Here is a 72,089-nt window from a genome sequence, read left to right as displayed (position 1 = left end):
TCGTTGTGAAACCCCTTCCTCGAAACGTCCATCCCCAATATCACATCCCTCGCCGCGTAGCTCGCGCTAATGCCCTCCATAAGTACTATGGGCAAGTCCACGATGCCGTTTGGGCAGATGCCGCATGTACAGCGCATGAAGCGGTAGCAGAAGCCCACAATCCAACCCTACCTCACCCCCTAACTCACCGTCTTCCCTCGGGCTCTACGCCCGAGGAGGCAGAGGAGACCGCCATCGCCCTAGCCCTTGCACATTTGGACGTGCAATACATCTTCAGCGACTCCAATACGGCTCTGTCCAACTTTGCCAGGGGCAGGATTCACGCCCCTGCCTGGCAATTGTTGAACATCCCTACCCAAAATTTACCGCGCAGGGTAGAGCTTCAGTGGGTGCCGGCTCACTCTGGGAACCCTGGAAACGAGGCTGCCGATAAATTGGCCCGAGGTCTGATTTGCTGGGCCCAGGACAGTCTCGATCCAGCATTCTCGAGGGAGCGGGCGCACACCTTTGCGGAGCTCACGCAAATACCCCGTTTGGACCGTCGGACTTACCCTCCTCCCCACCCCTCTCTTACGCACTCCCAACAGATGCTCTTCAGACGCCTCCAGACCCGCTCTCTGTCATCCCCTCAGCTTTTATCCCACTATTGCGGCACATCCCCTGCATGCTCCCTATGTGGTGACCCCCACGCCACACTCTCTCATATCCTTTTCGGCTGCCCTGCTGACCCTCCCCCGCGGGGACAGCACTCCATCTCGAGCTGGGAGGACTGGGAGGTCCTGCTTATGTCTGCAGACCCGACATCGCAGCTTGCTGCGGTGACTCGGGCTGCCGACGTCATGTCCTGGCATGACCTACTTGATGAAGTGCGGGACCGCGCAGTGGCCCAGGGACCCAGCTGGGTCTAAAACTCACTTGCTGAATAAAGTTTTTCTGTCTGTCTGTCTGTCGGCTACGCTGTGTCGTTTATTCTGAACATGCATATATGTTAGCCCAGTTGAAATTTATCGGCTGAATGAGAATACTGACTAGGTGAGCACCATTGAGGTTATGCTGCAGAATAACTGTATGACAGAGCTAGGTTTGGTCCGACAGTGTAGCTGTGGGGTTAACAATTAATAACCCCATGCGACTGAAGCCGAGTTGCATGCGCGCGTATTATACAGGGCTCGTGTGGTCTCGCGCTCATGGCAGCGGCGCATTCAGAGAGGTTTTTCACTTAATCTATATATACATAGTGTCGCAGTGCTAAACGCGCACTGTGCGAATACTACTTGGGGGGGGGGGGGGGGGGGGGGGGCACCTGCGCTCCGGACGACACGGATTTATAAGCTTGGTATTGACTGTCGTATACCATCTCCGAGTGAAATTCCAGCGAGAATAAGCGAGCGTAACAGAGACAAGCATTTTACTGTGAGCGTTTAGCGTTGCAGCAGTCGGTACAGCGCAATTAGTATTTACACCAAAGCGCAAGGCGATCCATTTCAGACACAGATGATCGTGCGAATGCAATGGGATCAAGTGCAGAGCGCTGAGCCGTTGCGGGCTGCAGTGGCCGGACGACCGTTGTTTTAAGGGCTTCGAGAAATAAGGTGCCTCAAAAGCGCGCAGCCCGCCGCAGTCGTTTCCCTCGCACGGGCGTAGAGCCGCCGGCAGCCCTTCCGACGCCGAGGAATACGATCGCAAAAGCGTGCTTTTGACACACAGCAAGGCAACGTGGAAAACGCTGAAAGCCTCTGCACGTCTGCATAGTTCGAAAGGATGCAGTAGGCTGCTGAAGAAAGCAACGGCTCGGTGCCGCACAGCCCAATCGCTCCGCATCACCGCACTAACTTTGACGAGAAAAATTGCCGCTAAACGGCGATTCGACACATCCAGAAGTAATCCTCAATGAGTGCGTACCGCTGCGAGGCGAGACGACTTTCAGGCGCAAGGCAAAGCCGAGCACATCACCTCGAAAGCTCACTCGCCGCCACCGAGAAAAAAACTCGGGCTACTCGCACCCACCGCTCCCAGGCCCTTTGCAATAATGACGCAGTACGCTGTTGTTAGTGGCCCAATTTTTCATAGCAAAAACGACAACTTTGCTAATGGCCCGAATTTCTAAGCCTAAATTTTGGCATTACTTCCACCACACATTTAACACTGCAGTGCCTGGTGACACGCTGACACGGGAGTGTCACCAGGCTCTGTCTTTAACTGTCGTAAGTGGTTCTGGTTGTTGGCGAAAAATTTGTGTGCAGGGCGTGCAACTGTTTCTTCGAGAACACCTTCGCTGCACTGCACAGGGTAGGGGGAGGGGAGTTAAAGAGATAGAATAGAGGACGGATCAGGAGGCGGAAAGGGCGGCAAGTGCACGGTAGAATGCGGCACGAAAAGCGCGATACACAGGCACGAGAAACAGTGGGCGGGCACACATTGCGAAGCGCGCACTGGTGTGAGTCAGAAGACGCCGATGCACTCATTGATCACAGTATGTTTCTAAATGCAGGACGAGGGGAAGTGGAGACGCCAAAGAGTCTCTTGAATGGGGTTTGCTGGCACACACAATGTAGCGCGCGATGGTGAAAATTCAGCACACTGGAGCACAATGCACAGGTTTGTGTTCACAGCATGCAGCACCAAGAACTAGGGTGACACTAGATGCGCCTGCGAAGGCATGCCTCATCGACGAAGGAGACGAGAGCGGACAGGGCAGCTTTCCTTTTGTGTGGCGATGCCTCAGGGAAGACTAGGTCGCCGGCAGTGGCAGACGGCAGGCCGAGCTTGCTGTATTCGGCGCGCATTATGGAGCGCACGTTAGCATGAGCGGGGCATTCACAGAGCAGGTGCTCGACTGTTTCTGTCTCTGCGCAGTCAATACAGTTTGTGTCGGCCTCTCCCATGAGGCGGTGGCGTCGGTCTGCCGTGAAGACACAACCAATCCTGATGCGCAGGAGTAAAGAGTATGCCGCGCGTCCGAAGGCAAGGTATGGGACAGGCCTTGGGAGCTTGCCGGATGCGACGCGGGGGTCTGGGTGGCAAAGTGCAACCTTGTGGCGCAGTATGTGACGCGCTGCGTCAAAGGCCGAGATAGCCTCACAAACTGGAGCTGCTGGGTTGGAGTGGGCTGCCTTGGCGAGTCGGTCAGCAGCTTCGTTTCCTGGCACTCCCACATGGGATGGCACCAACTGCAACAAAATATGACAGCCGCGCGCACTGAGCGTACACAGTTTGTGGTGTCGCTGCTTAAAAAAGATTACGCGTTATAAATATTACGTAACAGCACACGGTGAAGGCCGAGAGCACAGTGTAAGGATAGGTGTACCAACGGCGCCGCTTGCCTTGTGCTCCGGACGTTGCGCGAGGAGTCTCGCGGTTTTGCTGCCCGCTGATAGATGGCGGAACACGACAACAAGCCTCAAACCAGCGCCGGGTGGATACAACTTAAGAGACTCCGCCATTTTGAATCCCAATTGGCCTCTCCCATGTACCGCAAAATGCTCGACTGGTAGCCCAGTGTAGTTCTCGTTGCAAAAGGCCGTTCAAGTTAAAGCACTTTGAAGCGCAAGCATTATTTACTTTGGCGCATTTGATCTAACGAAAACTTACCTTTGCAACTTTGAACAGAGGGCGCTTCGAAAGCAACAACTTCTTGCAATTTGCTAAGTTGTGTTTGTTTTTCCATTGGTATATAAAGTTGAATGCAAGAGAGATGAAATGTTTATTTGTCTGAAGCAACCTTGCTAGCAGCAGAAGTACGAACGTCCCACGTATCTATCTGCTTAAATTCTATTTTTATTTCCAGAAGAAAAACAAACTAATACCAACACAAAAACAGACAATATTTTCGGCAATACGTACCTTTGCAACTTTTATCAGAGGCCACAAGCAGGACTACAACTTCGTACGAAGGGTTATTTTAGTTTTGTTTCTCCATATGTTATACAAATTTTTCTTCAAGAGAGATAGCAAGCCAAATTGCCTGAAGCAATCTACCTCCGAAAGGCACGATTTATTTGCAGTAATAAAAAAAAGATTAATAGCAAACTAAACGCAAACATTATTTGCGTTGGCGGATTTGATATAAAAAATACTTACCTTTGCAACTTTCAAAAGAGGGCACTTGCAAAGCAACAACTTCTTGCTATGTGCTATGTCATGTTTGTCTCTCCATATATTTTACAAAGTAATATACAAGATTGATGACAACTTCAATTGTCTGAAGCAGCCGTACTTACAGCAGTAGTCCAAGCTTCCCTCGTATTCTGCCTACCTAAATTCCAATTTATTTGGAGTAAATTAAACTAATAGCAAAATAAAAAACAAACATTAGTTAGTTTGGCACATTTTATTAAAAAGAAAATTCGTACCTATGCAACGTTTAACAGGGGGCACTTGCAACGGTACAACTTCTTGCTAACGTGTATTTTAGGTTTGTTTCTCCACCTGTTATACAAGCTTTTATGCAAGAGAGATGACATGCTAAATTCCCTGAAGCAACGTGCTCGCAAAAATTGCATTTTAATTTGCATTATAAAAAAAAAAACTAATCGCAAAATTAAACGCAACCATTACTCATGTTGGCGCAATTGATTGTCTTGAATAAACAGCGCGAACAAAGACGTCGTCTTTGTTCGCGCTGTTTATTCAAGATGCTTAACCAACTAGCCCGCCAAAACGCGTTAACGCAATTGATTGAAAAAAGTACTTCAATCTGTATTCCGGGTCTTTCGGTTATGTGCGCTTGTAATTACGGCGCTGTCAAGCTGTTTCAATTCCCGCTAATGAATTTTCACGGCCAAACCTCAAGAAAACTTTCTCTGTCCTGTGTTCGTCCCTTTATTTAATATGCCTCTCTATTGTAAGGGACCCTGCACAGCAATTATTAATTGACACATTGGAGAAAATTCACAACAGGGCAGCAAGATTCGTCTCGGGCAGGTACGGGCGCAGGGATAGTGAATAATGTCTTGACGTGGGAAAGTCTTGCCGCTTCTAAACGACATGACCATTCTTGTAAAATTCGCGAGTACCGTCACGAACTTGTTCGCGAATTCATTTTTGGTTGAAACTTTGCAACAGTGGAATCGACTTTCGGAGGTCCTAGTGTGCGCTGTAAACGAAGACGTGTTTTCTGCCAAACCGTGAATCCGAGACCATGCTATACTGCTATAACACCTTCGGGCAATGCGGGATAATTCTTGAATAAAAATTCAAGTGCGAACTTTTCGGCGTGCGTCGTCTGTTCGCGCTTAAGTTTGGGCAGTGGTTTAGGACGCTTCATTCACTCGCTGCAAGTTGGCCTGTTACATATTGTCGCAGCGCGAGTTGCTACAGCGCGGAGCTGAATATTTGATGTACCAGCACCGGCTGCCCAACATTACGAGCGACCGCATTTTGTAAATGGCTGCGAAGAGAGCTTATATCATGCAAATCCTTGGAGGAATATCGGTACTTTTTCAACACCTGTTGCGCCGGATCAGTGGTACTTAAGAGCGCTCGAGGCGACCGAGCCGACGACTCGGGTTCAATAACGCGGCCGCGCGTTTCGATGAAGGCTAAATTTAAGACAGGAGTGTGCTGTGAAATATCAGACTCTCAGGTGGTCGAAATTAATCCAGAGCCCTTCACTACGGCGTCCCTCTCCGACAACGTGCCCCACAATTTACAATTTTTTGCACATTTTCTAGACATCGCAGAGCTTTCATGTACACCGCATCGGAGCTGCAAGGGTTTCTTGCTGCGCGGTATCACGTGAGCTGCCTTTGGCTGCAAGCAAGGTACACCGCATTTTAGTTTCTGTGCTAAAATTGGTACATGCGGCACGTTGAGTTCTTCCTCTAGAAAGTTTTGTGTACTTACCAGCTTCACAACCTTTCCTAGTCACACAGTCTGCTTTCCTGTCGGTACATGCCCCTGTCAGAATTAACTGCTTTTGTTCAATATTTGCTATGGCTTAGGGCATATAATTTATTCCAGAAACTTCCATGCTAAACAACTGTCTCAAGCTACTAAATTTCAATGCGGCTGTAATACAAAAATGCAATAGCATGACAAATGTCTTGCATTTTCAGTGCTACTGTTTTCTTTTTGACGCACATATTATGCCTTGGCAAGCATGAACCGAGACTATGTGGCTGAAAACCTCTACTAATGTGCGTTCAGGGCCTTATGGGCAAGTGACACAGCAACTATGCCAAAGTCAACTTACTGAAGCTTTGGTGCATGTATGAGAACCTTGCTCACACACACGCAGAATTAACCAAACATAAATATGCACTGCAATGCATTTCAGAGACTGCATGGTGGTGCGGGACATTGCATGCCATATGTATATCCGTTGCAGCTCCGAATGTTACGAATTCCTGTTTTTGATTTCCCAATGCTGGTTGCTACATTTCGTAGATAAAAAAGAAAGTACTAAAATAAATGCTTTGTTTTATAGGGTCCTTAGAAATATTCAGTAGATTCAGAATGTAATATCAATGTTGCTTCCCATCAAGGCAGAGGGCCCTTGCAGAGGTAATAGAATATCGTTTTGTGAGTTGCACAGTGAATTATACATTCTTCTTTTTTCCACGGTATTAATTTGTTTGAAAATGTTTGAGATGTTGTTAAAGTAAAAAAACCTTTTCACATGGGTAATTGCTGTTTGTACCCCAACAGAATTATCTTTTTTTTGGTTTCCATGTGCTGTCTGGGGAAGCTAACTGCCATTCTTTAAATTATATGCGTGCTGATTATGGCTGATATACTGTGACATTTCTTTTCTGTTAGGTAAGCTTCAATAGGAAAATTAATCTTCAGACAATGGACACGATGTGAGCAAAATTACAAGCTGTCACTACAAAATGATCTTCTGTATACCGTATACGTCTCTTAATCTGGCAAAGGATATCTTTGCAATTAAATAATGCCCTTTTAACATCAATTTGTGCAGGGAATGTTGCCTCCACAAACTTCGAGTTCTGTTCAAACACCAGAAAAGAGAAAACAAGCGGTGGTAAGTAAGGCAGGCAGGCAAGGTTAACCTGAAAACAACATACAACACCAGAGCTTTCACATGTGTGTGTGTGAATGGCTTATTTCTGGCATGTTTTTATTACTGCAACCCATTTACAGCGCATAGGTAAGGGGTCTTGAGTGACTGGATCAGCTTGATTTTACACCCATGACTCTTGCTAACACATTTAAAACATTTGTATGCCTTTTTTTTTTTTATCAATAAACCAATCAATTTTTTAGTGTGTGTGTCCTCCACATCAAGCTGAGGGGGAGGCCCTGCCAGATCTCTCGGCTTGGAAATGGGTGTCCAGCAACACAAGCAATGGCGAGTGCAATGGAAATTTTTGTTCCTACACCTCAGTGCGAACCTCCTGCATGTTTGTTCCCTCTGAAGAAAGTACATGTGGCTGGAACCGGGCAGCTTGTGATTGTAGGTGACTAAATTTTGATTCTGCTTTATAGGTTGACACTCCGGAGAAAGCTTTCTTGAGAGCACGTGCAGCAAAGTTTGCCTCGGAGCGCATAAAGACTTGAAAGCAGATCAAGCAGCTGCAGCAGTCTAGGAGAAGACCGCAGAAAAAAAAAAAAAAACGCTTGAATTGAAGGCTGTGCTTCACATGATACATAGGCAAAACATCGTGCTGAAGGATCAGGTGGCCATGCTTGACACCCTTGGAATAGCCAATCAACTCCTCCCTAAAAGACAGATATCCAAGCGCTCTGGCCGGGACGTGCCGAGGCAATTTTCACCTGAGCTCAGGGCCTTTGCGCTGGCACTCAATTTCTACTCGCCACGAGCATACAATTACGCGAGACAGGTCTTCGACACCTGCTTGCCCCACCAAAGAACACTGCAAGAGTGGTAAATGCTGGCTTTTTAACTGAGGCATTCAATGCTGTAAAAATGAAATGCACCGAGATGAGCAGCCGAGGCCACCAAACTGCATGCAGTCTGATCACTGATGAAATGTCAATCAGGCAGCAGGTTCAGTGGAAAAAGGGCAGAGGAGTTGATGGTGACTGCCTGCCACAGGCAAAAGCTGCTTTTTGTTGCAATGGCAATAGCCATTAACGGACGGTGGAAGCTGCCGCCAGGATACTTTTTTGTAGATGGTCTTGTCGGCGAGCAGTGAGCTAATTTAGTGATATACACAAAGCCTGCTTCTTGCCCACGATGCTGGGGCAATAGTTGTAGCTCTAACATGCGCTGGAGCTCCAGCAAATACAGCCATGTCACAGGAGCTGGGCTGCCGCTTCAAAAATGTAGACCAACTGAAGACGACAATCTCTCATCCTGCCACCCAAAAACCAGCGGTATGTTAAAACTTGTCACAAATGCTCTATCGCACAAAAAATCAACAAGGGAAACACGGTGGCATGGCAGCATATTGAGCGGCTACATAGTTTGCAACAAAAAGAAGGGCTTCACTTGGCCAACAAGCTGCACAGAGCGCATATTGAATGGCAGGGGCAGCCGAGGAAGGTCAGGCGTGCGACCCAAGCTACGAGCACTTCTGCAGCCACAACACATGCTGAATGTTGAGTGCTCAAAGTAGAAGGTTTTGCCGACTCACAGCCAAGTGAAGAATTTTTGAGGTGCATTAACAATACCTTTGATGCGTAAAATTGAAGGAGCATACAGCAAAAGGGTTTCAAGAAAGTTTTAAATGAGTGAAATTTCAATGATGAAGCCATGTTTAGAGCCTCCATCAATTACCTGTCATCACTGAGGAAGTCTACCAGTGGCCACAGCATGATTGAGACGGCACAAAAAACGGGATTTTTAGATTTCATCAGATGTATGAAAAGCTTACTTGCACTCTACAATATCACTGTCATGGAAAAGAAAGTCCTCAAATATACATCGGAACACAAAATTTGTCAAGACCTCTTGAAATTTTTTTTCAGACTTGTCAGGTCCCACGGAGGCCACAACGACCACCCAACTACTGTACAGTTTCGTGCTGCTTTCAGAAAAGTAGTAGTTCACAATGAGCTCGCTGATGTAGCAACAGGAAACTGCTTACCTTTAGAAACTGCAGCAATCTTGTCCTGCGGTAGTGCTATTATTGCTTCAGCAACTGAGACACTAAACGCGTCAAAAGACAGGAGGCGCATCTTGGATGCGGACACTGCTGCGCAGCACCAATTAGCCAGAGATCACGACTATATCTCACATCCAGAGCATAATACTGAATGGGGATACAGAGTAGTGACGTACCTGGCTGGTTACGTTTCACACAAGTTGCATACTAAGCCGATGTGTGAACAGTGCGCGGCAGCGTTGTTTGCATCTCGGCCACAGGGTAACACATACTCTTTCATTCAGAGAAAAAGTAGCGGATGGCTGAGCTGCCCATCAGAGAGAGAGAGAGTGTAATTAAAATCTGTCGTAATTCTGATTCTCTTGTTCGATTGCCATCGCACAGTAAAAACCTGTCATCAAATACTTTGTTAACTAACCCTGTGCATGAAGTTTCGGTTTCATTCCAGCAAAGAGATCTGTTTCTGGAGCTTCATGACCACATGTTTCCACTTGAGGATCATTATGTCCTTCTAGTGCAGAGCGTTGCAGGGTGCTTTTTAAACATAGGCTCTATCACGTAGGCAAGAAGGTCACAGAAAGCTTCCAGGATAGCAATGTGCGACAAATTTTTAGGAAGCTTACCCAGTTTAAGGGCCAGTAGCGGGCATATAGCTACAAGTTTCTTTCCGAAACTGTGAGGCAAAGGAATGCATGTCCAGTGGAGCATCATGTGGGAGAGAGGGGGAAGGGGTTATCATCATATCAGGAGGGTTCTGGCTATGTACTGTGGCCAGTAGTTTAATCTTGCAATAGTCATAACTCGTCAGTCTGAATCCTCTGCTAGTTTTTGCGGATAAATTTGTTGTTCAGCTCACACTCGTCAATGACTGGTTAGTAAACCCTGAACCCCCTTTATTTTTGTGCATAGCATTTACCATGTATATTTAACTATTGTTTTATTGCATGCTGATAATGTAAATAATGCCTCCTATATTTGCTTACTGGCCGTATTGGTTGGTCAAGAGCCCAAATAAATGTTTCTGACTATGCAACATGGTGTCACTGCTTTACTTTCACTATTATACATTTGGTCATGCACTAAACTTTGTGTAAACAGGCCCTGCAGGCCAGCACGAAGTGATGAAATCCTTTCAACAAGAGGTGGAGATTAAGGTAAGTCAACGGGGCCTCTTGCTGGTATGACCAAAAAGAACCATTTCTACATTAGTTCCTGCAGCAATATCTTGGGGATTTGTAAACAAGGTTGAGAAAGGTGGTGCAAGTTGCACAGCTAGGTCGTACCTACAATTACGATCGCGCGTTTCTCTCGGGCCGCACTGCCTCCCTGCACATAGATCAGATTACCACATCCTCTTATACACTCGGAGAGCTCGGAACACCTCAAGGGGCGGTCCTTTCTCCCCTTTTCTTTAACGTTGCTCTCATCCCCCTAGCTCACAAACTGGCTCTAATCCCACACCTAAAGCATACCCTGTACGCTGATGATATTACCACATGGGCCACTCATGGCTCTGACGGGGAAATTGAGGAAGCTCTTCAGTTAGCAGCAGACACCATCTCCTCTCACGCGTCATCCATCGGGCTCGAATGTTCCCCATCCAAGTCCGCGCTCTTCCTATTTAGGCAAAATCTAGCGCTAACTCGCCCATCCAAATCAATTTAAAAGGATCCCCTATCCCCATCACACCCACCCTCCGCATCCTTGGCCTCCACTTGCAGGATTCTGGACGAAATGAACATACCCTTAAAAGGCTCAAGGCCTCCACGCAATCCGTGTTGCACCTTCTACGCCGAGTGTCCTCCCTTAAAAAGGGTTTAGACGAAGCGGACAACATGAAAGTAGTGCACGCATTTACGCTTAGCCGCATTCTGTACGCAACTCCATATCTCAAATTGAACCGAACGCGTGAACACAATGATCCGCCTTGCGACTAAGGCAGCCCTAAACCTACCTCGTAGCACTAGCACAGCCAAACTTCTTGCACTAGGCATGCATAGCACCATTCAGGAACTAGTTGACGCGCACCTTCAGACACAGTACCTTAGACTTGCCACAAGCGCCACTGGCTGCCATATACTCTCCTCCCTTCGCATCAACATACCCGCTAACCAGTCAACCCTTATACCCATCCCTCGACACATCCATACACCTCTCGTGAAACCCCTTCCTCGAAACGTCCATCCCCAATATCACATCCCTCGCCGCGTAGCTCGCGCTAATGCCCTCCATAAGTACTATGGGCAAGTCCACGATGCCGTTTGGGCAGATGCCGCATGTACAGCGCATGAAGCGGTAGCAGATGCCCACAATCCAACCCTACCTCACCCCCTAACTCACCGTCTTCCCTCGGGCTCTACGCCCGAGGAGGCAGAGGAGACCGCCATCGCCCTAGCCCTTGCACATTTGGACGCCCAATACATCTTCAGCGACTCCAAAACGGCTCTGTCCAACTTTGCCAGGGGCAGGATTCACGCCCCTGCCTGGCAATTGTTGAACATCCCTACCCAAAATTTACCGCGCAGGGTAGAGCTTCAGTGGGTGCCGGCTCACTCTGGGAACCCTGGAAACGAGGCTGCTGATAAATTGGCCCGAGGTCTGATTTGCCAGGCCCAGGACAGTCTCGATCCAGGATTCTCGAGGGAGCGGGCGCACACCTTTGCGGAGCTCATGCAAATACCCCGTTTGGACCGTCGGACTTACCCTCCTCCCCACCCCTCTCTTACGCACTTCCAACAGATCCTCTTCAGACGCCTCCAGACCCGCTCTCTGTCATCCCCTCAGCTTTTATCCCACTATTGCGGCACATCCCCTGCATGCTCCCTATGTGGTGACCCCCACGCCACACTCTCTCATATCCTTTTCGGCTGCCCTGCTGACCCTCCCCCGCGGGTACAGCACGCCATCTCGAGCTGGGAGGACTGGGAGGTCCTGCTTATGTCTGCAGACCCGACATCGCAGCTTGCTGCGGTGACTCGGGCTCCCGACGTCATGTCCCGGCATGACCTACCTGATGCAGTGCGGGACCGCGCAGTGGCCCAGGGACCCAGCTGGGTCTAAAACTCACTTGCTGAATACAGTTTTTCTGTCTGTCTGTCTCTCGGCTACGCTGTGTCGTTTATTCTGAACATGCATATATGTTAGCCCAGTTGAAATTTATCGGCTGAATGAGAATACTGACTAGGTGAGCACCATTGAGGTTATGCTGCAGAATAACTGCATGACAGAGCTGGGTTTGGTCCGACAGTGTAGCTGTGGGGTTAACAATTAATAACCCCATGCGACTGAAGCCGAGTTGCATGCGCGCATATTATACAGGGCTCGTGTGGTCTCGCGCTCATGGCAGCGGCGCATTCAGAGAGGTTTTTCACTTAATCTATATATACATAGTGTCGCAGTGCTAAACGCGCACTGTGCGAATACTACTTGGGGGGGGGGGCGCCTGCGCTCCGGACGACACGGATTTATAAGCTTGGTATTGACTGTCGTATACCATCTCCGAGTGAAATTCCAGCGAGAATAAGCGAGCGTAACAGAGACAAGCATTTTACTGTGAGCGTTTAGCGTTGCAGCAGTCGGTACAGCGCAATTAGTATTTACACCAAAGCGCAAGGCGATCCATTTCAGACACAGATGATCGTGCGAATGCAATGGGATCAAGTGCAGAGCGCTGAGCCGTTGCGGGCTGCAGTGGCCGGACGACCGTTGTTTTAAGGGCTTCGAGAAATAAGGTGCCTCGAAAGCGCGCAGCCCGCCGCAGTCGTTTCCCTCGCACGGGCGTAGAGCCGCCGGCAGCCCTTCCGACGCCGAGGAATACGACCGCAAAAGCGTGCTTTTGACACACAGCAAGGCAACGTGGAAAACGCTGAAAGCCTCTGCACGTCTGCATAGTTCGAAAGGATGCAGTAGGCTGCTGAAGAAAGCAACGGCTCGGTGCTGTACAGCCCAATCGCTCCGCATCACCGCACTAGCTTTGACGAGAAAAATTGCCGCTAAACGGCGATTCGACACATCCAGAAGTAATCCTCAATGAGTGCGTACCGCTGCGAGGCGAGACGACTTTCAGGCGCAAGGCAAAGCCGAGCACATCACCTCGAAAGCCCACTCGCCGCCACCGAGAAAAAAACTCGGGCTACTCGCTCCCACCGCTCCCGGGCCCTTTGCAATAATGACGCAGTACGCTGTTGTTAGTGGCCCAATTTTTCATAGCAAAAACGACAACTTTGCTAATGGCCCGACTTTCTAAGCCTAAATTTTGGCATTACTTCCACCACATTTTTAACACTGCAGTGCCTGGTGACATGCTGACACGGGAGTGTCACCAGGCTCTGCCTTTAACTGTCGTAAGTGGCTCTGGTTGTTGGCGAAAAATTTGTGTGCAGGGCGTGCAACTGTTTCTTCGAGAACACCTTCGCTGCACTGCACAGGGTACGGGGAGGGGAGTTAAAGAGATAGAATAGAGGACGGATCAGGAGGAGGAAAGGGCGGCAAGTGCACGGTAGAATGCGGCACGAAAAGCGCGATACACAGGCACGAGAAACAGTGGGCGGGCACACATTGCGAAGCGCGCACTGGTGTGAGTCAGAAGACGCCCATGCACTCATTGATCACAGTATGTTTCTAAATGCAGGACGAGGGGAAGTGGAGACGCCAAAGAGTCTCTGGAAAGGGGTTTGCTGGCACACACAATGTAGCGCGCGATGGTGAAAATTCAGCACACTTGAGCACAATGCACAGGTTTGTGTTCACAGCATGCAGCACCAAGAACTAGGGTGACACTAGATGCGCCTGCGAAGGCATGCCTCATCGACGAAGGAGACGAGAGCGGACAGGGCAGCTTTCCTTTTGTGTGGCGATGCCTCAGGGAAGACTAGGTCGCCGGCAGTGGCAGACGGCAGGCCGAGCTTGCTGTATTCGGCGCGCATTATGGAGCGCACGTTAGCATGAGCGGGGCATTCACATAGCAGGTGCTCAACTGTTTCTGTCTCTGCGCAGTCAATACAGTTTGTGTCGGCCTCTCCCATGAGGCGGTGGCGTCGGTCTGCCGTGAAGACACAACCAATCCTGATGCGCAGGAGTAAAGAGTATGCCGCGCGTCCGAAGGCAAGGTATGGGACACGCCTTGGGAGCTTGCCGGATGCGACGCGGGGGTCTGGGTGGCAAAGTGCAACCTTGTGGCGCAGTATGTGACGCGCTGCGTCAAAGGCCGAGATAGCCTCACAAACTGGAGCTGCTGGGTTGGAGTGGGCTGCCTTGGCGAGTCGGTCAGCAGCTTCGTTTCCTGGCACTCCCACATGGGATGGCACCAATTGCAACAAAATATCACAGCCGCGCGCACTGAGCGTACACAGTTTGTGGTGTCGCTGCTTAAAGATTACGCGTTATAAATATTACGTAACCGCACACGGTGACGGCCGAGAGCACGGTGTAAGGATAGGTGTACCAACGGCGCCGCTTGCCTTGTGCTCCGGACGTTGCGCGAGGAGTCTCGCGGTTTTGCTGCCCGCTGATATATGGCGGAACACGACAAACATGAAATGCAATCACTGGTGCAGGCAAAGTTGGCTCAAGCAAATGCAAACCCTGCGGGCAGAGGGCAAGTCGGCGGCTCAGAAATTCTGGCGGTATGTCAGCTCCCTGGACAGGGAAAGGGTGGGGCCAACAGAAATGGTCGATAGTGCCACGGGACAGCCCATCACCGACCTGCAACAACACGTCACGGACTACTTGTCAGGCCTCTATGGGCCACCAGCCTGCATGCCTGAGGACAAGCTTGAAGGGTCATCGCCCTCAGCTCCATCCCAGGACCAACCAGATATCGCATGGGAGGTCACACTGCCAGGCATGAACCGGGCACTGGGCCGCATCAGCGCTTGCACAGCCACGGGACCCGATGGAATACCAGCTCGCCTACTAAAACTACTCGGTCCAAACTCGAGAGAACAGCTGGCCGAGTTGTTTACCACCATTATTAACGGCGGAGACATACCCGAGGACTGGCGCAATGGCAGGGTGGTGCTCCTGCTGAAGCCCGGCGGTAATGCGGCCCACATCGGCGACTACCGGGCACTCACGGTCACTAGCGTGGTGTACCGAGTTTTCATGCAAGTCTTGAAAGCGTGGATCAGCGGATGGGCAGAATCAGCGCACGTCCTAACGGAGCTGCAGAATGGGTTTCGTCCGGGCAGACGGCTAGAAGACAACCTCTTCGTACTCACCAGCTGTACAGAAATTGCCAGGAAGGAAGGCAGGAGACTCATCTGCTGCTTTCTGGACGTCGAAAAGGCCTATGATAACGTCACGCACGAAACTCTCTTCCATCGCCTTGGTACTCTGGGAATGGCACCACCACTTCTCGAGACGATAAAGAGGTTGTACAGGGAAAACGTAGTCACAGCCGTTTTTGGCAATGTGCATTCGGAACGGGTCTACGTACACAGGGGGCTTCGGCAGGGATGTCCATTGTCTCCCCTCCTCTACCTCCTGTATGTGGCCGGACTGGAAAAGGCACTCCTGCAGGCAAACCTGGGATTCGGCCTTAAGTACAGCACCACAGGAATTGACAACTCCAGCCGACTGCCGGGTCTTGCCTTTGCTGATGATTTGGTAATCATGGAAGAAAACACAGAGGATGTGCAAAAAATGCTAGACATTTGTGCCGCGGAGCTGCGAAGCCTTGGCCTCAAGTTTAACCAGCGAAAATGCAGGGTTGTTCAGCTGGCAGGCGAGGCGAATGATCAGCTATCGCTGACGTTGAATGAAGAGACCCTGACAGTCGACAGATCGTATAAATACCTGGGCATAAATTTGTGTGCTGAGACTGACATGTTCAGACTGCACGAGGCTAAGGTCGGTCAATCTGCACTTCGAGCGCAATGCATCCTCCGACGTCGGTGCCTGTGGGGGTGCCACCAGTACACCATGGTCCGCGACCTCTGGAAGCTCGCGCACGTGCCAGGACTCACATTCGCCAACGCGGTGGTCTGCCTCCCATCAGCCACCAGAAATTGGTTAGAGCGCAGACAAACAGAGGTCGGCCGCACTGCAGTCGGATGTCATGGACGGGTGGCCAATGCAGCCATTCAAGGCGACCTGGGATGGTCTAGTTTTGAGGCAAGGGAGGCATGCAGCAAGCTGGAGTACCGCGGTCGACTGCAGTTCATGAGCCACAACCGATGGGCAAGGCGGGTCTTTGAATACCTCGCTGCGACATGCCTACGCACTACATGGGTGAAGCGCCTCCACAAGATAGAAGGCAAGTATGGACTTTTCCAGACACCCATAAGTGCCGAATCGGCAACGGCATGGAAACAGGAGGCAAGGAGACGGGTCCAGGAAAAAGAGAATCGCCAATGGCTGCAGGCGCTCGCGGAAAAACCGACACTGGCAGTGTACCGCGAGTGCAAAAACAGCATCGGACCTGAAAAGATTTTTGACAACGGCCTGGGTAGCGCATTGCTGTTTGAGGCCCGTGCCGGAGCGCTGCGAACACTGGTGTACCGCCGTCACTTCGACGCAACACCAGAAGCACAGGCAGCAATATGCCGAGCGTGTGGCGACGCGGAGGAAACCATCGAGCACCTGGTGATGTCGTGCCAGAGACTCCATCCAATGCCGACAGAGGGCACCACATTCCCACAGGCGCTCGGGTTTCACGGTCCTGCAGTGGACGAAGAAGGAGACAGCTCCAAGGTCAAGAGCGAGGGGGTGCTGCGAACCAAGCGTCGACTAATGGTGTCTTCGACTGGTCGCTTTAGATCGCTCTAGAGCGCTCTGAGAGGCGGCCGCACATTCGGCTGGTCGAAACCGGGCGCTCTGACTACATTCGGCTGGTTGTTTCTGAGCGCTCGCCTCCAGCTCAGAGCGCTCTGACGCGCTCCGAGAAAAAAGTCGGAGCGGCTCCGAGATGTGTTCACGTGACAGAGCCACTTCCGCTACGTCGCGGAAGCGGTGCGAGTTAACCGCGGCATTCCCTACTCGTAGGCAGAAGCAAGTGTCGGCTTTTGGTGTAGTCACGCATTTGTAGCGTCCTTGCTGAGTTGTGTTTTGAGTGGGCCGCGCTGTGTGAAACAAAAAAAATGTTCAAGAGGCGCCGGTTAACTACGCTTGGAATGCCGTCTGTGTTGCTGTCACATCTAGCACATGACAACAGCGGTGCCGCGGCGGGGTTCCGGAAGTGACGGCCCCCTTCTGCCTCCTGCGCTTCCGCTCTAAGAATTCGCAGACCATTCGGCTTGACCAGTCTCGCTATGCGCTCGGAGCGAGAGCGGCTCCCACTCTGCCAGATCCAAACCGGATCGCGGGAGCGACCAGTCGAAGACACCATAACTCTTTGGTGGAGCACTGTGTTTAAAAGCGCGAAGCCGCAGAGGCGGAAGTGAACGAGGTCGACGAGCGAACCCCCCCCCCCCCCCATCCACCTCCTGACTTTAGCCTTTGCGTGTTTTTTTTCTTCTTTTTTTTTCTTCCTTTTCTATTTTTTATGCGTTTTATCTTTATTTCTCTCCTGGTGTGCTTCCATCTTCTTGTTTTTTTGTTTTTTTTGGCCGGGTGCCCAACCTAGTGGTGCCCACCCGTTACAAAGGGCAAGGCCTCAGGTATCTATCTATCTATCTATCCTCAAACCAGCGCCGGGTGGATACAACTTAAGAGACTCCGCCATTTTGAATCCCAACTGGCCTCTCCCATGTACCGCAAAATGTTCGACTGGTAGCCCAGTGTAGCTCTCGTTGCAAAAGGCCGTTCAAGTTAAAGCACTTTGAAGCGCAAGCATTATTTACTTTGCGCATTTGATCTAAAGAAAACTTACCTTTGCAACTTTGAACAGATGGCACTTCGAAAGCAACAACTTCTTGCAATTTGCTATGTTGTGTTTGTTTTTCCATTGGTATATAAAGTTGAATGCAAGAGAGATGAAATGTTTAATTGTCTGAAGCAACCCTGCTAGCAGCAGAAGTACGAACGTCCCACGTATCTATCTGCTTAAATTCTATTTTTGTTTCCAGAAGTAAAAACAAACTAATAGCAACACAAAAACAGACAATATTTTCGGTAATACGTACCTTTGCAACTTTTATCAGAGGCCACAAGCAGGACTACAACTTCGTACGAAGGGTTATTTTAGTTTTGTTTCTCCATATGTTATACAAATTTTTCTTCAAGAGAGATAACAAGCCAAATTGCCTGAAGCAATCTACCTCCGAAAGGCACGATTTATTTGCAGTAATAAAAAAAACAATTAATAGCAAACTAAACGCAAACATTATTTGCGTTGGCGGATTTGATTTAAAAAATACTTACCTTTGCAACTTTCAAAAGAGGGCACTTGCAAAGCAACAACTTCTTGCTATGTGCTATGTCATGTTTCTCTCTCCATGTATTTTACAAAGTAATATACAAGATTGATGACAACTTCAATTGTCTGAAGCAGCCGTACTTACAGCAGTAGTCCAAGCTTCCCTCGTATTCTGCCTACTTAAGTTCCATTTTATTTGGAGTAAATTAAACTAATAGCAAAATAAAAAACAAACATTAGTTAGTTTGGCACATTTTATTAAAAAGAAAATTCGTACCTATGCAACGTTTAACAGGAGGCAATAGCAACGCTACAACTTCTTGCTAACGTGTATTTTAGGTCTGTTTCTCCACCTGTTATACAAGCTTTTATGCAAGAGAGATGACATGCTAAATTCCCTGAAGCAACGTGCTCGCAAAAATTGCATTTTAATTTGCATTATAAAAAAAAAACTAATCACAAAATTAAACGCAACCATTACTCATGTTGGCGCAATTGATTGAAAAAAGTACTTAAATCTGTATTCCGGGTCTTTCGGTTATGTGCGCTTGTAATTACGGCGCTGTCAAGCTGTTTCAATTCCCGCTAATGAATTTTCACGGCCAAACCTCAAGAAAACTTTCTCTGTCCTGTGTTCGTCCCTTTATTTAATATGCCTCTCTATTGTATGGGACCCTGCACAGCAATTATTAATTGACACATTGGAGAAAATTCACAACAGGGCAGCAAGATTCGTCTCGGGCAGGCACGGGCGCAGGGATAGTGAATAATGTCTTGACGTGGGAAAGTCTTGCTGCTTCTAAACGACATGACCATTCTTGTAAAATTCGCGAGTACCGTCACGAACTTGTTCGCGAATTCATTTTTTGTTGAAACTTTGCAACAGTGGAATCGACTTTCGGAGGTCCAAGTGTGCGCTGTAAACGAAGACGTGTTTTCTGCCAATCCGTGAATCCGAGACCATGCTATACTGCTATAACACCTTCGGGCAATGCGGGATAATTCTTGAATAAAAATTCAAGTGCGAACTTTTCGGCGTGCGTCGTCTGTTCGCGCTTAAGTTTGGGCAGTGGTTTAGGACGCTTCATTCACTCGCTGCAAGTTGGCCTGTTACATATTGTCGCAGCGCGAGTTGCTACAGCGCGGAGCTGAATATTTGATGTACCAGCACCGGCTGCCCAACATTACGAGCGACCGCATTTTGTAAATGGCTGCGAAGAGAGCTTATATCATGCAAATCCTTGGAGGAATATCGGTACTTTTTCAACACCTGTTGCGCCGGATCAGTGGTACTTAAGAGCGCTCGAGGCGACCGAGCCGACGACTCGGGTTCAATAACGCGGCCGCGCGTTTCGATGAAGGCGAAATTTAAGACAGGAGTGTGCTGTGAAATATCAGACTCTCAGGTGGTCGAAATTAATCCAGAGCCCTTCACTACGGCGTCCCTCTCCGACAACGTGCCCCACAATTTACAATTTTTTGCACATTTTCTAGACATCGCAGAGCTTTCATGTACACCGCATCGGAGCTGCAAGGGTTTCTTGCTGCGCGGTATCACGTGAGCTGCCTTTGGCTGCAAGCAAGGTACACCGCATTTTAGTTTCTGTGCTAAAATTGGTACATGCGGCACGTTGAGTTCTTCCTCTAGAAAGTTTTGTGTACTTACCAGCTTCACAACCTTTCCTAGTCACACAGTCTGCTTTCCTGTCGGTACATGCCCCTGTCAGAATTAACTGCTTTTGTTCAATATTTGCTATGGCTTAGGGCATATAATTTATTCCAGAAACTTCCATGCTAAACAACTGTCTCAAGCTACTAAATTTCAATGCGGCTGTAATACAAAAATGCAATAGCATGACAAATGTCTTGCATTTTCAGTGCTACTGTTTTCTTTTTGACGCACATATTATGCCTTGGCAAGCATGAACCGAGACTATGTGGCTGAAAACCTCTACTAATGTGCGTTCAGGGCCTTATGGGCAAGTGACACAGCAACTATGCCAATGTCCACTTACTGAAGCTTTGGTGCATGTATGAGAACCTTGCTCACACACACGCAGGATTAACCAAACATAAATATGCACTGCAATGCATTTCAGAGCCTGCATGGTGGTGCGGGACATTGCATGGCATGTGTATATCCGTTGCAGCTCTGAATGTTAAGAATTCCTGTTTTTGATTTCACAATGCTGGTGGCTACATTACGTAGATAAAAAAGAAAGTACTAAAATAAATGCCTATCTGCCGTGGACATCCGTATAAAGAAAAACCTGATAGGGACAGCCGTACTGAAAATTATGAGGTATGTGGACGATTACCTGGTCATACTGAACGCTCCGTCAGAAGGCAGTATTAAAGGTTTGGTGCCAGAGATTGTTAAGCTGTTCACCACTGAGTATAGAGGCTTGAAGTTCACCTGGGAATTCCCTCAAGGCAACTGTATCAAGTTTTTAGATCTGCAGATCAACTTTTGTCAACCTGATTGCAATCTGTGTTACAAGTACAACCCATGTACGAGAAAAAGTCTGCTTCCTTATGAAAGCGCCCATTCTAAATTGATAAAACGTGGGATTGTACGAACACTTCTTCAAGCAGCGCTCAACAAAAGCTGCCCGCACTTCATGGAAGACAGTTTTGGAAACCAAATTGCCCGTCTCGAGAAAGCAGGATACCCCACTGACGTTATCAGCAGTGTCACAGTCAGTCTTCTACAGAAGGTAAAAGAAGGCAACAAGAAGACTTCGAGCCCCCAATCCCTAGGCAGAGCATGAAGGCCATACCATATATCCATAGAATTTCCCACAACTTGAAGAAGATAGGCCATAGATATGACGTAAAGGTTCTTTTTTCCGCCCCCAGTAAGCTTTCTAGTATTTGTACTGTCCAGTCCAAGAAGCAAGAGCCATGTGAAAAGAAGCACGATAACCATTACGTCCAATGCGCCACCAACGTCGTGTATAGAATTCCGTTAACCTGTGGTTGCATATATATCGGACTAACGGGAAAGTACGTCAACGAGAGGACAATAAAAAACAATGAAAGACGCCGCCTACCAGAGCATACTGTGGATCATGGATGCAAGCCCGTCTTTACCAATACCACGATTCTGGCCCATGCCAAGACTAAACTTCGGAGAGAAATAATTGAGGCTTTTCATATTGCTAACACTGGTGACGAATGCGTTAGTACTGCTGCAGTTGTTCTGCTCGACAGAGATAATATTCTTAGATGGACATGTGTAAATTCGATGTCCTCTAGGTTGCTTTACGTCGGTAAAACTCGGTGCTGTTATTTCTGTGGCTTAGTGTTTTTAGCGTTTCACACTCACTTTATTGATACTGCTTTAGCAACGAGGATAATATACCCGTTAACAGGTATCACTATCATGTTCGACTCTGCTTTTGTTATGGCATTTTTGACACTGCTTTGATAAGATATGTCATATCCACCGCTTTGTTCCACCTCATGAATCTTTCTCTTTTGGTGTTATGTTTTGCTTCTTATGTTTGGAGTATCATATCTGTTGAACAGAATGATATCTGGTTGTAGCCTTGGCGGCGGCGGTATGCTGGTTGGTGTGAACTGCACAGGTGGCATATCTTTCTTTTGGTTTTGTAATCTTTCTGTTGGCCAACACTGGTATATATTCAAGTTGCCTGCTCTTAATAAACTAGTTGGAAGTTGCGCTCTGTTCTTGTCGTATGTGCTACTTTGTTGTGTCCTGTGTTCTTTGCGCAAGTACATTCTTTGTTAGAAATGAACCAACTCGCCCAGACAAGAGTGTTAATTACATTGGTGTACCTTGACAGCTCAGTGCAAAGAAACCAGCCTATTGCGTGCATACTTGTAGGTTTACACCACAGAAGCATATGATTTCGCTTTCTTGAAGCATAGTACAATGGTTTCCAACCGCTGTGCAAAACACTGAACTTTTACTGCTGAGGCTGCTCCCTGGTAATGATCAACTGAATAACTAGCTCGCTTACAGCTACTTTAAAAGAAACTTGTCTGGCTTGCCAACAGTAAACCACCCTGACGCTTCTCTCAGAGACGAGTGCTGCTCAACAAACAATCCACATAATTATTAAAGGATTCCAAAGAAAGCCTCATGCTAGTGTGCTTGCCGGTTTGGTTTATGGAGTTTAACGTCCCAAAACGACTCGGGCTATTATAAGGGACGCCGTAGTGGACTCCAGAAAATTTCGACCATCTGGGGTTGTTTAATGTGCACAGACATCGCACAGTACATGGGCCTCTAGCATTTCGCCTACATCGAAATGCGACCGCTGAGGCCCGGATCGAACCTGTGTATTTCAGGTCAGCAGCCAGACTAATGACTATCATTAGTACTGATGAACATTTCACATTACTTTCATTACTTCTGAAGCCTGTACATGTATCAATTCTGGATGACTACAGCCACATCCTAGGAAGATAGACCATTCGTTTTCTTAAATTACTCTCAATTTCCTTAATTAGTTATCTTTCTGCAGCCGCGATTGCCGTTTGAAACAGTAGGGCTCAGCATCCTGAATAATCATGGAATGATTCTTTCCCAATTTTCCTTTTCTATTTCCTATGCAAGCCCAGAGCCTTCCTTTCTGCCTGTTTAAACTTCTTTACTTCTGTTTCAGTTGACCCCAAACTACTAGTTTTGTATTCCTTTCCTTCCATTTTGAGTCAAGGCTGTTTTTATTGATACCTGAACACCTTAAATGACATGTTTTCACCTGATTTCTAACACCATTCCTCACACAAAATTTTACTCTGCATTTCTAGTCTTGTACAGCATCATTTTAAGTTTCACAGTGAGCACCTAATGCTGGTATTCTAACAACACTGTGGTTCATTTCTGGAAACTTGTACAAAGCTGCTTAAGTGCCTGTCCTGCTAAGTTATAAGTCAACAAGGAAGGAAACTGCAGGCCCAATTGGTGTGCTTCAAACACAATGAGCACAAACCCCCTAGCTCTATACTGGAGTGCATCGCAGACATAATAACCAACTCTGCACTTTGGTAATGAACAATTCGTCTATGAAGTGCACAAAATGAAAGTAGCGCTACACGACTAACAGGCTTCCTAGTACACCAAACCACTCCCAGCAGTGCTCCAAGGCGCCCCTGTGTTGTGCTGTACCAGACTGAGAAGGCTGAGGCTGCCCGGGTTTGTCTCATTTCTTCTGCCCTTAGGCACTGCACTTTCAAAACTAAGCTCTGGCACCACTCTTTCTGTCAAAATTCCTCTCGGTCGTTCATACCTATTGCACCCACTTAGAAGTGCTGCAGGCTAACCATAGAGCAGCTCAGTAACAATGGTTACAATGTCAGGAGCAATTTCTGCTGCATGAATTCATTGCAGTGCTAAGCTCCTTATCACCTCCTACCTGTATTACCAAAATACGCTTGGGAGAGAGGAGAAATTTTGATTTTAGGGCTCGAGGGCAGTCCATTTTATTTAACCATAGCGCTTGCGGCGGCGTTACACGCACAGCACAATATCTGAAGCCAGTGGTTGGGCAGAGGTAGAAACAGAGAGGCCATCTTCATACGAAGCTCTAGTAAAGTCGCAGCGTTCACACCAGGTTTCAGTACCAATTATTTCGCGTCCTTTTTGTACTTTTTCGGGGCTACTGTGATCTTTGGATAAGCAGCCAACCAAAACGTCGATCTCCGGCACCATGGGAAAACCCAAGTAAACCAGATCATCGAAAAAAGCCAATTTGTGCTCGAAGACGAGAAGTTTGGAGTCGTCTATGCTCGCATACTCACAGGAGTCAGGAAGCTTGCCGACACCATCGACGACGCGTTGCACAAAAGTTTTGCACAAGCTGATGCTGCAGCATGAACATGCACGCCAACAGACATCATTGAGAAAGCATGCAATACACACCGGACGCTTTGGCACATTTGGTCCGCTATGCCAGCTCTCTGCAGCGAGAAAACGCTTCACTGCTGTGAGGTAGTACAACATTGGCATGGTGCCAGTGCTCAGGACACGTTTTGCTCGAATGCTGAAGCCAGCAAGGTATGCAGGCTTGCACTCGTAGCTGCTGTTGTGAAAGTGTAGCGAGTATATAACACTGTATACGTGCTCAGTTCAATAGTGGTGCCCAGCTGCACGCACAAAATCTATCCAGGCTTGCTTCTGCGCGGCATCCCGAGGAAATTTATGCAACGCCGCTTCAAAGCCGAACTTGCCGAGGCAAACGCCAACAACACACGAAACCGGAGGCATGACGATTGGTGTGCCTAGAAGCTCACTGTGCGCATAAACTAAAACGCACGCAGGACTAGAAGGCTCGTTGGTCGTGAGTGTTAAGGAAAAGAAAGATTTGTGAGCAAGGTTGCTAGGCCGCAAAACTTTGCCCCATATGTCAGAAAACTGTGCAATGACGAAACAAATACCTGATGTGTTTTCTTCTCCGTCCCTACGTCGCGTTGATGCACTAGTGATGGGTCGGACTTCCAAGAGTGAGCATTTTTACAAACTTTAAAATGAGATTAAAATATATTCTAGACGTCCCTTGAGTTTAATAATTGGCTCCTATGGTGCTCACATACCAAGGCAACATATGAGTCTTTGTACAACCTTGGAATTTGGTGTCTCTACCCCTTTCACGTAGTTACACTGAGTAGGACGTGCGAAATCACTTGAGGCAACACCACCTCGAAGGAAACCGCATGCATGACCTTATCAGCCGCTATCGGCAGCCACATCCGGGGATCCGGTTCCGTACGTTGACGGAGCACCTACACAAGGCCTCCGCCACTGGCGCTTTGTCAAAGGTTGAAGCCACAAGGAGTCACACGTACCTCGGGTTTTTAGGCTTTGCTAGTGCAGTAGTGCTTTGGCACCAGAAGAAATAAGAGCTCCAACTCTTGCTTGAGAGCTTTGCAACGCACCAAATATTGACAACTTTCTTCTCACCTCCAAATACCAGGTTCAACATCCAACCACAGTACATGGGCGTCATTTATGCGCTCAAGATGTCCTGTCATTGGTACACCGTCTGACTCAAGCTGTCCTACCATTGGCACATCATCAAACTCATGCTGATAGCAATCCACACACCACATACACAGTGTTTCGGTTCGGATACCTTTGTCAGCTGGTGTGGAAATGATTAAGGCCACAATGATGGGACTGACTGCGGACTGCAACAGGAATTGCTTCCACAAAGCATAATCACAAAACTGAACAAGGGAAACCCTCAGGGTGCTTGGTAACGTTTCAACAAGAGGACCTGTCATCGTCTGGATGTAAAGCATGCCTTATGGGCAATGGAACGACTGAGAACACAGTTGAACATCCGCGTGATCAGACACACGTGGATTTGTAGCAACGCGTTGATGCACAGATGGCCGGGCAAGATTTTGCCCAAGATGAATTTGTTGGCGTAAATTATGCGTGGTCTTTGCAAAGTTATACACTGCCTAGGCCACTGCACGAGAAGTACCAGCACTGCCTGACTGGCAAGAATGTGACGAGGAAGAGGCCGACCGACCACCAGCTGCCATGAACATTTTTTAACCATGATCAGTCAAATCCTGTTCTCAGAGCAGCTTAACTGTTCGCACTTGGAGCCTCGGCAAGGAATATTAATTACGACTGCTCTTGAAGGCTTGAAAAACATTTTGAAATAGTTTCCTTTGAAAAAGCAGATGCGCATAACGAACATACTTAAGAAACAAGTGCCACTTTCATTGGACTTCGTATTTCTGGCAGTAAAATGGGTAGTCCACTAGCTACAAACAATGGATACTACGAACACAATCTGTGTGACCGTCAGGTTTGCTGTAAATTGGCTTGACTGTACTGGTAATACAACTTCAGAACTGTAAAAAATTTGCCACGGTAGTACAAGAAGGCTGCAGTTGATCACTGACCTTATATGAACTACTGAAACACTGTGCAGCAAACAAATCTGCAAATTAACAAACACAGTTCAGGTGCCACAAATTTGCAGTCTTTTTATTTCAGTGTGACAAAAGGGGGGTGGGTGAGAGTTGCTTATGAATATATACATATCACTTTGAGAATGGGACGTGCAAATGCTTGCCCTCACTGCCTTGGCGGTGGCCTCATGCCAGGAGGGGGGCCTGCAAAATACATTGAAAGGGTACATAACAGTCTCTATCAGCAAAATAAAGCAAGATAATTATTTCGTTTTCATAGCATCACTGAAATTTTAGCATCCGATTTCAGGCTTGTAACACATCTGCTATGAAGTAGCTACTGTAAAGAGCCAGAAAAAAGAACAACACTGCAGCAATGGCGCAGTGGTTATGGTGCTTGGCTGCCGGCCTGAAAGACGCGGGTTCGATCCTGGCCGCGGCGATCACATTTCAATGGAGGCGAAATGTTAGAGGCCCCTGTGTAGCGCGCGACGCCAGTGCACATTAAAGAACCCCAGGCAGTCAAAATTATCCGGAGCCCTCCACCACGGCATCCCTCATAGCCTGAGCTGCTTTGGGACGTTAAACCCCGTAAAACCAAACCGAAGGAATCGATAACATTTCATTGTCTGAAAAGCCGATACTTCAAAACTCGCCATAACAAATGAGATCACCGCCAAACAGCGTAGCTAAAGGTTAATCTGAATCTCATCATTTCCAATGTACAGCAAGCGGTCTTAGTAACTCTTTCCTTACCACGAAAAAAAAAGGGCCAAATTTGGGAGCATTGAATTTTTTTTTAATGAGAATCGCCAAACGCATCGCACACGGCAATGCATGATATTGTAGCTTATTAGTTACACTTTTAACAGAAAAAATTGACGCAGGTTCGCAAATCTGCCGAACCTTAATGCAAAGCGAAAGCTTATTTTATTGTTTTCAATGTTTGTTTTTATTCTTTGTTTGATTTCATTTTTGGTGGCGTTATTTTCACATTATTGTTGTCTTCATTTTTATTTTGTGCGCCGCTGGTTCCCAAGGTCATTTTGGATACCGACATGACTTTAAAGACTGGCAGTATTTTATTACTTTTATTTTGCTCACTACTGCCTCCCAAGGCCTTTTTGCATATTGACATGATCTTGAAGAACGGGAGGAGTACAGCTTTCACTCTAAAAATGCCACAGTTGAGTCTGCAAAACTAGTCGAAAATTTACTGGTTGAATATGCTGGTAACACAAAAAAAGAATACAAGCAAAGCAGAAATAAGCCACTGCGCTGAACCAGAAATTGACTACAAAGAAATTAAAATATACAAAACGTGGACATGCTCTTATTTACCATTCTTAAGGTTCTTCAGCTGCATACATACCCAATACAGACTGTTGTGCAATCAAACGCATGCCGTAGAATGCTTCTAACAGCTAAAGTGGCAAGTCGTTCGAGCTCAAGTTTCACACGGAAATGGCAATAGGTTGGCAGAATTGTTTTACGCTACATATGTTCGGAGTACTTGATTGAATCTGCCAAAAAAAGTCATTAATTCTCATCCTCTGTGGCAACGAAGGAACAAAACTAGCCATTATCTCAGCGATTGCATCAGTGGCGCTATCTCGTTTGTCGGCCGTGGAGATTTGGCAAAGCGGGCAGAAGCATCCCCTTTGCTGGTGGTTTAAGACACTTTTCAACTGCTTTATCAATGATCACAAAAACCTAGTAGCGTCCGACCTTTTTTGGTTCCCTTTTTGTTTTGCATCCTGCTAAATCACTTGGTGTTTTATCTTTCCTTCCTTCGACGGTATTTATTGCGCGTGCAAATAAAACCATTTTCAGTTGGTAGTGTCAGTGCTTGTGTTTGTCTTTCTTCTGTTGTCTGAGCGTTTTTTGCGCTGCATATTTTCTGCTTCTGTTATTCATTATATGGCAGCATTCTTTTGAAATATAGCAATACTAAGCAAAATCATTCCACAGTTGTGTGCTCTGGAAATTCCTAAAGCCACATAACGGAAAAAATTAGGAAGATTACAATTATTTTCCAAACGACAGTTTTCCTAAGCAAACATAGTCATGCTTGTCATAGAGGTTGCAGAACTTGCTTGATACTTATTCCAGAGTAATGAAACTTGGCACGGATGGTCCCAGCAGTGATATAAATTAGCCATGCAAGTTTCAATTAAATTGAGCAAGCGGTTCAAAATTTCACTCTTTAGGGTAGCGTCCCCCTTAATGCACTTGCCAGTAAGCTTAGCTTTACTAATTTTTTTTTTCTTCACATGCCAGTGATGTTGGAAAGTTATGATAAAGTTTCCATTAACTAATTTCAAGGACTATAGACAATTTTATTGCATGTTTCCTTCTTTCAAATGATGCGTTCAACATTAGAATCAGTGTTGGCGGTAACGCGTTCCTTTTTTAGGTAACTTATACCCCTGCCACACGGCAAATCTAATGTCATTCCCATCGAATGACATTTGTTCGACTTAATGTCATTTATTCTGCGTGCTGCTACACGGCCAAAAGTAATGCCATTTGCAAATGATGGCGATTGCGATGGAGAAAAAGTGCAGCATAAAAACATTTCGATCTCTGCTTCAATATGTTTCGAAAAGTATTGTTTTGCGAATGGAAACCGATTTCAAAATTTTAATCCTCGTTTCAATAACGCGTTGATCACTGCTATCCACCAGGAGTCCAAGCCAAGCCAAAGTTCAGCCAGCGGCGGCAGACAAATGGCGGACGTCACTACGTCGCTTTGTGCAATGGATTCGCGGCAGCGGAATGCGATCGCTGCGAGTCTATGCTTGCGAGCACAAAGACGCAGCAGGCTGGCCCTGTACAAAGGCAGATTAGCGCAGCTGAGGGTAGCCATACGCCATCAAGAAGCAGTGAGCGCTGACCTTGAGGATCGACTTATCGCCAATGCCTTCGCGATAAGTGCAGCTATTGCTGAAAGTTTGCCAGCGGTGCCTCGAGAGCGATGGACATTCCAGAGGAGCGAAAGATGGTTTGAAGAAACTTTGCCGCACTTGGGTGAACTGCATTTTCGACAGCCAAAAAACATGCCTGCTCGTCCATTCCGTTTGGCTGGTAGCGAGTGTGACAGTTTTATTTTTTCTGGTGCTATTCGGTATTATTATATAAATAAATGAACGACCACAGAATTATACGGGCGTTGAAATATTATAATGCTTGTGTTGCGTTTGAAATTTATGTTCGGTGCATATTCTCACCAAGTCTCTGGTGTCGAGGGAACACATTAGCTCGGAGTTTGCTGGCGAATGAGTTCCCCAAACTCATTCGATACCTAATGTCGTTTTCATCGAATGTCATTATATTTTCTCGTGTGGCAGCAAACTAATGTCGTTTTGAACGAATGTCATTCGATGGAAATGACATTAAATTTGCCGTGTGGCAGGGGTATTAGTAACGTACTCGTTACCATTTGGGAACTGTAACGGGTAACGTACTTACGTTAACATTTTTTGGTAACGTGAAGTGCCACGTTACTAGTTACTTTTTGTTCCAGTTGTCCTCCACTCTGCCCCCTTTTTTAGAAAACAAAACACAGAGAACATAAATTGATGCTGCAAATAAACAAACAGGTGCCCTCGGCGGCCTCTGTTGCGGCTCGCATGCATGCCAGAAAACACCTGCTCTTGACGACGCACCCAAATAAAAAAAAGACAAAATACCCATATAGCGCGTAACACGTGCACGAACACGCATTCACACACTTACCTTCACCTACCTCCCCTTCCCGAACTGCTCACACACACAACTCTCTACAGAGTGGAAGCATGCCGAGCATTTCTGAACATCACATTTTTCAGAATTACTGCAATTTTGTTGAGAGTTCAGCGATGTTTTCTTTGTAAAGTTAGAATAGATGATGAAGTGCCATTTTGTGTTTAATGTCGCATTCAGAAAATGGCTTCACCATGTGCCACAGAGTTAGAATCCATCAAATGTAAGTCTAGAGGCAACTTTAGGCCACTATAACATTGCTAAGCTCCTGGACATTTGTGCAAAGTATTCTCTTTAAATCAGGATTTCAAACAAAATCATTTTTTGGGCAAGAAGTTTTATGTGAAATATGAGCTTTATGAAACTGTTATCGTGAGTTCTTAAGACGAAGAAGCAGTAATTAAAATTTATGGCCATGAAGTAACGGCAAAGTAACGTGCGGTACTTTCTTTCGGTAACGGTAACGCGTTCTTTTTTCCTTAGCGTAACGAGTAACGTATTTAGTTACTTTTTTTTGGTAACGCCTACAATACTGATTAGAATACATGGGTCACCACGGGGCATTCACCTACGACCGCTAAATAAATTATAACTGAATTTCTTCCCTCATGCTGTTTCGGTTTCAACCAAACGATGGCTGTGACATATAGTTGAACTTTAGGTCATGTGATGCATAGAAAAACTGCAGTATAATCACTGATACATAGTTTTAACTCACTACAGCCCTTAAAACAGCCTGCTGCAAGAGCTAGAATTACAACAAACGATGTATCAGCTGTTATATAGCAGTGACGTGACGTCAAGTGGACATCAAAGCCATCGTTCGGTTGAGAAAACCGAAATGGCATCAAGAAGAAATTCAATTATAAATTATTTAGCAGTCGTAGGTGAATGCCATGGGGTGCTCCATGTACACCAATGTCTAATGCATTGTTTGAAAGAAAAAAAGCATGCATGCAAAAATTTGGTGTCTATAGTCCTTTCAGTAAATTTGGTGTTCGTGTTCAGCAACAACTGGGCTACATACTAAAGCCTTAATTTTTTCCATATAAAAAAGTGGCAGTGTCAAAAATCTTTAAATGCAATTTTCTCAACTTTTTTTTTGTCAAATGCCTCTGCTTTACGGAAGTTTTGTTAATGTTTGCGAGAAGGAATATTAATGAACTATGTACGATTGTTTTCAGCAATACCTCAGCTACATCCTAAAGCTTTCCTTTTTCAGTTAAACTTGAAAGAATAGCAATTAGATGAAGTCTAATTACGGCCAATTCTTTTTTCCTTTCAGACTATTTATTTATGGCCAACAAAATGATTTGATAGATTTTGTAGTGGTGGACATATGGAAATGTCTGGATATTCTTATAAAAGAATTTTTCAATGAGAAATTACATAACGACCCGTAAGAAGTGACCTAATTAGGATATGTTATTTTGGAATGTAAACTGCTGAACGCAAAGCAGGCCATTAGGGCGCCCTGCATGCTGCACAACATCTGCGAAGCCTTTCGAGATAATGTGGAGGAGCAGTGGGTGCAGGACGTGCACAACTACAAGGCACTGTACGAGCAGCCCTCGCACAACACTGATGCTTGCACTGCTGAAAGCCAAGATGTAAGGGCTGCATTTGCCGAATACTTCTGGAAACTGGCCCAATAATCCCACTGATACACATGCAGCTCAAGAAAACACTTTTATTTTTCTAAGTATTTAAACAGCGCCTCAGTCAAGCGTTATTCTGTGGCGGCTGATTCGCGGAGAATATCCAGCTTCATTCTGCAAAGCTCCATCTCTTCTTTCCGGCTATCTTTGATGTCGGAGCCCAACTGCCGGTTTGTGTTTACCAGCTCCACCAGCAGACTCTTTTGGGTGGAATGCCGGCTTGGTTTTGCGGCTCGGCGACTTGCTGCCACTGGTTGGGCCCTGCTGCTGTCCTCTGTGTCTGTTGTTTGTGATGAAGAGGACAAGGGCAGTGCAGCAGACTCGAACAGCACTTCGTGTGCTGGTTCCGGAGGCGTCCAACCAGCAGTGGCATCCATTCCAGATTCTTCGTCACCTGATGATGCTGTCGTGCCATTTTGCATGCTATCAATTATCTGAAAAAGCAAAAAAATATACCGCATGTAAATATATTTGTGCTTCCAAGGACACGCATGCAGCTCAAGCAAACACTTAATTTTTCTAAGTACTTGAGAAATAATTACCTGTTGCATGCAGCCTTCAGATTGAACAGGCGTATCAGACCCATTCCTATACTGAATATTCTACACTACCTCAGCATTTTGTGGTGACTGTGACATTTCTCATGTGAAATTTTCATTCATGTATACATTTTTACTCATCCGCAAGAGGCGCTGTGGGTAATGAATAAATATGCCAAGTTTCCCTGTGTCATGCCATAGAGGATCAATGCGTCTGCTTCCTGATAAGTTACAGAAAACGGAAGAGGTCTTCCTCACGCTGGGTTCACAGCTAGGAGCCCTGCATTGAGATACAGAAGCGTACTTACATCTCAACAGTGGCACCATCGGCACCAACTGTCTCGTCTACAAGGCTGCCGTCATTCACAGGCAAGCAGCCAAGAAATTGGGCAATATCTTTGTAGAAGCGCCACGTGATGGCACCTTGTCCCGTGGTTTTTCGGCTCAGCAACCTGCAAGAAACGTATGACTTTGTTGCAATGGTGTTTATAAGCTGCAGAGGACTCTACATGACTGCTGCTAGGAAAACAGTCACCTCTTCTCAACATGCAGACACCGTTGATCTGCCCAGCAATGTGTTGCATGTAGTTACTTTCAGTGCTTACACTATTAATACTGCTTCCACTAGGACCAGTTAAGGGGAGTGATTTCCAAGTAAATATTTCGGCAGCTCAATGCTTCTGCGCAAAATTAATTCATGTGCCCATGTTTTATGCACCAGGCAGCCACCACAGACGAACGGTTTAGAAAAGGTTTGGCATCTGAGACTCAAGGTAAAACCAAGATGCCTTGCAAAAAGAACTAGAAAATTAAACGGAAGTTGTGCGATAAATACTACGCACAAATGCATTAAGCATTTGCAAACCTGCCTTCAGGAAACGCAGATATCACTACTTCGTAGCGGTGTATGTTCAGTCACGACTAAAGGCATGAATATAGAATGATGACACATTACTTTTATTTAGGGACGAGTGAACGCCGAAACACAATAGCACGACTGTTTTCCGTATTTCAGAAGTGCATGTTGTTGGGCGAGTCGGTCGTACATCATTGAGTAAAGGTACTGCGCAAAATAATACAAACATGGACGAGAAGGGCACAGGGACGGGCGCCCGCCCCTGAGCCCTTCTCGTCCATGTTTGTATTATTTTGCGCAGTACCTTTACTCAACTGTTTTCCGTACTCTTTTAAAATGTGGCGCATCAGAGGTTCGGCACGCAAAAAAAATCAATCGATGATGCAGGTGTGCAGCCTCGCATCTGATAACAGCACTCCTGCGGTGAATGAGCAGCGCACTGTAAGGCAAAACAAAATGAAGGGTGCCACTTACCGGTACCTGTTTCCAAGGTTTTCAACCTTGGATTTTATCTGCTTCACAGTCTTTTCAATACCCTGCGCACACAGGCACTCTGCGACGGCAATATATGCACGCATGTTGCGTTTCGCGCGGCGCAAATCGCTGAGGTGGTCTTGCCACACTTTAATAAGTGCCCGCGTTTCGTCATCAGTCTGGGCTGGCGAAGCTGCAGAGTTGTCTTCCATGGTGAGCACTGAAGGCAAATGGAGTCTGCGACCACGCTACTCAGGAAAGATGGAGGACGGTTTGTAAACAAATGCGGCCGTCTCTACAATAGCCGGCGGCGACTGGAAACAAGAGTATAGTTGCGCAAATCGCTTCAAATACCTTGTTTTACATCAAACAATGATTCAAAAGTTCATTGCAGCAATTAAAGAAAAACATTTACTTTAAATACATTTTGTTCTCACTAATTATTTTTGTATTTTTTCAACAAGCCACTGTCGTCGAGATTACACAGGTCGCGCGTGCATGAGTTCGGGAAACTTATTCAATGGGCGAATATTGTTAGCTGTGAATCTCATTGACTGCCAGTGTAGCAGCGAAAAAAACGCCATTCAAATGTAATGTCATTCGCGGCGAATGACATTCAACGTCCCATGTGACAGGGGTATCACTCAAAATGGTGCCGGGCTGCAAGCGGTCGACGCCACCAGCCAACCAAAAGTCGCCATTTTGGTCACGAGATTTGGAAAACCAATAACAGCGTGCGTTTTGCCCAATTTCGCTTTCTTCTTTACCGCATTTAGGGCTTGCTCATGGTTGCCAGCCGGAATATGGGAATAGCCTGAATAGCGACCTTTCAGAAAACCAAAATGGCACCGGCGGAGAGTGTATTTCTAGAACTGCAGATGATCAAAGTTCAGTGCAATTAAACCTCAATTTAAAGGGCCGCGCGCGCGGTTTCACGTCTTCGGAATGCTATAACGTACAAATTTGGCGGTATTTTTCAACGCAAATTCGTAGATAGCTGCGAAATGACCCCAGGACCCCAAAAATGAAAAGATCAAAAATCCAATTTTTTGCACTAATTTTCGACCGCAAAGAGCCCTGTCCCCCCTTAAGGCTTTTCATTACGTTAGGGCCGCCCCTGAAAAAACATATGTTCTTGCAAACATCACTGAGGGCATCCTCAATGCAGGAAAACAGCTCATAAGCGGTCGCATGGCCCAAATGAAAGGACTGGAGACGCTCCACCACATTTTCAGTGTTAACAAAGTAGTAGCGGACAAGCACGTCCAGTTGCTGCACCTTGGCCTCAGGGATTGGTCTGTCGTCAATCGTGATGGTTGAAAACATGATGCACATGTCAAGCTAGTGAACTACTTTTGCCTCGAAATATGGTCCCAGGCAATCAGAAATAATGTACGAAACATCAATTTCATAGTGAGCACCCAGTGTTGCCTAGTCAACAATAACACTCTGCTAAATTTGGCTCTGTATACTTGCAATGGGCGTAAATTGCCATTTAGGCGCAGTACATCAAATTGGCACAGCATGGCGCAACCGGCTCAGCACTTTCGCCCCTGGTATTTTACAGTAAAAGCTCGTTAATTCGAACTTCACGGGACCGGGAAAAAAGTGAATTATTTGATGTTCGAATTATTGACTGGCCTCGGAAAAACTGACAAGAACCATTTGCATTACGGTATATGTAACGCATTTACTCGTGTAACGAACCTACTCACATAATGAACCCACCCGTCCCCCATTTTTGGCTAAGAATTTGAAAAAAAAAAGAAAGCGTCAGTCGTTAACGCTTCCCTCCGTTTCACACAGTCACGGTCTACAACGCATTTCTTGGCAGTGCGCCAAGATGCTGCGGAGCACGGTGTGTTAGCTCTAGCAAGGGGAGAAGCAAACTTTGCAGAATGCCAGCGCTTGTCCGGTTGTCCCAAGCCTCGTTTTCAGTACGTTCGCCTTGGGCGACCCACATGGAGCGAACTTGCGCTGCGGGAAACGGGCGGCTGCCGCCAGGATTTAGAAATGGCTTGATTCCATATGCTTAGTAAAATGCTAAAAAGAACAGCTTTGCATTTACAATTAACTCTTTCAAGACCGCAGTCCGGATACCGTGCAAAAATGCATGATCAAATTTCCCGCGCTCTCAAGCGTGAAATTCTCGCGTTGGAACATGTGTCGCCATCTAGTGGGGGCGTTGCAGATCTGTAGTTTTTGTTTTTGCGTAGTTAGCCTCCCTCGCGGCAGGCGGCGACGTAAGAGAGATTTTAATCTTGGGCGCGACGGCGGCCGAGATTGAGAAGCATGGCGTCGACGTCGCGTCAGGCCGCGCGAGGAAAGAATCCTCTGTCGCGTGATTCAGCTGCTTCGAATGCGGATTTTTCTGATCCAACGAGCGGCGAAGAGTCCCAAGATGAGTTCTCAAGCTCTGATTTCAGTTCAGAAAGTGATCCGGTATCGCGATCACCTGGACCGTCAACTAGTGTCCGAAGGTGACTCTATAGTTTTACTTTCTGCTCGCTCTTGAGTATTTACGCAGGATCACTACAGTGAAATCTCGATACAACAAACTTCGCGGGACCCCCGCGAATCGTTCGTTATACTGAAATATCGTAGTAACGAAACAATCGGAAACAAAAGGTAATATACCGCTCAAAGAGTAATTCCTACCTTTAGAAAGGGCTCTCGTGTGGGCCAGGCATCATCAGATAACACAACAAGCACACTTTCTTGTCTTTATTTAAAGAAATCCGTAATTTTCTTCTGGCGACTGCGGCACACGCTCCCCAAGACAAACGATTCAACGTCGCCGACTTTCTTGTGGACAGATTCAGGCACTTCATCACAGTGTGCGATGAAGGTGCGAATCTTGCCAATCGACGCCAAAACATCTGAAGTTGAGACAGCTTCGTCCGTATGTGGCGATTCCGCGTCGTCGTCCAGGTCATCCTCATCACCTTGACCGTTCTCGCGCACGCTGGTGACGATGTCTTCTTCGGTCAGCTCGGCTGACGTTAAGGCTTCGCTGTCGCATTCAACGTAGTCCGCAAAAGTTACCGACGGTTCTACGGACATATTTTCGGTAATTTCGTCCCACAAGGCACTGCTGTCATCCCGTACGTCGTTGCTTTGTTCCGAGTGAGGCGGCGAGTTTCCGACTTCGCAGTCTTCTGCCTGTGCCGATTTCAAAAGCCCTGCTTTCCGCCAGCAGTTTTTAATGGCGCATGCTTTTACGTTCCACCACACTCCAATGAGCATTTCTGCGGCTTGGCGGATGTCAACTGCAGTCGGGCGCCCAAGCCGGATGTTGATGAGCAGTCGTTGCACCATCCGCTTTCGGAATTCTGCCTTTACACTTCTTATAATTCCTTGGTCCAGGGGTTGGAGCAAAGCAGTGTTGTTAGAGGGCAAGAACTCCAGGCGCACATTTGTGAGGCGCACGTTCACGATGTGTGCGGAGCAATTGTCCACGATGAGTATTTTCTTCCCATCCCTCCTCATCTGGTCGTCTAGCTTGACGAGCCAACTAGCAAACAACTCTCGCGTCATCCAGGCTCGCTTATTAGCCCTGTACTCACAGGGCAAAGACACTACGTTATTTAGGCAGCGAGGGCTGGTGTACTTCCCTATGACCAGGGGCTTCAGTTTTTTTGTCCCCAGTGCGTTGCAGCAAAACAGGACAGATACCCAGACACGGGATTTCTTACCGCCCCTGCACTTTTCCCCCTTGAAATTCATTGTTTTGTCCGGCAGCAGCTGGTAAAAGCAGGCAGTTTCGTCGGCATTGTAAATGTCCTCCTCCGCGTAACCTTCGGCGATCTCCTGAAAGCGGTCGTCGCGCCAGGAGATTGCGCCTTCTTTGTCCGCAGCTGCCGCCTCGCCGGAAACCACTTGCCAAGTAATTCCAGACCTTTGCCGAAACCAAAAAAGCCAGCCAGAACTTGCCTCGAATCTGGTGATACCAAAGGCAGTGGCGAATGAATGCGCTTTTTCTTGGAGCATCGGGCCAGACACCGGAATGTTCTGAAGCCTAACCTCCTTGAACCAAGCGAGAACAGCTTCGTCTACATTTTCGTGATTGCCAAGTCGCAAACGTTTTCTCGCGGGATCAAGCTGGGACAGTCGATGAAGCTTGGTGATTTTTTCTCTTTCTTTTAAAATGGTAGCAACGGTTGACGGCGCAATGCCGCGCTCTTTGCACAAGTTCACCTGCTTTTTTCCGGCGTCCAGTTCATGGAGAATATCCACCTTCTCCTTCAGTGAAAACTGTCGTCGCTTGTTTTTAACACAGGCACCAGCAGAGCTCATAGTCACGCTCTTCAACTCAGCACCACACAGAACTAACTTACACGTCTTCGTGGAGTACGGACAAAAAGCAGGTAGCGAGAGCTTGCCTGCACCACCAAGCCACTGCCCTTGCTTGAAAACAACAGAACAAAAAAAATGGCGGAAGTCTAGTGGATGTATCCAACTTCCGGCGAGACACAGATGATGGTGATAGCTACAGCTTTGATACGCCACAGCGAACTCATCTTAAATTCAAAAAACTTCGTAGTAACGAGGCGCGTTTCTATAGGGGAGAAAATAAATTGTGCATGTTATTCTGAAATGTTCAATATTTTGAAATTCGTAGTAGTGAAATATTTTTGCATTGAAAATATATTCATTTCGGCAGGAATTTTTGAAATTTTCGTAAATCTGAAAAAATCGTTAATGCGGCATTCGTTGTATCGAGATTTCACTGTATATGTTCTCATTATTTTTCTGTGTTTGGTAGGGTTTCCACAAGCTACAGGAACGACGTCCTGCCCCCGCGACAGAAGCGTATTCAGTTTTCTCCCAGGCGGGAACCTGGTGTGCATCTGACCGAGGATGTGGGTGTGGCACTCCTGAGCAACACAAAGAGATTCCTGACCGCCCTCGACTTCTTTTTCCTTTTTTCTCGGCGGAAGTAATCAAAACTATTTGTGAAAACACCAACAAATATGCTTGGATGAAGATCTTGGAGAAGCCCACTCATGCTTGTCCCGATGGGTCCTGGGAAGAGGTCACTACAAGTGAAATGATAAAGTTCATTGGCCTCATAATTCTATATGGGCATCTTGAAAGCACCACGCATCATGCTATACTGGAACGTGGGAAGCATCTACAGTAGTCTGCTGCCACCATGAATTATGCCGCGTGCGTCGCTTCATAGCGCTTCTTGCGATGCTACATGTTGCTGACTTGGACAATGTCACTCAGATGTCAAAAGGAAAGCTTCGCTTCGTGTGGTGGCTTCTGCAACACATAAACAAAGTGTCGGCAAAGCTCTTTCAGCCTCATCGAGACCTCTCTGTGGATGAGCGCATGGTGAAATCTAAAGGGAGATCAGGGATATGGCAGTATATGAAAGATAAAGTAACGAAGTGGGGCTACAAGCTGTGGGTCCTTGCAGACCCGGAAACCAGGTATACAGTGCAGTTTGCTGTATACACAGGCAAGCGCAACCAGCCAGGGCCCCATGTGTTGGCTTTTGATGTAGTTTGCCAGCTGTGTGCAGAATACTTTGATCAGGGCTACAAAATTTTTATGGATAACTTTTACACCTCCACACACCTGTTGTCACCTCCTCGACCGGAAAACATTGGCTTGCGGGACTACGCGAAAAGACCGCCGGGAATTCCCTGCAGAATTTAAAGATGCATGCTGGGAAAAGAAAGCTCAACGAGGTGAAATTAGATGGCTGCACAACCAAGAAATTCTCTATCTGCAATGGAAAGACCGACATGTAGTGAACATGATGAGCACGATGCACACAGCCAATGAGACAGTCACCGCAAAACGAAGACAAAGAAGTGGAAGTACTTGGACCCAAATTTCGATCCCAAAACCTTTGCCAATTCACGATTACAATTCTGTAATGCTTGGAGTGGATAAATCAGATCAGATGATTGGCTATTACAATGTACTGATGCGTAGCGTCCGCTGGTGGAAGACTCTCTTCTTCCACTGTATCGACATTGCATGCGTGAATAGTTTCATACTGTTCCAAGAATACCGCAAATTACATCCAGAAGTCCCTGAGCTGGCTAGAAATGCTTCCTTCGACCATTTAGCTTTCAGGGAGGAACTGGTGTAAACAGCTTCTTCATCTTGAAGGAGCCAAGCAAACTCTTGCTCCTCCACCACCACCCGCAAAGCCTCCCCTTCACAAGCCCGTAAAAATGGAGACGTAAAAATTGTAAGCTGTGCTATCAGCAAGCAAAAAATGAGGTGAAAACTACTGTTTTCTGCAGTGACTGCAACGCGCATTTGTGCTTCAATGCTTTGCGGAACTGCTTCCTTGAGTGGCACAGAGCGTGCACAGAAGTGAGTCGTGTGACAGTGGTGTGAGAAATCATGCACACAAAAAAATTGTACATAAGCTTGCAAAGTTTTTTTGCCTCAAAGTTATCATAGAGGTATTGTACCACATTTTGTATATTCTGGAATTTTTTCAGTGCTGCTTTTTACTTTCATATGGTAAAATTTCCAACCTTTTTTTGTTTACTTGAAGAGAAAATTTGTATTTTGAGATTTTTTTTGTACCATGTATATTGTTCAGTCATTTTACTTTTTCTACAATAAATGTCCAATCACTTAGCTTCGTTTTGATGCATGTTTCAACAAGATAGTGCAAAAAATTTTATTGAATAAAAAATATTTTTCAAGCATGTATCAGAATTGCCTTCTTTTGGGCGGTCCCAAAAGAGTTAAGCTATTATTTATTCAATGACGATGTGGCGACACACTCTGCACATATTTCCGTGCAGCCTCCGCCTTGTTATCATCCGGCCCAGCCTAACACGGCCACACGTCGGACCCCGTTCCCAAAAAACACAGGGCCACCGCTGCGTCACCCGAAACGTGCGTCACCGACAATGGCTACAAAAACAGGCTGCCCGGCTGGGAAGATCACTAGTCTACCTTCCGCTACAGAGACAAGCGAGGCGTCGGTATGCTCGTCCTCTGCCATCGGCAATCGAATAAACCCTTGTTACGTTTTTATGTTGGGATTCGTCCTTCGGTAGAAACGACATCCCACATTTGGTGACCCGGACAACGGACAAGAACGCACCGCCATGGAGAAACAAGACCAACAGCTTCAGGAAGTACGTCACGGCCAACTTAATGCTTCCGTGTAGCAGCATCTTGCCGGCTCCGTTGAAGATGTCAGAAGCACAGCAGATGGCATACCGCATGCTGCCCCGCACGACGTCTGGCGCGTCGCTGTGAAACTTCCGACGTTTTGGGCCTACTTGCCCGAGGTACGGTTCACCCAAGTCGAGGCCCAGTTTTCACTCGCGCACATTGCGCAAGACCAGACCCGCTATGATTATGTCGTTGCTCACCTCGATTCCCGCTACACTAACGAGGTCAGGGATATCCTTGCCAACCCGCCAACGGCCAACCTCTACGAACATCTCAAGACTGAACTCATCCGCCGCCTGTCACTCTCGGAAGACCAGAAAGTGCGACAGCTACAGTCCGCAGAACTTGCAGAGCGCAAGCCTTCGCAGCTTCTCCATCACATGCGTGCTCTCGCGGGAAACATGAAGTCCAGGATTCCTTTGCGAGCACTTTGGCTTCGATTTCCACCGCAGGTCCAGGCAATTCTGCAAGCTCAGCTTAAGCTACCTCACGACCAACCTTCCGAGATCGCTGATCGCATCATCGAGGTCTCTTTGCCGCAGTTGTCGCCCACCGTCCAGGCTGTTGCTGCACCACAGAACACCACAGAGCTTGTTCGCCGTATCGATGACATCAATCCACAGCTCAGCTCCATTCAACGACGCGCCACCCGCAAAGCCACCCCACCACCCCATCGCAGCAGCCTGGTGAAGATGACCGGTGCTACTACCATCGAAGCTTTCGGGGGACAGAGCACGAAAATGTCGACCACCCTGCTCCGCTGGACATAAGGGAAACGGCAACGGCAGCTCGTAGACACTGCCATGAGCTGCAAACCTGGAGGCCGTCGCATCTTCGTCACCATCAAATTACAAAGCAGTGGTTCCGACATCTGCTGCTACCCACGAGCCCACCTTCAAAGTAACCGTCCCATGTCTTTCGAGCTAAGCGCGGAAAACCGGTCCACAATCAAGACTTACGGCTCGCCCCGTCTGCACATCCAGTTTAAAAACCTATGCCGTGGCCTTCATTGGAGTTTTGTCATTGCCGACATCAGCGAGCCAATCATCGGCTCAGACTTTTTGGCGCACTATAACCTCCTTCCGGACTGCCGCCATGACCGCCTCATCGATGCGACGACGGGACATTCTTTGCCAGGACATCGAACGACTACCTACCAGCCGAGCATCAATGTACTCGTTGTTGAAAATCATTCACCGTACCGTGCAATCCTCGCCGAATTTCCCGGTTTGACGCGCCCTAGCGGGTTGCCACAAGATGTGCAGCACACCACTGTGCACTACATATGGACCACCCCAGGCCCCGTTTTCTGCCGCGCCCGTCCCCTTGCCCCAGACCGCATGCGCATAGCCAAAGCAGAGTTCAAAGCCATGCTTCGTGAGGGAATCGCTCGCCACTCCGACGGCCCATGGGCCTTGCCACTTCACCTTGTCCCGAAGAAGACCGAAGGCTGGTGGCCCTGTGAGGACTACCGTGCCCTCAACGCCCTCACCATTCCGGACAGGTACCCCGTTCACCACATACAAGACTTCGCCCATCGCATTTATGGCTGCCATGTTTTCTCCGTGCTAGACCTGGTAAAGGCCTACATGCTTGGATGACGTCCCGAAAACTGCAATCATTACCCCTTTCGGCTTGTCCGAGTTTCCCTTCATGAGCCTTGGCCTGAGGAACGTTGGACAAACCTTTCAGCGCTTCATCGACGAAGTCGTCCGCGGCCTCGACTTCTGCTTCGTCTATCTTGACGACATATTGGTCTTTACCTGTAACGCCGACGAACACCACACGCACCTCCGTCTACTTTTCCAACGCCTCGATGACCACGGCCTACTCGTCAATGTCCCAAAGAGCACGCTTCGCGCTTCAGGCGTCAAATTTCTCGGCCATGAAGTTTCATAAGAGGGAACTCGATCTTTGCCTCAACGCATCTCAGACCTGCAAAATTACCCCCAACCCACCACCTCTAAAGACCTTTGCCGTTTCCTCGGCATGCTGAACTTTTACAGGCGTTTCTTGCCACATGCAGCAGACTACCAGGCTCCCCTCCATGATGCCTTGGCTGAGCTATGAAGAAACCAACCCGTCACGTGGACACCGGCTTTAACGAAAGTTTTCGAAGAATGCAAAGCTGCTCTCTGCAACGCCACACTTCTCACCTATCCCGTGGCAGACGCTCCCTTGGGGCTCTTCATGGACGCCTCTAACTTCGTCGTCGGTACCGCCCTTATGCAACGTGTAGATAACACCTGGCATCCCTTGGCATTCTCCAAGAAACTCTCAGCTCGGAAAACGACGGCCAGTCCCACCAACGGAACCACGACCACCGCCCTGTCGAGTTCGCCAGCCTACTACAGACAACTTCTGGCGATATACGAAGCAGTTGAACACTTTCGCCACATTCTCGAAGCACAGCCCTGCACTATCTGCACCGACCATAAACCTCTGACCTACGCCTTCTCTCAACACCGCGACAAACTCCCGCCGGTCCAGCAGAGCTCGGTTTCGTTCATTGCCGAGTTTACCACCGACATCCAACATGTCGGCGGGAAGGACAACGTGGTCGCCGACATGCTTTCACGTGTGGCAGCTATCAACTCTTTGCAGATAACAGCTGACGTCCTCGCCGAGGCTCAGACTACAGACGTCGAACTGCAAGAACTTCTTAAGGGCGGGTCCTCAGTACAGCTGCAACAAGTCCCCATACCTGGATCGACGACTATCTACTGCGACAAGTCAACAGCACGAAGCAGGCCTTACGTGCCCCTTTCCCATCGCCATGGCCTCTTCAACTAGCAGCATAATCTTGGCCATACCGGCATACGCACCTCTTACACGCCTCGTGGCCGGCCGCTATGTCTGGCCCTCCATGCAGTGGGATTGACGCACCTGGGCGCGCTCCTGCATTCAATGCCAGCGCGCTAAAGTGACCAGGCATGTTACTTCACCGCTCGGAGCATCCCGTCAGCCCTCTGGTCGTTTTCGACACGTCCACCTTGATATCATAGGGCCCTTTCCCCCAGCTGGACCCTATCGCTACTGCCTCACTGCCATCGATCGGTACACTCGATGACCTGAGGCATGGCCCCTCGTGGCAATCACCGCCGAAGACGTCGCATCGGCCCCCCTTGCCGCGTCACCACCGACCACGGATGACAGTTCAAATCGCACCTTTACAGGCTCCTTGGGCTAACCATTGGGTTCGAGCGCTCGAGGACCGCCACCTACCACCCCTGCGCCAACAGGATGATCGAGCGTTTCCACCGTCAGTTCAAAGCAGCCATCATGTGCCACCCGGACTCAACCTGGCTCGAAGCCATCCTAGCCGTTGCCCTAGGTCTTCGCGCCACCTTCAAGCTTGACATTCAGGCTACACCTGCAGAGCTAGTCTACGGGGAACCACTCCGTCTCCAAGGCGAACTTCTTGCTGCCCCGCCATCCACCACCGCGACGTCAGATCCCACCGATTTTATCGCCCAGCTCTGACGCACCATCACTTCCTTCCGCCCGTCACCTGCAGCTCACCACTTTAAGACTGCCCCTTTCGTCTTCAAGGATCTGGCAACGTGCATGCACACTTTTCTCCGCGACGACACTGTCCGCAGGCCTTTCCAGCCACCTTACATATATCAGCGTGGGCAGAGAAAAAAGAAAAATAATGTTGCCCGGCCCAGCCACCTTACAGCGGACGCTACCCAGTTCTTCGTCGCGACGACAAAACCTTCACCCTGCGCGTTAACGGGAACAATGTGCGCATCTCTATCGACCGGCTGAAGCCAGCCTACATCGACTGTGCCAAACCAGGAAATACCAGCACACCTACAGGCGTCCCCACCACCCCCGACATCGCAGCCTGCTTCTGTCACTACACGCTATGGACGTCGGGTACGCTGCAGATTTTTACAAGCCCTGAGGGCTCTCCACTCCGCGGGGGGTGATGTGGCGACACACTCTGCACATATTTCCGCGAAGCCTCCGCCTTATCATCCAGCCCAGCCTAACATGGCCACATGCTGGACTGCGTTCCCGATAAAACACAGCGCCACCGCTGTGTCACCCGAGGCGTGTGTCACCGACAGTGGCTACAAAAACAGGCTGCCCGGCTGGGAAGGTCGCTAGTCTACCTTCCGCTACCGAGACGAACATAGTGTCGGTATGTTCGTCCGCTACCATCGGCAATCGAATAAACCCTTGTTACGTTTTTATGTTGGGATTCGTCCTTCGGTAGAAACGATAACCCCCAACGACAAAGAGGACGAATTATTTTTTGTGACCCCTTTCTGAACCAAAACAGTTAACCTGTTTGAATCTCCCACGCTTCCTGACGTCAACCGATGCGTAATGGCTAAGTCTAGCAGCTTTGAAAATCCAGAAGCATTCTGAAAATCTGGTGCGTTTCATCGCTAAAATTTTGTCTGCGGGCATCTTCGGACAAAGCGAAAGCTTCGTGCGACTTTTGTTGGCCGTGAACATGAGGCACAGTGTAGCGGCAACGACGAGTTCGTCGTGAAGCGAGAGGCCGCTTCGGCAGGCGTGGCCATGTTGTAGAAGCGGGTGGAAGTCAGATGTGGTCGCGCCCTGATTGGTCTGCGCTGACAGACCACGTTGGCCGCTTCCAGCCAGCGGCTGACCGCCTGGTGATGCTAAAAGCGGCGTCATGATCGCGGCTGACCGCGTGCTTCCGTTGGCGACTGATGGGTGGAAGGATGGCCGACACTCGCAAAGAAAAAAACTTTTCGCACGTAATTTGTGCCGCCCATCCGAAGTCATAGCCTTTCATGGGCATTGGCTGGGACCGCGCCGACAGAACTAATCAGTATTTCCGAATTAACATGGCCCGAATAAATAGGTATTTAGTTGCAAGTTTCGGAGGCTGCACGGAAATGAGGGTAGGCAGCTGCTGGCCGCCATGCTGGTGATGGCGTCATTTAGGCTTTACCCACTTTTCCACGGTTTTATCTGGTTCCATCTTCTGTTCCCGTTTAGGACGCGTGCAGCCTCTAACTATGCGGAGGTTTTTTGGCCACGTGCTGTGTGCCAAGCCGCCCAGGCGCAGCGGCGCGTAGTTCGAATTATCTGTAGCGGAACTGACTCGCTTTCGAATTAACGGGCTTTTTTATACACAATCTCAATGGAACTTGGCCGGACCAAGTAGTGTAGTTCGAATTATTGAGCTTTCACTGTGAGTTTTTACGGTAATCTCACCACCCAACAGCTTCCCAATTGCAGTGTGTTGCATTGCATTTTCTGTTTGCTTTCATTAGTTTGAGCTTTAGTTAATTCGAACTGCACTGTCATGCGAAGTTCAAACTAACGTGTTTTTGCTACATCCCGATCAATCATTTTCTCTTGCTCAAGGCCTGCACGTTTTGTTAATTGTGAATTTGACGACCGTATTTGCTACATTAGCAATACCAAGAGGAAGGCACAAATGCTGAGCACTGGAACCAGGTTCAATAGCGCAACCCATTTGAAAAACAGAAAAATGCGTAAGGTGTGATGCAAGTGAGGTCTAAAGGAATCAGTGCGCCCGAGAAATTGCCTGTTTATAAAGGATTGCGCACATGTTCCAAAAGGGCACAATTCAGAGAAACCAATGAGGGGAAGACTCACCTGGCCGCATCATGCCTGGTGGAGGGGGCCCACGCATGCCAGGTGGAGGAGGTCCCATGGGTGGCCGGCCTCCCATGGGCATTCCACCCGGTGGCGGCGGTGGCATGCCCCGACCCATCATGGCTGGGGGTCCACCCATCATGCCAGGAGGCCCTCGCATACCCATGGCAGCAGGTGGCCGCACCTGTGGCGGTGCCGACACACCCACAGCACCCGGTGGCAAGGGTGCACTACGACCTGCTTGCGGGGCCATCACCTGGGCTGATGGTCCACCAACACCACGCACGGGGCCCTGAAGACCTGCATGCCCCAAAATGCTAGGCTTCACATAGGGTCTTGCAAGACACCATTCATATGCCTCTCAAACTGATACAAAATGCCGAGTCGAGAGGCACCTTCCTTGCTCGCCATGGCACAGCTGGCTTCTAAGACAGCACACCCTTCGTACATGTTCTTCACTCACGCGACACGCTTACACGTTTGCACACACACTAAAAAACAAAAAGGTCGCCAATATTCATAAAAGAAACACACCCTGAAGTAACAAATATCTACAACAGAGGAGCAGAAACGTGTGCACAGAGGCAGATGCATAAAACAGCAGCAACATAAATAGCTTGGTTTTTAAGTAATTCTTTCTACTGCCAATCAAGGTAAGTTCCAAAATCATACCATGCATTAATATTACATGCTTAAAGTGAGCAAGTACTCCCTTCGCTTTGAACTGATTTTCCGTATAACATCACACACACCTCCCTCAGGGCAAGGACTAATAGCTTAACCCTTTTTTCGCAACATGTAGTATGCATGCCATGTGCTCATTCCTGCATGGAGCTTGGATACAGTTTGATTTCAACATGTTCACAGCACTAGCACTTTTTGGTCAGAATATGTGGTCTCACTGTGAGCAAGCTGTGTGAAGAAAAAGGGGCACGAATGTCAGACTTCCATCATCCAACAATTCCTTGTCTCTCAGACTAGCTGCACAAAATGGACCAATAGGCTAATTGGTACTACCGTATTTACACGATTGTAAGTCTACCTATTTTTTTTTTTAATTTGAAAATCCGAAGAGGCGGGTTTGGTTTGGTTTATGGAGGTTTAACGTCCCAAAGCGACTCAGGCTATGAAAGGCGCCGTAGTGAAGGGCTCCGGAAATTTCGACCACCTGGAGTTCTTTAACGTGCACTGACATCGCACAGCACACAGGCCTCTGGAACTTCGCTTCAATCGAAATTCGACCGCAGCGGCCGGGATCGAACCCGCGTCGTTCGGGTCAGCAGCCGAGCACCGTAACCACTCAGCCACCGCGGCGGCTCCAAAGAGGCGGGGTCGAGACAAACGAGATATCAGGAATGCAACAGCGTGGTTGCATCCTTACTGCGTGGCTCCGTCGCATCGCTCTTGGTGCTGGCCTTGAGCAGCTGCTATGTCAACATGCAACTGGCATCCCCTCCCTTCGCGCGCGGGCAGCTGCCAATGACGGCTATCAACAAACAGCAAACTGGCACCCCACACTCCCCACACGTGGCTGCTGACTGCGGTTGCTGATAAGCGGAGGTGATTGTGCTGATAACACAATCGCATTCTAAGACAAGCTCAAGCGTCCAACAAGTTTTCTTTTTACTTTCAAATGCGCTCGGCGCTCAAGAGCGCGTTGGTAGTTGATGGAAGGGCCGTTGTTACGGCCCTTCGAGGCTTACGAGTGGCATGAATTTTTTTGCAGTTCCATCGTCGCTGTGACACTAGTGCAACCAACCAAAAGCACAAAAACGAAACTAAGCTGCAGTAGACACCAACGGGGTACATTTGCGCAGGTTTGCTCTGAAGCTTTAAATTTCTGCTGTCCGCTTTTTCCAGTCCCCTGTAGCTTACAAGATTTGTTTTTGTTTTAAGGATGGAAACTTCGACCACCTGGGGTTCTTTAACGTGCACTGACATCGCACAGTACATGAGCCTCTAAAATTTCGCCTCCATCGAAATGCGACCGCTGCTGCCGGGATGGATCCCGCGTCTTTCAGGCCAGCAGCCGAGCACCACAGCCACTGAGCCAGCACGGTGGCTGTAGCTTACAAGACAATCTCTAAATTTCAATAAAGGAGGATAGCCGAAGACTGCAGCGGCAGCCATGGAAACTGCGCAGAAGCGCACATGCTACAACTTTACCCGCTCCATGCACGTCCCCTCCAAGCTGCTCCCCCCCTTTCGCCAACAGGTGCTCAGGCAGACCACAGCCTATTTTTGCTATGCCTGACCATTGCACCAAGATCAAGGGATCCCGGCTTCCACGCCTAGTTCGAATGCTTGCATCCCAGACTACCTGCTCCGCAGGTTGCGCTTGGTTCTGAACGGAGATCACAGTTCGTACACTTTTGCGGGGCTGGAATAATACCTTAAGGCTCCAGTGTGAGAAGTATACAAAGACAATTCAGAATGATATAAACAAATGCGCCAGCAATACGGAAAAATGTGCAAAATAATGGAAGTTGCCGAGGGCATACGAGAACTATAAGCAATATTAAGCAAAAAAATTGCTTGCCAGGAAGTAAAATAACTACAGCGAGAGAAACTTCTTGAATGCACAATTCAAAGGTGAAGTATGAGAAAAGCCCGGGTAAGTGGCGTTCAATCGTTTAGACACCTAATTTTGGTTGTAATGCTGTTTTCCTTGTAATAATTCATACGACCACTAAGTAATAGTATACTGTCACACTTCACTGCGATGCAGTGGGAAGACGACGAGGAGATCAAAGGCCGAGCTGGGGTGAGCCGGCCAAGCATCTGCTAGTGAGTCCAAGACTACTTACCCAGCGCCTCCACCAAGCGATAAAAACAAATGCGCCAGCAATGTGGAAAAATGTGCAAGATAGTGGAAGCTGCCGAGGACATACTAGAAGTGATATGAGGTTGTGAGAAAAGTGGTAATGAAGAAACTGGTGTCAACCCCGCATCATAGAAAAGCTGGTGTCATTGTAAATGGCTGCGGGTGAAGAATCCCAATGGCAGCAAAGAATTAATAAAACTCATACGAAAAGAAAATTGGGCTAATATGGGTTTGAGTGGGAATCCCACACGGGACCTTCAGATTGCAACAGGCATGCTACCCATAGGCCAGGAAGGCTAGCTGGTTCAAGCTGAATAAAGGTAGACCTAGCAAATGTACAGAGGTCTTTGACTTGGTGAAGTGTTTCAGAGACGTGTACTGATGCGTACATATTTAATAATGAGTATGCTAATGAGAAATTAGGTGAGTAGGCGATGCAAACAAGACCTGATAATGCTGTTGCATTCAAATCATTAAGACAAAGCTTAAGCATCCCCCAATTTCTATTTTCAGGTCGAATTCAGGGATGGGGACATTACAGAACAGTCAGCATCAGCCCCCAGTCTAGTCGTCGCACTCTGCATCTCATCTTATTCCCACTGTACTGCACAGCAGCATAATTCTTCTCTCACCTGTTTCAGTTTTGATTTCAGCAGCCGCATGGCATCATGACTTCAAAGATCACTATAGGTCACGTGAGGCTGACTTTAGCACTGTAGTAAATTTAAACAAAGAAACTATTATATAGCACTTTTCTTTATGCCTCACGTGACCAACACTAACCTCTGACATCACAGTGATCACTTGGCTGCTGAAACCGAAACTAGAACAGGTGACAGAAGAAATTTGATTATACAGTAGCAGACGGGTAATTCCGACTCCAATAATTTGGACTTGTAGGATATTTCGAACTTCGATGTAGGATATTTCGGACTTCGATGAGGCACCATCAGTCGCCCCATAGAAGCGCATACATATTCGCGACGGATATTTTGGACTTCAAAAGTCCGAAAGTTTGATTTTTCGGACTAATTTCAGTCGCCTGCGGGCCAAAATCGGCCATCTTATCGGCTTTTTCGCCGGTGCAAAAGGCGCCATTTTGGATCGAGGTGAATTTATGCTGCAGTCTCATTGTTGCCTCTCATTGTTGCTATCTCATTGTTGCCAATAGCGGTCCCTGTGATCTCTGACATTTCGAGGCGGCAGCCGGATTGTCATCGCCGCCAACTTGCTTTTGTCACCGACGCTGTCACGGGCAGTTATCGCTTGTCCCATACGATGAAAATTGGTTGTTGAGGGGAAGGAAATTGTGCGGGAGCTATCTCACATCTCAGCAGGAAGGGATAAAGGAGGGACTGAGAGAAGAAAGGAAGAAAGAGGTGCCATAATGGAGGGCTCCGGAATAATTTTGACCACCTGGGGATCTTTAACGTGCACTGACATCGCACAGCCCACGGGCGCCTTTGCGTTTCACCTCCATCGAAACACGGCCACCGCGGTCGGGTTCCAACCCGGGTACACCGGATCAGTAGCCGAGCGCCCTAACCACTGAGCCACCGTGGCGGGCCTCATACATTCGCCATTCGCTGTTTCGTCACTTGGGTTTCTCTGACCGCGTTGACCGAGTGGCGCTCAGTCTTCACGAAGTTACTTCTGTTCGCCGTTTTGTGATCGAGTCCGGCGGCTCCGCCACTTTGAAAGAAAAGTGCCTTATCTTGACGTGTGTTGTGGGAAGCCTGCTAGATTCCCACCGTGGCGTCTGCGCGGCATCCCGCGTCGCTCTCTTTCCCTTTCTCCCGCCTCGGTAGGCGGAGAGACGGCTGGTGGCTAATCGCTGTCATTCGGCCGCAGCTCCGCCCCTGGCTTCCCAAGGGCCTTTGCCATTGGTGACTTTTGGCAGGAATTCGGGACCCGTTTTGGGTGGTCGCGCGGCGCGCGACCGTCCGAGCGGGGCCCAGAGAGAGGGACCCCTCCGAGACAGCGTAAGGTGCGTACGTTACTGTTCGTCCGGGCCGGCCTCTGCCGTTCGGACCAGTTCATACTCGAGCTCGCCAGCGTGGGTCCTCGATCCACCACGGCTCGAGCCTGTCCAGGGGTCCAACGACCTCTGACAGGCGCACCTTGCGTTGACTGCCCACTCTCTCTCGCAAACGGCCCAACGGCCGACACGAGAGAGATCACAGCACTGCCGCGGGGACAATCTCCTGCAGCGGCGTGCAGGCGGCGCGCATTTTTCTTGTTGCCCCGAGCGCGCACCGGAGCCTTGCTCTGAGCGCGCCCCGGGACGGGGTGACTGTTGAGTGTGCGTGTGTACCGCTGGAGGACGGCGTCCATAAACGTCTCCTTTGTGAACTTGGAGGCCTGTTTCTTGCGGCGAGCCGCTCTCCTCTCTGCAGAGGTTGAACGCAGGCGCAGCGGTGCCCCAGGGTGCGTGTGGTGACGGCTGATCGGGGCCCTTGGCTCGCGCGAAGCTCGAACCCGCGGTGGGTAGTGGCCTGTGCCTACTGAGAAACCCACAGTGTTTAACGAGCGGTGTGGTGCACACTCGGGTTGTGGACATTGCCCCGCCGGGTCCGTCAAAGAAGCGTGGGAAGTATTCCAACTAAATGCGATGACCTTGCTGTCTAACGTGTACAGTGAAAGCACAACCTTGGCACAAATCGTCACCAGCAAGAGAAATTTTTCGCAAGGTAAAATCAGTGACATTTTTAAGCCGATTTCATCTCAACAAAGTGATTTTTTGTACTTCACGATTTTTCGGACTATGGGGACGTGGGGACGGCGAGGCAACACCTCGACGTCCCCACGTGGGAGACCTAAGGCCCCGTCGGCGAAAGCTCTGCAGAATTTTTTTTAATAAAGTTGTTACCAACTGTAATTTATTTAGCGGCCATATATGAAACCACATGGCAATCCATGTTATTAATGTCTTGCGCATCATTACAAAGAAGAAACATGCAACCAAAAATTTAAATCCCTGCAGGGCAGAGGGGGCGTGGTCCAGCCAGTTGTTTCAAAGAAACTGGCTCAACACGAGCACATCTTATAACACACTTCGTTGTGATCTTAAGAAGCATTGTGCCCAGAAGTAAAAGCAGTCACGTCAGAAAATTGTAACAGTTCTACAGCTGCCTAAATAAGAGCTGCATTCGTAGGCATGCAATATTTTCGCCAAATAAATTTGCCCTGGACATGCCCTCAGAAGACATAAATAAGCTATGATCTTCGAATGTACATGGACACGACATTGCAGAGGTCAAAGGAGATAACTTCTCACTCTCGTTATAGAATTTCTCACTTTCGGGGCATTGGCTTAAGTATCTTCATGAGGTCGCTGTTTTCTGTCACCTGCACTGAAAAATTTGCAAATATTGGGCTTAAAAAGTTTTAGAAACAATTCCAAAGCGTTTTGGCGATGTTCAGGCAGCAAACACGTCTCGTGCTTTCGCAAGGCTTCAGCAGCATAATGCACAGCTTTGTTGAGGAGCTGCTTCAAACTTCCTCTTTTTGTGCTAGTTAAGGTGGCAGAAGAGGACAAGCAGCCCTGCAGAACTTTCCCTCCTCTGCGCTGGCATTTGATGAGCGATCTGACAGCGTGAAGCCAGGTTTGCTCAATAACCTAAAACTTTGCTCACAGCACATGCGCTCGCCAATTCGCCAGGGCAGACCCTTTTTTCTATGTTTGCATTTAAAAGCCACACAATGGGTTAGAAAGCCTAGAAAGTTTAGTCCAGTACAGTCGTTCCCATCTTATGCACAAATATTCCCTTAGATGAATAAAACCCGGCAACAAAAGAAAGCTGTGGAAAGTCTGCAAAATTTAGTGCAGCGCGTAAAACACTTGGGCAGCACAAGAATGTGCGATGGCTCCAAAGTGCAAATCGTACCATAAAACGCTCACAAGCAAACAAACATCAAGCAGGAAATGTACAGTGCTCACAAACGAGAGTGCAGCGCAGCCTACCCACCAGCCTGCCCGCCAGTCCATGCTGATGCATGGACTAAGCAGAGGCCAGCATTCTTCTAAGGTACCATCACTTGCTTCTTGATTGCCAGCCCTAGCAGAGACATCATCAATGGCACATAGTTGCGTGTCGATTCACCCAAGTGCCAGGCTAACTTTTCTGACAATTTCCAAGTAACTTGGCACTGAAGAATGGGGAAGGAAGATACTCCTGTACACTCTATATGCAGAGTATGGCAGAATATCAACTGATGAGAACCAACTGAACAGCGCTAACAGACAGGACACAAGAGAAGAATATGGACACAAGCTCGTCTTGTCTGTTAGTGCTGTTAAATTGGTTTCTATCAACATGCATCAACCAGCCCAACTAAGCCCTCTTCTGGCAGAATATAGTTTTTTTTCGCAATGTACAAACAGGAACAACAATGTATTTTTCAAGCCTCTGGGCTCCTTGTAAGCATACCTGCAGGTGCAGCACCTACAGGTGCAGCTGGAATGCCTCTGCCAGCAGCACGACCAATCCCAGGTCCAGGGGCAGCCCCAGGGATAGGCACTCGGGGCAGGCCCTCCTGTATAGAAGCGCACGCTACAGCCAACAAATCAACACCACAAATTAAAGAAAAATTCGCCTAAGCTTTCCTCGGTTTCAGACTATGAGCTTTCATCATAGGCAACACTACAAGGCATCCACTCGGTTCAAATACTTCAACTACGGCAGCTCAGGTGAAGTGCCTTGGGCCTAGCGGCTGGAGAAAATCAATGCACTGAAATGCACCACGGCCGCAAACTGGACAGATGCTCGTGCCACGGTCAGCACAGCACGAGAACCTGATCATCACAAAGCAGCGAATTAGTATTCCCTCCATTACAGACTCCCAGGTGTATTGGAACAAAAAAATGTGAAGACGTTAATGCCCCTATATGCAAAAACGTTCTTTCTCTACTCTACATTCACAGATCCCTGGGAGTAGCTATGCCACTCTTGGCACACAGCAGCAGCGGTTAAGCCACTGCCCTGCGATGGCTGCCACCGGTGGGGCTTGTGCGACCCAGGTTGCTATTCCTGAGCAACCTTTCCGTGCCCAATCATTAATTCAACAGCCACCTGCAGCAGTGGGCGGTTTGCTCACAATTCGGAGGGCAGGTTGTGACGACGCCGTGACCTAGGTGGCCCCACCTGCCACCCTGGTTGCGTCTCTGGGAATTTTGTTCGTAGATTTTTCGCTCACGACCAACGACGACGACGCCAGCTTTTCAATGACACGGGCTCCTCAACGCGACTGCATTAAAACAAGCAAGCAAACATTCCTGTTACTTTCACGTTACCAGAAATACTTTAGCCGTGCAGATTCAGTACCCTGACAAAGTATTCAAACCGGATTCACTGTTGAGGTATGCGAAAGTGCACAAAAAGAAGGGGCACTGGATTTGCAACAGCACGGAAGACAACCTCAGGAGGCGGAGGTCCTTCGACGGTCAAAGACACAATGTTCTCGCCACGAAGCAACACAAGGCCCAGAACGCGTTTTTCTTCACGGTCTCCATGCTTGGCTTGATTCTTTCCTTTAACCTTGCGGAATTCCTCGCAGTCACCCAAGATAAGGTTCATATGCTTGTCGAATGCCTTGAAGGTTCCAATGAAAATGCGGCTATCCTGAAGGATAACACGCATCCTGTAGTTGATGTGCTGTAGCATCTTGTTGTTCTTGCTGATCGTCTACAAAAAGAAAAGAAACGGGTGTTTACAGACACCAGACGCCAATAGAACCGGCGACGTTAATAGCCGGCTGCACTGCCAATTAATTAAGAAACCAACGAAATAAATGTATCAAGTACACTTCCTAAGGCTAAACAACGTAAACTACTACTTACCATGATGATTATTTTACGCAAGCGCTTCTGATTATACGGATTTAAAACACAGCCACTACACTTTTAACTCCCGCCGCGCAACGCAAAATGTACGCTTTCCTGACTTCGTACGCCAGTTTGTTTGCCCAGTGTTTCCAGCAGCTGAATAGGTTTCGAATAAAATCTGTCGAAATCATTAACACAATTAAATATACTCATTTTAAACTTTAATTCAAATCTTAGCATAAAACACGCAATAAAACAAAAATAAGTTTATAAGCAAATTTATTTCACTGAATGTTACACAAAATGAGAGACAATAGAGACACTCGCTTCATGACTACTTGGCTAAAGATGCCCCCAGAGGAAGCCATCGGAAGTGAGCGGCCGCGTTACAGTGCTCTAGGGCGCGATTACGGATCAGTCTCAATCGAAATTGTCTCAAAAAGTATATCATTTGGCTCTCTCCTATTGGTCGGCGGCCATTTTGATTTTTTTCGTCACTGACTGACGTCGTAAATGGCGCAGAAGTGGTGACGTTGGCCATCTAATTATGCGAGCAGATTGAGACGATTTTTTGAGACTGGAAAAAGTAGTATCAACACGTTTGAGACAGAAAATGGCGGCTGTTTACATCGTCGTATACGCGGGTGACCGCGCGAGCAACGGTGTCGGAGGGTGCATGAAGACGACTTTGACGCGCGGGAGAGTTATTTCGAGGAGACTGCGCAGTGTCTGTGCGACGAACTCGCCGTTGAACTGGGAGGTGCGCGGGTGAGTGCGCTGTCAGTGGAGCGGCAGTGCTGTGCGCGCTGCGCTTCTTCGCCTCCGGTGGGTTTCAAGGCGCCGTTGGAAATGAAGAAAACGTCGGCGCAGCCCAACCGACTGTGAACAAGCCTTTGCGGCGGGCAGCGGAGACCAATGTCAACGTTGGGTAACAGAAGGGGGGTGTTTGCTTTCCAAGGAGATCCGAGGAGAAGGCGGCGGCGAAGGAGGACGTCCTTTGCCTAAACGTTCGCCGCGGCAGCATCTCCGGCGTCGTCGGGTGTGTCGATTGGGCACTCATCACTATCAAGGAGTCTGGGGGCAGTGCTGCGAATGAGCCGCAAGCGGTTCTACGCTGCGGACGTAATAGTGAGTATACCTCGGCCACTGTTTTTGACCGCATGAGTTCAAGTGCTACAAGTGCATGAGCTACAAGTGCGGGCCTCGGCAGCGAGAGTGAGTACGGGCTGTGCTTGTTTTTTCTCAGATCTGTGGCGCGAACATGTGCATCCTGGCCGTGGACTCGCGCTGACCCGGATCCTTCCGCGACGCGTTTGTCTGGCGGCATTCCGAGGCGGAGGAAGGCCTGCTGGACGACGGTGATTTTTTTTCTGGGTAAGCAGTAAAATAGCCGTGTCACCCGTCGGGCGAACTCAGTCACATCTATTGAGCTCCAGCACTATGCATTTGGCCGTATCTGCTAAAGCTACAAGAATCAGTCTGGACAGTTACACAAATGCAGACACTTTACAGTATGATACAGTGTATTGCCACCCTTTCCTTTTGTTAAATATAATTGCAGCAGAAACACAGGACACATATTACATTGTTGAAATGCATAGCCTTTCCTGTTGAAGAAACCAAAGCAAAATGCACCTGACAGTGCTTGTGTTTTGTAGGCAATCATAGCGCATCATTTATATGAATATGGTGGTAAAAGACTGACCTTACAGTAGTGCTCACTTATACATCTAAATCCTGCATGTATGTATGCTCTTGAATGTCATATTCAGCAAAGCCTGGTTGTGGGCTACTTGGCGTGAGTCTTCTACTGTATAGCAGAGTATCCTGTAATGCTGTTGAGATCACTGAGAAAGGACATGCTTAACTGCATCATTTTTTGTTATGCAGGAGACTATGTCTACCCACTGGAGCCATGGCTGCCTGCACCAGTTGCAAGACATTACAGACCTGACTCAGCAGAAGGCCTGTACAACACGCCACATGCTTTCACACAATTTGTGGCTGAGCGCTGTATTGGTGTGCCGAAGAGCTGCTTCCGTTGCTTTCAAGGGCACCGGATGCACCAGTGCCAGTGGAAGTGGACAGTGCGCATCATCACCGCACGTGCTGCACTTCACAGCCTCTGTTTGGATGTGCCCATATCAGCAGAGGGTGCAGGCGACACTGCCTCTGACCCAGATAACAACGGGCCACCTCTAAATGGTGGCCGCCTCGTACAGACAGGATCCCTCCTCACCTGCCTCCTGAGAAGAGCACGCGGTGCTGTACTTTTGGCCTCTCTAGGACGACCCGTTTCCAGAGGAAGGCGTACCGAGGGATGGTGCTGCGGCAGTTGCGATGGAAAATCTAGCGTCCAGAGACGACTCACCATGCTGGCATAGAGAGTCATATCAGGCACTCTTCCCCTGTTTCCACTGTCATTTCCTTGTGTCATTGCACAACACACATCTGCAAGTGTGTGAGCAATTGTGTGATGTGGTTGTGCCCTTGGCCAACCTGTGTGCAGCGAGAAGCCAGCTGTGACAAACAAGTGCCCCCCACCGGCTGCCACTTCATTTTCAGTGTGTTTGCTAGTATATCTTCCAGTCCCTCAGCAGCGTGTTGCACAGTCTCTTCCTGAAGACGGAAAAGGTGCTGAAGCAGCTCGCCCAATTTCTGAAAAGCATCATTTTGAACTCTCTTTTGTCAGTGCTTATGTCAGCCCACCTGCCCCTTCTCTGCTGTCTCGTTCCAGCTTGGTGGAGTGCCTGTGGTCATTACCTGTGTGACGAACATGCATGAACCAAACGTGTAGTGCTGGAATAAGGCATGAAATATTTGTGGTGCTTGTTGGAATCAAAAAGCTGTTTTTTATTGCATCATACATTCAGTAAGCGCGTTTATTTTTTTAGGCACAGCATTTGACACGAGCGTTTCTATTGCAGAAAAGGCAGTGTACATACAAGCATACTTTACCTTGATGTACAATTACCGTATGGCATTTCTGAGTGCAGTTAAGAAAAAAAATCTGAAAAATTGAGTTCAAAGTGCATGTTTTCTTTCATACAGAGGCTACCTATACAATAAATATGGCATAGTACAGTGTACATGATGCATTTTCCGGACTACAAAACATTTTCGCATATATAAGTAGTGTAAATACCAAAGCTAAGCATTTAGCGTAATGGTGTGTGGGTAGGGGTTTCGCTCTGTGCTAAAAGCTGTACCTACTGCAAGGAAACCGCTGTACAACAATGCATAATAAAGATTGTAAGGTGCAGTGGCTACAATGACTGCTAAATGACTAGAACATCTTCACTGATAGACAAAGATGTGTAAACATTACAGACACATCATCAAGGAGATGGTGTGTGATTAGAGGTTAGTTTACAATCACAAATCATGCAACACCGTTACTGGAAATGCTCTACAGCTCTAAGAATATACAGGCAGCTCCATTGTGGGAAATTTTGAGCACTCGGTTATTGCCCCATAACTGACACCTAGCTTGGTTTGCGTAACACAGGGCTATGAAGTCTTGTCCATGATGACACGAGACGGTGACAATGCTGAATGGCCGGACAAGCTCCTTGTGCTCTCATATAATATGTGTGATAAGTGCAACTGCTTTCAAGCTACTTTTCGCCTAGGTATTTAATGTCCTAGTCATTTTCAACTGGCTGTTCCCTTTCAAACTGGAGCGGCCTGTATACAGGGTGTCTCAGATATGATGGACCATAATTTAAAAAAAAAAAAACAAGTGGTCTTCCGACCTGAAAGGAAGTGCATGTTAGAAGCTATGCAAAGTATTTAAAGCCCTTCAAACACTGCCCTCACCAAACCCAGTTATACCAACATCACTTCGCCTGCTGAGCAAAATACAATATTACACATCACTGCCCTGTCCTACCTACCTCACTGCCCTGGATCATATGCAATGGTTGACCCTGGATCTACTACATGATCAGTAAATAACGTTAATGGAACAAGCTCGTTCTCTCCTCGGTGACAATAGCAAAGTTATCAAGTCAAGTGCTTCCTTTCTCTCTAAACAAAGTGGAGCATAAACATCACAATTTCTGCATCTTGCACAGGAAAAAAAACAAACTACGGCAACAACTGAACATAAACCGAACGGAGCTACAAAAATACAAACGGAACATCAAGTGCTTAGCCCGATGTGGGCGGCAACACTTGGTTACGAGGCAGAAGAGTGCTGCCACAGAGGCAGGCCGTGTCGGCTCTCATTTCCCGCACCGAGATTGCAAGCTATTAGCAGCTGCACCTGTCTGTCGGCAGTTGCTTCTATGTGATGATTCATGGTTTTCTGGTATTTTCTAAAGAAAATAAACAGAACCACACGTCACTCGGCGATCGATAGGCGCCGACCGAGAACACAGACTAAAGTTGTCTTCGTCGATTTTCGATCCGAGCGCTGCTTGTAAGTTGATCTCGGCAGGCCCGTAGCATTCACTGCCTTCAATCAGATTTTTCTGCGCACTTAAGACATCCGCAAAGTACCTTGATTTTAGACGACACGCGAAAAAACAGGAACTACCCATGGAATCGGCTGTTTTCTTGCAGGCCGCCATGTTCACGTTATGCCACTGCCAGCGCGCCCTCATGGCAAGAGAAGTTAACCTGCAGCAAATTTAATTGCAAAACTGAGAATGCTTCTAATTTTCCCTCATGTTGTTGAGATTGCAACACAGTTTACTACCAAAATAAAACATTACTTGTTTTCTTCATTGCGTTTTTGTTCATTTTCAGACTAACATGTTCACGCTATACCACTGACAGCACACCTTCGCGGCAAAAAAAGTGACTGAACAGCAAACTTAATTGTAAAAAATGAAAACACTGGTTATTTTGCTTGGAGCTATTGGGTTTGAAATACAGTTACTTAGCAAAATAAAACATTACTCGTTTTTATTCACTCCGTTTTTACTGCAAAACATTAGTCTACGGTCCCTTGTCGTGCGATTAGTGGTTTCGGGGCGGAGCCCACCGCCTCCTTGCTCCGCATTGGCCAATTCGGCGGTCGGCATTTCTCGGTGTCGTCATTTTGACGTCACTGTCTCAATATTGAGACAGTTTTTTGAGACTGATCCGTAATCGCGCCCCTGGATGTTCCTTCAGAATACTGGAGCTGCCATCGCATACCTGATTACAGTGGTACTGTGTACTGCAAGCTAAGAATGGGCGAAAATCAATGCGTGGAGTCAGAGAGGGTGGTGATGCTTTCACGCGATGATGGGCCTGGCGCCGCATATAGTGCGCTCCTTTGCGGCCACTTAGTAGAAACGGGGCGCATTGCCAGCCGTGAGGAAGGAAACAGACTGCTTCGAAGTGTCGACCTATACCGCCTATGTAAAGGAGCACTCTCCGTTAGCAGCATGCCGAAAAACAGCCTTACCAATGGACTTCAAGCGCAGTTGACCCTACACGACGGCACATACTTCAGTAAACGATGCGCCGGAAAGGAGCCATCTGAAGGTGTGCAGATTTCTTTCAAATTAATTATTTCAATTTTGCTTCGAACTTCACAATGTAATGCATGTACGATTAGAGCCGACGTTGTGGTCAGTTATTTTTCCTCTGTTTTGTTCTACTTCGCAGGACAGGCATGCGTATCCTGCCGCTACCTCAGAAAGGCCTTACTGACGCGGTGTTCAAGGGTAAAGCGGTCAATTAGAAAGACTGTGCAAAGTACAACGCAGAAGCTGCGTTCAGTGCGACAAAAGAACCGGAGGCTATCATCACGAATGAGTGACCTGAAAGATGAGCTCTGCAAGATGCAAGAGAAAAATGCGTCTAAGCCTATGGAAGTGATCGAGGCAGAGATCTCAGCCCTGGATCCTAAACAGCAAGAATGCGTGAGACAATGTTTCTCGGCAGCGAAAAAAAAAGCAGCAAGGGAAATGTGTACAGCAAACCATGGAAAGTGAGAGTAGCGCAAAACGGGACAAAGGGACAGAGAAGGACAGACACAACACAGGCGCTAACTTCCGACTGAAAGAAACCAGGGCGGCCAAGACGAACGTAATCCGTGAGGGGAAACAGGCGCATGCGCCCAGAAAGATAATGAAAAACAGGTGAATGAGGATCTACGGATGTGCACGATTCAGCGTTTCTTTAAGAAGGCCAGCTCTCTTTTGGACAGGGAGATAGACGGCTTGCTTACACATTTATCGTCCAAGGCAGCGATACGAGCTGCTTCAATAATCTCTCGCGTTAACTGATCCCGGTGTCTGGCAACGATCGAGCACTTGTCCAGAAATGGCACACAACCACACTCCTTGCAGTGTAAAGCCAGATTACTGCCAGTAAAAGTTCTCAAGTTATTTTTGTGTTCGCGAAGTCTCTATAAAAAAAAAATAACTTGAGAACTTTTACTGGCAGTAATCTGGCTTTACACTGCAAGGAGTGTGGTTGTGTGCCATTTCTGGACAAGTGCTCGATCGTTGCCAGACACCGGGATCAGTTAACGCGAGAGATTATTGAAGCAGCTCGTATCGCCGCCTTGGACGATAAATGTGTAAGCAAGCCGTCTATCTCCCTGTCCAAAAGAGAGCTGGCCTTCTTAAAGAAACGCTGAATCGTGCACATCCGTAGATCCTCATTCACCTGTTTTTCATTATCTTTCTGGGCGCATGCGCCTGTTTCCCCTCACGGATTACGTTCGTCTTGGCCGCCCTGGTTTTCTTTCAGTCGGAAGTTAGCGCCTGTGTTGTGTCTGTCTTTCTCTGTCCCTTTGTCCCGTTTTGCGCTACTCTCACTTTCCATGGATCACCGTTACCGACTCGCCCAAGTTTCTACCCTTGTACAGCAAAGCTTGGATTCTAGAATGCATAATAATGAAGATGAAAAGTGCCAAGTTGTATGAACATCTCCGAAATCACAACATTATTTGCCTGCCAAGCAAGAGTACACTAAAGCGCTATTTACGGGCTTACAAAACCACTTTTGGGTTCAGCCACAGAGTGCTTTGCCAACTGAAGAAAAAAACTCGACGCATGGATAGCTTCAAACTTCGTGGCGGCCTTGTGGTTGATGAAATCAAATTGTCTGAACACCTAAATGTGACATCATCTGGCCGTATTGAAGGATTCGTTGACTTGGGCCCGTTTACAACTGACGGACAGAATGTTCCATCTGACCATGGGATGGTCGTAATGTTTGTGCCCTTTACTGGACGATGGTCGCAAGTTATTGGCACTTTTGCTACTAGTGGCAATGTCAAGGCTGATATGCTGGCAAAAATTCTAATAGAAGCCACAATTGTCGCCGAGGCCAGTGGACTTCTGGTTGATTTCATTACATGTGATGGTGCGTCATGGAATCGTCGTATGTGGAACCTATTGGGAATTGGCGTAAAAAATTGAAATATTACGTGCAGCCGAGAAAACCCTGTGGACCCTTCTCGACAGCTGTTTTTCCTATCGGATTTTCCGCATCTCCTAAAATGCCTGAGGAACTCTCTACTCAAAGGTCCTCTGAACACTCCAACTGGTATGGTAAGTGCCCATCCTTGTATAATAGCAGTTGTCCTAGCAAGTCTTATGAAAGCTGCGTTCTAGCTACTGCATTTTTTGACAGCTCAACATGTGGTATGTTAACTGTTCCAGGTTTCCATCCAGCCTGTAAAACAGGCCTTCAAGCTCGACTCGAGCCAGCTCACTCTAAAGGCAATGCCTGGCTTGACATCTGCACACTTGGAACCTAATGGGTTTGAAAAGATGAGGGTGACACTTGCATTCCAGCTATTTGGAAATCGTGTTATCAATGGCCTACACTTCTACAAGGAGAAGTTAGAATCGTCTTGGGGCAACATTGATGCAACAATATAATGAGGTAAGCAAGCGCTTTTTCAGAAACATCACTACCTATTCGTAATTGGATTGAAGGGCACTAAGATATTATCGCGAACCATTCAAAGCTCTGTTTTTTAGCTGGCATCGGCATGTGGCCTTATCAGTGTGATTGTAGCGCGCGGATCATTTATATATGTATTCTCTGTTCGACGGGTAAATGGGTATTCTCTGTTCGATGACCAGCGAGTACGTTTGTGGCTATCGCCAACGCCGAGTAGATTTGCGGGCGCGAGTCAGCCCCCATAAAAGAGTTCATACGAGTGCTACACCTACCTGCCAGTTCATTTGTTGCCTGCGGCATTGTCACCACCACGTGACATTATAGCACTGACAGCAATAGCATTTGTTCATGATTGCCGGACAAGTTAACCTCAATGTTAATTTCTCACTTTTCCGCATAACTGCGTTCTTGCTCCTATGCTTATTTAAAGTATCGTTTCGACAGCAACGTAATTTGGTTATTGTACCATGTGGTGTCCTATGTCTGCACTAAAGATCGCTTTTCATTTTTTCAGAACTGTCAGCAGTCTCATAAGGATCATGACGTCTCGGTTTACAGCGCAAGCATTGCGTCCAGGCTCTCATAGTGTACAGCAAATCAAGGACTTCCTGCAGCTGTTATCACGCTGGGAAACGCATGCAAATGGTGCAGGATTCATAAGCTTGTCAACAGCAGTTGGCTTTAAGGTCACACTTACTGCCACCATCGAACTATTGGACTTCCTGAGTACACAGGGCTTTAAGTATTTAATGACATCGCGCTTGAGTCAGGATCCATTGGAGAACTTTTTCGGTATAGTTAGGCAGTCCTGTGGATCTAACGATCACCCTACACCAACCCAATTTTTGATTGTAGTGAATTGTCTTTCGTTTTACAATCTAGCGGGAGTAGTGAGATCAGGCAACGCCGACAGCAATGAGCCACTTGGTTCCTTGCTGGACGCATATAATGCCAACACTGCAGAGGAAGACATTGACAAACTCATAGAGTCGGGCAATCTCTCATTGGCTGAAGGCAAACTACGCCAAATATCTCCAGATCACAGCGGTTATGTTACTGAAAACAGCGATGACCGGCTAATACACTACATGGCAGGTTATGTAGCGCGCAAGTTCATTGCACGCAATGACTGTGTCGAATGCAAAAACTTGCTTCTACAGGCGCCAAATGAGGAAAGCCAGGACAGTGAGTTTACTGCAATTTGTGACAAAGGAGGGTTGCTCTACCCGTCTCGTGTGCTTTTTTTGATGGTGAGAAGGCTGGAAAACCTTTTCACAGCTTTTTTTAGTTAGGAAAAGCTGTGCTGGAAAAATCTCAGATTTCATGTGGTGTAGGGTGCAGCCAGCACTCACAAGCGCTCACAGTAAGCATTCTCAAGTTTTATGTTTTGAAAAGGCTGCATTTTTATGTTAAATCAATCAATGAGTCGCGAGAAGCTCGCAGGAAAAAGAAGCTTCATGCTAAGATGGGCAAGTGCTCATAGTCGCGCGGCTAAATGTACTGTGCAAACAAGAAAACACGGCATTCCTTTGAGAAATTCAAGAATATGTCTCACACTGTGCATAGTTGGAGCGCTGCAATAAAGGAGTGCTTTGTATTATAAAAGGTATTTTATCTTGTCTTGCATTCATCAGCGTTTATACATCGGCGGCAATTGACCCTTCGTTTTGATGAAAAAAATGCATGCATCAAAACAACAATTAAAACAGGGGCATGAAACCTAAAGTTCGACGAAAACTCGTCCGGTCAGGTAGAAGATTCATGTAAAAAGGAAAGGAACGCCGACCAAAGGTTGTTAGAAAAAAAGACGTTTCGGCTTCCCTACGGAAGCCTTGATCAGAGTTATCAAGGCTTCCATAGGGAAGCCAGAACGTGTTCTTTTTTCACAACAACCTTTGGTCGGCGTTCCTTTCCTTTTTACAAAACAGAGGCATGCATACCACACTTAAAATTATCGCATTCACATATAGTACGCTGTACACACAACGGTCTCTAAGTGAAGCGTTTTTTTTAATTCCAATTTCTTGTTGCCCCGCCCCTCTACTAAAACACTTCCGATGGCTCAAGCTGGAGTACACTCGGCCACGTTTGCCGACAGCTTCGAGTTGGCCGCTGGATAACCCCGATGATCGATATAATGTTTGCTCCTCTCCCTGTACTCAGCCTTTCCTATGGGCGGCGATAATACTAGTATGCACTAACGTTGAAATATGGGAGCCGTACCTGCAAAAGAGCACGATCAGCGTTGCGAAGCATTAACGGGGCCGCTCGTCCGCACCACCGCGCTATCGGCTGTTGGCTACTACTACATCTAATTTTCTTGATTCGCCGACAATATCTGTGTACAGCTTCACCTATTTGTAGGACCTGTTTTAAAAGACAGAGCCTTGCTTATTTCTCCGACGATTCTATGCACAGCGCGCATCCACGGCGCGGCGCGCCTCATTTCATACAGCCCATGCTCTGGTGGCGCCATCTGGTATCGTCGACACAAGTCGCCTCACCGCTGGCCGCTCCCTGAACCCACTACCGATATTCGAGAGCACTGTAGCCGCGTTACAGTGAACTAGAACATACCCAGTGGCGCGACCTCCTCCACCGGAGCGTGCCTTGAGCGGTAGAAAGTTGCGGCGGCGCTGCAGTCAACCGCACTTGAAAGCGCATCAGCCTTCGGGCCGCTGTTCTGCTAGGATAAGCGCTTCGTATGGCGTTTGATGCGGCTTCAGTTTACTACCACGGGGTGTTGTAAGAGTAGCCAGGGCCAGACGTTTTTGCATTTGCTTTTTGTTTCTTGCAGCTTCGCTTTACTCATGTCAAGGCTCCGATACTGTCGTGGGAACAAGTTGTAGTTGTGCTGTCAGGCCGGAAACGGGCACTGCATCGCATATCGGTTTTCCCGCGCGTGGTTGAGCTGGATACTTGGGCGTCGTACATATGGCTGACTTCTATCTGCGACTGCTGGCGCACTCCGCATAAAATACATGCCTAATTGCGCATGTGTCCTCACTTTTGAGCGTCTTCAATGACAAAATAAAAAAAGTCTACTGTCTAGGTTCAGCAATAATCATAGGCCCCAAAACGAAAACGCATAAAAAAGGAAGCTTGTCGCGAGTGTAAGGCAATGGTGATGTACTTAATTGTTTCCTTAATAGGACCATATTTGGCAAAAACTTTCAAATTCACTGCGTTATTTGCGCCGAGATGGCTTTTCACGAACGCAACGCGCTCGAATGCCCTACATTGAATGCATGCATTCCTGGTTTAATTGCTGGTGTAATTTTTTCCTTACTTCTTTTTTTAGATCTTGTCTATCGGTATACACAAGTTATTTGAAGAATCATATCTACAATAATGAACAGCACAGTTGTAATATCCACCAGTGCACTTTTATTTACGCAGCATATGCTCATTGCATGTCATAGTTAATCATTGTTCAACTGATTCAATACACTTTCATAGTCGACTTAGTTTTAAATGTTGGTGAGACTTCCTGCGTGCTGCATCCCGGGCCTTATTTAAGCATTTGATATAAAAGTGCATTCGCGTAACTACATAAAATTCAATCATACTTGCTGTTAGTGTTTGCTGTTAGTGAGTCCACGCAGGTGGGCGACATTAACAACTTTGTCCGTTGCGGCAACAACTTCGCATTCTTCGTTGCCCACTGCAACGTCCGCACCATGATCTCTCTCTTGATCGCGGTCCGAGCGGCGAACTTTACATCTGGTATCGCATGGATCCTCTTGCTGCCGTCTCTTTCTTTGGAGCCTTGGAGTCGTACTTGTCTTGCTCAAATTGGCGGGCAAGTTCGGGAGAAGGGATGGAACTGCATTAGGGGCGAGCTTTGCAGTCCCCTTCGGGTATCTGACTTCCTTTCCATCTATAACGTGGACATAATCCCTCAAAATGAGGTGCGGTTCAAAGTGGAGTTCGCAAACTGCGCAATCGGGGCCAAGCGGCCTGTCAAGCCTGCGCAGATTTCGCTGCCAAACAAGCCTTTGGGTTTCATCTTCGGAAGCCTTGAAAAAGAGGACTTCCGCTCTTGGGCTGTTCTTGCGTACCCAGTTGTGCAGCCTGGCGCGTAACAGTGGGATAACCGCCGCTTGGGCGGCATCATCAAGACACTGACGCAGAATAAGGCACGAAAGAGGCGAGGTGCCGCGACCAAAGCAATGCGAAGCGATGCGCAGTAGCAGACGACGAGCGCGCTCGCTTCAAGTGCGGGCGACGACAGCGCCGCCGCTACATTCTCCCGAAGGAGGCACGCGGCCAACAGTGAGCTCTGAGCCGGGCCTCCGCTCGAGTACAGTATTGTGCGTTTTTATCGTGAAGACTTTCAAAAGTTTCTCCGCCTCAACTACAGATTCCAGCCACTGTACCTCAACTCCATGGGCGCGCAAAGCATCATGGGGCGATGAGCTAATTGGTGCAGGACAGTAGGTTTTTTTCAGGAACACAGAGTGGCATTACAGAGATGTCCCATTCCGTATCCACGGCGCGCTCCGCGGCGCAATCGGACCCACCTTGTTCTTTTTCCCAAGTCTGGGAGAGGAGGTGGAGGCAACGAGGCATCAGGAGGTGAACACAGCGAGACGTAGACAGACGAGGCGTCTCTGGACGTATGTTCTCTGGGAGAATCACACGCAACCTGCGTGGACGCCTCTTCGCACCCTCACACAAGGAGTGGGCGATGTGTAATCCCGCCCAAGAGACTCTCCTGTGTTTCATGGGAGATGTTGTAGGCAGTAGCCGAACCACTGCAGGTGGCTAGGCCGAGTACGCGCCTGGCTGCGTGATCACGTGACGCACGCTGTGCGTGTCGCGCGAGCTCGTTCTCGGCCTCGGCCAGTGTTCGCTTGCCCGGGCAATAAACCGGTCGCTGGAACTGCTTTCCTCAACTCAAATTGGTTTCTCTGGGTGTTTTGGCTCTTTACGTTTGCCATTAACACTTCTATGATTCGCGGCCAGGAGACAGGCGCGGGCAGATTATGTGGAGAGGTACTTAGCCAAATTAGAAAACACAGTCTTCATGGATGCAACCATGTATCCATGGAATAGACGCGAAAGCTACTACAAGACAGTTTCGGTGGTAGTTGATAACGTAGGCAATCTAATCACCTGCGCAACTACACGTAGCGTCAGGATAGCGGCAGCGGAGGAGGTCGCTGTTGCGCTGGCAGCGGCTGAGGGCTATCGAACAGACGAATCATTGGTCATTCTAACGGACTCAGAAGAGACATGCAGAAACTATACGAAAGGTAGAATATGCAGGGCTACCTTAGCTATCCTCCGCGAAGAAGTACACCTCAGAAAAACAGCAACCCACAGATTAATCTAAATTCCGGCACACACGGGGATAGAAGGAAACGAAAGGGCAGACAGCTTGGCTCGAGATATCACGTACCGAGCCGAGCGGCCATACGCCCTGGGACAGCACTTCACCGTGGAGATCGGATTTTCAGAATACCTAAACTACCAAAGAGGCAGGAGAATTAGATACTCCCCGCCACATAAGGGTCTCACACAACAAGAAGCAGCTAGTTGACGGAGGCTGCAAACGGGAACATTCTTTAACTTACATATGCTTAGCAAGATGTATCCTACACAGTATAGGAACACATGACCGTGGTGCGGGGCAACCCCCACGCTTTACCACATAACCTGGGAGTGTAAGCGAAACTACACTTTCCACCAACACAAAAGCCCGAGTGCGGAGCAGTGGGAGAGCCGGCTCACCAGCTGCGAGCTCGCCGCCCAAAGGGCAATGGTGCAGCTCGCAAGCGAAGCAGCGCGACTCAGTGGAGCCCTGGACTAGGGGCCCAACCCTGCTTTGAAGGTCAAGAGTCTGCAGCGATGCAGACGAAGACCGAACGCTAAACACTTAATGGTCCAAATAAAGGTTTTCTCTCTCTCTCCTCAACTCAACAGGGCAAGTTGTACAAGGCCCTAATTCTAAAAAAGGTATTATGACATTAGAGCGTGTCCAAAGGAAAGCGAGATTTATTTTTGAAAAATGTAAATGAAAGGGTTCCCCGCCTTTACTAATGATTAGGAATAAAATCAGTATATTAAACCATGCGTAAAATTAGTCGTCCCGTTTTGCTTAGCATTCTGAACGAAAAAAAATCTGAGTTCAACTGCCTCATCATGTACAGACTTATTATATGCGAAACAGGACACAGAAAATCCCTTACGCCAATGTTTTATAAAACAAAATCTCATATGAATAGGTTTTAAAGCGAAAGCTTTACTGGCCGCGAACTTGTGATTTCGCCATGGCGGTGCTCCGAGGAGGCACATGACGTCACAACGCGCGCCTCGCCGCGTGTATTTTTCTCTCTCTCTCTCTCGCTCCTTCACTACTGCGCATGCGCCACAAGTAGCACCGAGCCACTGGTGTTCCGCCGCTGCGCAGCGCCGTGCCTTTCCTCATAACAATAATACTACTAATAATAAATCGTTTTTGGGGAAAAGAAATGGCGCAATGTCTGTCTCGTATATCGTTGTACACCTGAACCGCGCCGTAAGGGAATGGATAAAGGAGGGAGTGAAACAGGAAAGGAAGAGGTGCCGTAGTGGAAGGCTCCGGAATAATTTCGACCACCTGGGGATCTTTAACGTGCACAGACATCGCACAGCACACGGGCGCCTTAGCGTTTTTCCTCTACAAAAATGCAGCCGCCGCGGTCGGGTTCGAACCGGGGAACTCCGGATCAGTAGCCGAGTGCCCTAACCACTGATCCAACTTTCAATTTTCAGTTTTCTCTTTCTTCTTTCCCTCCTTCCTTTATCCTTTCCTTTACGGCGCGGTTCGGGTGTGCACCGAGATATGTGAGACGGCTACTGTGCCATTTCCTTTCCTCAAAAACCAAGCAAAACAAGTGAGGCGTCGGCGTTCATAGAGCTATTCGCGTTCACAACTTGCAGATGCCAATCATTTTCACGAAAGGAAAGGCTCCAGTGGAGATTTCAATCTCGCTTTTATGTACGTGGCGTTGGTGTCCACTGCAAAAGCTTGCTTTGATTGCGTTCCGCACGCTGGAGAGGCACCACGCCCTCCCTGCCACCCTGCGAGGTGGCATGCAGTTAATGGTTGATCGCGAGAGATCGCGTTGTGGCTGACATGCGGCAGTGCCGCATGTCAGCCACAACGCTGTCAGCGCTAATTCATTCAGGCCACATTTCTCTCTCACCACCGCCAAATGTATCAAAACACGCATAAGGCGTGCGCATATCCAGGGAGCCAGTTATGCGCCCTTCCTTTGCCCAAAGCCATTGTCAACGGAACACAGTGAACGCCGACATGTTTCGCTTTGTATATCCTGGATTAGCTGAGCTAATCCACATTATTGCTTCCCCCGCGTACTGTAAAGGAATGCAATTCCATCCCTGTGGAGTGTTACGATCAAAGGACTTTGCGCAAGATATCGAAAAATTTTTGCTCCCTGAACAAGTCCAGACATAAGGAGTGTTTGCAAACGACTTTCCTCATTCCCCCACTGTGTGGTGATTGTGCTACTTTCTATTATTGGCACAGCGATTGCCCTCCTGTATATAATTTATATGTGCGGTCGTTTTCTTTTTCTTAGTCATTGTGAGGGGGTAACAATCTACATGTTATAGTAACATTCCTACAGTTTGCATCCTTATTGTGTGTTTTTATAATAATAATAATAATAATAATAATAATAATAATAATAATAATAATAATAATAATAATAATAATAATAATAATAATAATAATAATAATAATAATTGGTTTTGGGGAAAGGAAATGGCGCAGTATCTGTCTCATATATTGTTTTTATTGTTGTGTTTTGCATTGTCGCGCCTTTTCACTCTATTTCTCCGCCTGCTTGAGCCAGTAATGTGACCTGCAGTATTAATGAGTAAATGAAGAAACGTAAGAGCTACCGTAGTGTGTAACAAAATAAAAACAGCGCAAATTTTTACACAAACAACACAGAAAGACCAGACAGGATGGGCGCTGTCTCCAACTATGCTTATTGAAAGCCACATGTAGCCCGAAGAAGGTGAACGCATGCGCATTTCTTGCATAGTAAAAAGAAATAAAAAGAGAAGAAAGAAAAACAACACAAAAAACACACTTAAACAAACCTACTAATTATCGCGTATTCTTTAGCAATCTATACCAACTTTCTTGTAGGGAGATAGAAGTGGTGCTGACGCACATGGCACCTCTCTCATTGATAAAACAGGCTTCTGCCAGTTCCCGAGCTAATGTATCTTTGCTTCTAGCTAGAATTTTAATCTCGCCAAGTCCTGGTTCACAGTGTTTTTTTTTCGTTTTTATGAATGCAGGAGCGGCAATGGGCGGGTAGGTTTTCGCACGAATTTGATGTGTTCCTTAACGACCTTTTATGTTCGCCTGCACGCTCGTTTACACAACATCCAGTCTGGCCGACGTACACCTTGCCACATGCAAGGGGGATCTCGTAGACCCCTCCCGTGGCACACCTTACGTAGGGCTTCGAGTGCTTCTTTCCACACCCAGATTTAGCCTTGGCACCGCTGCTAACCTTGGGGCACATCTTGGCCAATTTGCAGGGGGCGGAGAAGACCAACGTTACTAGATTACCTTTTGAGAAGACCATGGGGACTCCGCACTTGTTGCCAACTCGTTTTAAATTGTGGGACACCTTGTGAATGTACGGTATCACCACTGGTTCGGCTTGGCCGAAGTCTTCTTTCCGGCGTTGTCCCTTTGGCTTACACTTAAGTTTTTACAGCACTGCCTCGGTCACGGCAGCCAAGACGTGGTTAGAGAACCCTGCTTTACGCAGTCTATTCACCTCATCCTGGAAGCTCGCCCGCATCATGTGAGGGCACGACATGAGGAGTGCTGATTCCATAGAAAGGGTGGCAATAGCCTCTTTAGCAGTTTTTGATTGAGCCGAATCGAACGGTAAAAAATCTTTCTTGGCCCTAGGAAGGTAGCGCCAGCAAACACTTCTGTCCCCCAGCTTAATGTTAAGGTCCAAAAACTGGAGGCAGTCCTGTTCAGGAAGCTCAAATGTGAAAGAGAGCCCCTTTCCATGTTGTGTGAACATTTCTAAAATTTTTTGCGTTGACAATTTTATGTCTCTTTTAGAGCTTTATATTAAGTCCACCTTCATCTAGTTTGACAACCGGGGGTTCCTACAACGCCAGGGCATTTGCATCGGTTCATGTGTCGCGCCAGTTTTATATGCAACATTTTTCTCGCATCCATTGGCAGCATTTTGGCATCACTAACTGAAGATGGAACTGTTCAAAAGATTTTTACACATATTGACATTTTTTTTAGTGATTTTAAAGA

At 47.8% G+C, this 72,089-nt stretch overlaps 1 protein-coding gene and 1 long non-coding RNA gene across 3 annotated transcripts; one reads left to right on the top strand and one right to left on the bottom strand.

The window, feature by feature from the left end:
* Positions 1 to 26,272: 26,272 nt before the first annotated feature.
* On the bottom strand, positions 26,273 to 55,066 carry LOC144133596 (small nuclear ribonucleoprotein-associated protein B-like). Of its 2 annotated transcripts, XR_013315078.1 has the most exons (6): positions 54,929 to 55,066; positions 54,507 to 54,773; positions 53,520 to 53,625; positions 46,266 to 46,565; positions 32,473 to 32,616; positions 31,642 to 32,059 (listed from the first exon to the last, which is right to left on the bottom strand). XR_013315078.1 is itself a non-coding variant. In XM_077666790.1 (5 exons), the coding sequence occupies exons 1-5, from the start codon at positions 54,929 to 54,931 to the stop codon at positions 26,390 to 26,392; spliced, it is 714 nt and encodes a 237-aa protein (XP_077522916.1). In that variant the 5' UTR covers positions 54,932 to 55,066; the 3' UTR covers positions 26,273 to 26,389. The 2 variants fall into 2 exon arrangements, 1 of the variants encoding a protein (XP_077522916.1); XM_077666790.1 differs by lacking the exons at positions 31,642 to 32,059; positions 32,473 to 32,616 and adding an exon at positions 26,273 to 26,427.
* Positions 55,067 to 55,318: 252 nt separating this feature from the next.
* On the top strand, positions 55,319 to 58,185 carry LOC144133595 (uncharacterized). The gene is made up of 3 exons (XR_013315077.1): positions 55,319 to 56,041; positions 56,160 to 56,287; positions 56,804 to 58,185. It is a non-coding gene; the product is annotated as an uncharacterized LOC144133595 (long non-coding RNA).
* The last annotated feature ends 13,904 nt before the right edge of the window (positions 58,186 to 72,089 follow it).

Source organism: Amblyomma americanum, chromosome 5 (genome assembly GCF_052857255.1).
Source record: "Amblyomma americanum isolate KBUSLIRL-KWMA chromosome 5, ASM5285725v1, whole genome shotgun sequence".
Lineage (NCBI taxonomy): Eukaryota > Metazoa > Arthropoda > Arachnida > Ixodida > Ixodidae > Amblyomma > Amblyomma americanum.
This window is presented reverse-complemented; position numbering and strand designations above follow the sequence as displayed.

Coding starts and splice junctions, on each gene's coding strand:
- LOC144133596 (XM_077666790.1), bottom strand. Junction 53,626..54,506: donor AAGGACCTCCGCCTCCTGAG/GTTGTCTTCCGT, acceptor GCTTCTATACAG/GAGGGCCTGCCCCGAGTGCC. Junction 46,566..53,519: donor TGTAGGTGCTGCACCTGCAG/GTATGCTTACAA, acceptor TGGGGCATGCAG/GTCTTCAGGGCCCCGTGCGT.